Here is a 72,089-nt window from a genome sequence, read left to right on the forward strand (position 1 = left end):
AGAAAGGATACCGCGGTTATTTTTAATGTTGAAAATCGGGTATCCCGTGCACTGCGATGTGTGCATGTCATGGTGACTGTGAATAAAAATGTATTCCTGGCCAAATAGTAGTAACTTTAAATATTTTTTAGTATTATGGTGATTCTATTTTGTTTTAATCAATCTATCCCAAACTCTACATCGAAGAAATAGATTGAGGACTCATCTTTGAAATTTATTTTTTACCGGAAGTGTTAACTTTATATCTAAACATTTACAACATGCTAGAATAAGTGGTTTTGGGGATAAATTTAAGCCAAAAGTTAAATGACCAGCACAAAATAAAATCATTTTCTTTACATTTTGAAAAAAGTTGAAAATTTGAATAAAAAAATGATATTTCTATGTCTGCCATTTTGGTTATAACCGGAAGTAAGGGTTTTTAAGGCATATGTCTTATACATTCTAGCCATCAGAAGCACCAAAGAAAGAATCCTTCACAATGTAACGATAGTAGCAATACGTTAAAACACATTTCAATTAACCTCCCTAAAAAATAAGCTCATTTAAGTACAATGTCCGCCATGTTGGATTTTAACCGGAAGTGGGGTTTCTGAAGACATCTTATCTATTTAATTTATCCAAAAGTAGTAAAAACAAAGGTATATACCAAATATTATGATAGTAGCATGATAATAACACATTTTTACACGCTAGCCTTCGATATTTGGCTGATTTAAGTATGACGTCCGCCATTTTGGATTTTACCGGAAGTGAGACATTTTTTTCAAATGCCTCCCTATCTGAAATAAAAGAGTAATAGTTGAGAAAGGTCTATGCCAAATTTCATGCTTGTAACAGGATGTGCACAATTCGTCTGAAATATGCGTGTAGCCGCCGGACTATTGAGGACAGACATATTTGTGATAGTATTTGGTTTGACAAGACTTATTATAAGGGTCAAATATAATAACATTTAAAAACATGGCATTGTATAGCTAACTTTAAAGTCAGACAATTTGTACACTGCTATGGGATTATTACTACATTACACCTTTTTTCCATTAACGAAAACATTTTTTTTATTACCAATAAGGAGAATATCGTGACTTAGAAATATAATGGATGAACATTGCCTTAGTATTTGACCTACCTAGTAGCTTTTAGTTTATCTTTGATATTTGAAAGGAAAGCTTTTTTTCTATTGTTATGATATGAAAATTTATTTAACTTTTGAGTTTCTTACAATAGCTTATTTGTGCTTCAAATCATTGACACCGTCCAATTATAGTACAAAACATTATATTACCTATAATTTTAGCTACCGTAAAAAAATATATTGCTATGATTTGGTAACTTTATACACACATTAACATGCATTGCTGCGAAGAGTTGATGTTTTTATAAGAGTAAATAACTAATTACTTCCAAGTGATAAGGAAAAGAATACTGAAAATTGCAAGGGAGGTAATCGTAGGAAACAGAAACAAGAGTACATGTGTCAATACACAAATCAAAGATTAAACGTCTACAACAACATATAACAAAGATCTTAAACACTCAATCAGAATCGAAAAGATTATGAGTAATCGCATTGTTCGTACACCAAAATGAAGATAACGTTACGTCATTGGCTCAATTTCCATTGTTTAGAACGTTTTAAACCAACCACAACGTTTTGGTGTACGCTTTTAAAAATATTACCCAGTATGCATTACATTCTGAAACGGTGAATAGAGACAGCAGAAATCAAGGAAGTAATCATTTTAAATATCACTAGTCGTAGTAAAATAAACAAGACCATGACAAAAAACGTCTACAAACACACAACACAAAAAAATACAAAGACTTAACAACACAAAGCTCCTACAAAAACTTTTGAGTGATATCATGTGCTCTGTAAGGGGAGTGTGCAAATGAAGCAGATGTGATAAGTCGTATTCGTTGATGTTTTTATCGAGGAAAAGAGGACTCGAATATATCCACGGCAATTGGAGGTCATCTGTGGCACAAATATTCCATAAATGTCAACCAGTGAGAACGTCCTAGATGTTTCAACTTAACCCATAGGAAAACCTTTGTTTAATATCTTACTTGTTAGCAGCAATCTTAGGAAAACAAGCTGATACGATATTACATGACTCTTATTTTCCATTATAATTATTTTGACAGATCTTTGCTTCTGAAAATATGGAAATGTAACCGGTTGTATTTCGGATCGTCTAGCACACATACCTCAATACAAAATGTTTTAAATCTTCATATTAATGCTGCAACTTTAAAATAAGACCGACAGTTTTTTATATATCACTTGATATATAAGGTCAATGAAGTTTTCTCTCAACTTTATATTTGTTTTTATTTGATATTTTAATAATCTCTCCAAATTTAAACACTTGATACCACAACAATGATATATTGTCAAAGAAGAAACAAAATTTTCAATAATATTTCGACAACAATCGAGCTAACATATTTACACACGAACAATGAAAATGTTTTCACTTAAAGTAGATATAATAACGAATAGATCCTTTTGAAAGAGAATATAAGCCAAGGCGTTTGTATTTAAACCACGTGATACAACCGTACCATAAGCTCTGTCGTGAGTTATAGGATAGCATAACGGAGAAGAGATATTAATATGAAGCGGAAAAGGCTTATTTTGAGTTTAATATTATTTGGTAAGTTACAAAAGAACATTATAACATTAATAAAGGTCAATATTCTTAATTCAAAATTACAGAAGTTTCTAGACAAAAACAAAATCGGGTCCTAAAATTAAAATGAAGGCACTGCTTTATGTGTTTTTTTTTAATTATTTGAACCGTTTCTGAAACAAAATCACGGCTAAGCGCGTTTTTGTGAAAGAAAAAAACTCTGCTGTTTTTTTTTACTTTTTAAATTGAATATTGCAATTTCCGTTTTTGTTTTTTTATCATGTATATCCTTGTGTATTTTTAATGTGCATTATTTGTTCAAATGGTTCAACAGTTTTGTTAACTCAATTATGCTTAAAAAAGTCCTTATGCATTGAATGAGTATATATGCTCTACTCGAATCTCAGAATTGAAACTAACATTATTGGTTACAAGAAGCTGGAAGAATAATATATATTAAAAAAGATTATTAAAATAGAGAATAATATAAAAAAAATATATTAAAATGGGAAAAAAATATATTAAAATGGGAAAAAAGCAAGAAGCATTAGAAATTCAACTTTACATTGTATGCTGCTGAAATCATGATAATATTATTGTAGTAAGTTGATGAGAAAACATCGTCTATATGAGACTTATTGGGAAGGTTTGTTATATTTGAAATTCATATTATCTTTGATTTTTGCAGACGGGAAAAAACTAGATGATATCTATTCAACGTATTTCAAACTTTCTTAACTTTGTGCGATTAAGACAACTGTATTTATATATAGCGTTGTCTATTGTTGATGACTGTATGTTGACTTCTACATGTCCCTTGTGGTCTTTTTTTGTTGTTGGGTTGCTGCGTCACTGACATTCATATCTTTCGACCCATCCCAGAAACAAAGAAAAGTAAACCGTTTGTAGTTGGTCCAGCGTGGATCATGGAAATATTAAAATAAAGCAAATTTTGAACAATACAATGAAAATAAAAACAAATGCTAAATTTATCATCATAATCAATTGAAGAAGATCGTAGAAGAACAAACTAGATATTAGCTCCAGTTGGATAATCTATTTTTCTTATATCAAAAGGAAAATCAAAGTTCTTGGTAAAAAAAATGAAATCCCAGAAACATTAGTCATCATCTTTAGACTATAGTTCTTATTACAAGAAGGTTGGAGTAAAATAAAAACTTGCTGCTTCTTACAAAGAGGAGTGAATAATACTAATTTGTGTAAGAAAAATTCATTTTATTTTATCCAAATTTTCAAAATTAAACAAGAGAGACTTAAACTGCTCAAGGGTTTCAATTATGGCCTTAGACACCATTTAAAATTCAGGTTTTTTTTTTATAAACCAAGCCGATGAGTATACAAAACCCCTGAAATTTCAGGGACTTGACAAAATAATCAGTATACAAATCACTTCATCAAATACCAATATAAATAAGATGTGGTATGAGTGCCATTGAGACAACTCTCCATCAAGTCACAGTGCATACAAAGTTATATATTCATAAATAAGTACGGAATTCAACTCAGAGCCTTTGCTCGCACCGAACAACAAACTATTTTAAAAAAGAGTCACAAAATGATAAGTGTAAAATAAATCAAACAGAAAATCCAACGGTATTATCGTTATAAGCCTTCTTTCGAAATGTTTTCATTGCCTTCTAGCTTGATGAGATGAATATGTTGAATTATATATTCTAAAAGAAGTGTCTCACTTTGCCTATATTATAATATTGGAAACAAAGTAGAAATTTTGAAAATGAACTTTCAACAAAAGATCAAGTGGTCAATCAAAACAACACAATAATCTTGACAACATCGTGATAAAAATAGTTTTTGACTCCCTACAAATAATCCTCGTCATACTTTGAATATATAAAAGAAAAATCCTAACTCATTTATTTTTGAGATTATCGAAACACTTTAAAAGTTTTTTTAAATAGTTTACACTTTTGTGCTGTATTTCTTATTCTTATGATAACTGAAAGTACATGCTCTAATTTGAATTGAATCGTGATATTAAACGTCTATATTTAAATAATTTGACATCAGCTATTTACACTATCATGCTTCTATCACTTTTGTATTTGAACTTAAAGACAGTTGTAAAACTTGTTTTCTGTACAGTTTATGTGTTTTGTTTTATTTTAAGGACACGAAATGAGACAATAGTGGGTATATGAAGAAGTCAGCACTCTCCACTCCCCCACCCCTTCACCTTATATAATCTATATTTTCCAAATATGTCCTAACAAAATTTAAACCAGCAAAATTTGTAAGAACTAAACGATACACCGGATTTAGGATGAATTACAGATCGTGCTTTTTTTTCGGGAAACTTTACACTACTATTTCAGTTATTCAAATTTAGTTTGATATCTTGTTTTTTTCTGTTGTAAATTTTAAATAGTAAGTGTTTAATTATGGAATGTATCTCCCGCATGCATAGCTTCGATTTTCAGGTTTGGTTGAATCATTTGTGTTGTTTTTGTTTTATTGGCTCTTCAAAACATGTATTTGTGGTTTTTTTTACCGTAATAGTTAGGCCTCTGGCATTACTTAACAGACATTATTTCTCGAATAGTACTTGTTTTTCTTATCAAAGAGTGCTTTCTTCTTCAAAATTGAAATCGAGGTTACGAACATTTGTTGTTCCAATCCGCGAAAAATCAGTCATATTTTGTGATGAACCACACTGTTTTCATCAACAAATATAGCAAATATGATGTAATAAATAATTTGAAATTTTGAAATAACCCAGCTTTGTCGAGTTTGGTAGAATGATATTTATAACAAAAAGACGGTAATCTAAAGGGAAATTTTTGTGCATTTCTACTGACCGACTTCAAAATCATAAAACCTTAAATTCACACAAACCTTTCTTAAAGATAAAGAGGAAAATCATATTAGGATCACAAGTTTTATAGTTTCACGTTCAGATATATCCATATTGCTGATGTCCTGTTAATATTTATCTAAATTTCAATAGGTGCTTGTATCTTATTTGCCGGATATCCCAGTGAACTTGATATTAAGAATACTAATGAAACTAGAAGGTCTGCTTATATCGAGGTATTTTTGGAATTGACACAGTCTGACGAATTCAATATAGTATTAAAGATGAAAGTGACGATTTTAGGTTGTCAGCTTCCTCGAATCAACTTTTTAGTATACCATGTGTCAGTCATATGTTGCATATTTATTCTAACTGATATGTAAAGCACGTGCATTTTCACAATATGCAAATTTGTTTACCAGTGTTGTGTCCTAACACAATAACTCCACTAACAGGGTAGAAAGAGGAACAACTGAAATAGTCACTACACACTATACACTTTTAACGGTCAACACCACGAGTGGTTTGATTGTCACGATGAGTATTGAGACATTATTCGAGTTATAAGGTCTTATAATTGATTGATTGTTGACTGCTTAACGTCCAGTGGCAAATATTTCATGTTCTAGTATATAAAACCATTGTTTGATCTGTAAACCGATAGTGTCCTATTCCTCATTGCGAAATATGTTGGTACAGCATGATTTATTATTGAAAACTATAACAGTATAATTTTACATGTCATATAAGGTTCGGAATCATTTTTATGAAAACTTTTACAAATCCGTGTCATTTTTGTAGAGGAGCGTAGATTAATAGAGGAGGGATTGGGTTGCTGTCTAATTTGCGTGTACCCAACATCATTTTGTTAGTATGTCCCTTTCCATACAGTTTATTTTCATTTCGTTTTTTTTTTTTACCATATATATGAATAACTTATAAAAAAAAAATGAAACAAATCTATTGTTCGAAAAATAAACATTGTAGATTTAAACTTTTGTTCAATTGTAGTCAAAGGAAAATTGATAAGTATGTTAAGATGAATAGGAGTTTTCTTCGTGTCAAACTTGATTTGTGTCTTTCATTATTATAGAAAGGACATGTTGTGTTTAAATACTTCGGAAAACATATATTTAAATAACTTAACAACTAGTGTGACGCTTGTTCTGTTTAACCTCAATCCATTCTCTATTTATCTGGAATCTAACATATCATATAAGACCAAAACTAGTATTTACAGCCGATTGTATTGAGTGTGTAGGTAAAGGTAATATTTTTAATTTGCTTGCTTGCTAGCTGAATCGTGAAGTCATTATTAGTTTAAGTATACTACCCACCTTTCGAAGTAGCTTAGTTCTACAGACAGTTAGATTGGTTATTTGTAGGACTAGTCTACTGTCAAAGAAGGGTAGTTTACCTAGCTAAAAATAACATCACGGTTCAGCTAGCAAGCAAGCTAACCAAATATATTACCTTTACCTACATACTCAATGCAATCGACTGTAAAAACAAAAACCGGATAACATATTTCAATATGTCAGCATGATGATTTCTTATTACAGATCGTATACTAATAATGATAAACGACTGTAATTTCATATTGTTATATAGATCATAATATGTTTCATACGATGTTCTCTATAATGAAATGCTTTTATTATTTTCAAGATTAAGCCCATACATATATATTTTAGTATCCACTACAGAAACTTTCATTGTATTGGTCCATACCAAACCAAATTCTGAAAAAAGGTTGACGATTTAAATAAGCAACGCAAAGATTATCTTCAGCATTCTCAATATTACTTAGTATTTGTCAAATAGTCTACACATACTAATCGACTTATCCTACATGTATCATTGAAAAAAGATTAGTTATAATGGCAGTTCACTAAATGTAAACGGCTAATATCAAGTGAAAAGTTGGATTTATATCTCTTGTGGTAGACACCAATTCTCATTTTTTGAATCTAAATGTTCTACTGAAATTGCTCTCAAAGGAATCATCCATATGGTTGACGTATTAAAAGAACTATTCTAGATAATCAACTGGACCTGGAACAAATAAAATAAGAAATGTGACAAGTACTTTGTTTTCAGCCTCTCACTGGGACATTCAATTATTGACAGTACCAGCCTCTCCCAATTTATTCATTTTACTTCAGCTAATTTCTTTATACACTTCAGGTTTGTGGGTTGTGCTACCGGAAGTGTATGGAAAACCGGCGTATAGCGCAAATCTTGAAACTTTTCTTCGAAAAGAGTTGTTCAACACCTACGAAGTTCTCCAAAGACCACAGAATCAGATGTTCATATCAATGAGTCTTACTATTTTGACTGTTAATGATATGGTAATGATTACAAATTAGTATAACATATTGTTTAAATCTATTTTCATAGAGATATTATTTGTCAATGCTGCTGGACCATCCAAACCAGATTACAGTCCGGATCTGGAGACGGCGCTTCGAACTGAACTGTTTAACCAATACGAGGTCCTTCAAAGACCACAGCAGTCCGTTAATGTTACTGTGACCTTGACCATTTTGACCGTGAACGACTTGGTATATTGATCAACTTTGCGTAGTTGCTTCGCTAACTGCTTTCTATCGCTTTTATTTTTATTTATTTTTAATATTTATATATTTTTAGTTTAGTTTATACATATTTATTTATTTTCTTAAACATATTTATTTACTTTTTAAAACATATTTATTTCCTTTTTAAAACATATTTATTTCCTTTTTAAACGCATTTATTTACTTTTTTTTAAACATATTTACTTTTTTAAACATATCTATTTACTTTTTTAAACATATTTATTTTCTTTTTTAAACATATATATACTTTTTATATTCAGACCATATTTGCATTTCTGTATAATATACGTATACTAGATGCTGTGTAGATAGCTTTGATCAGTTTTACTTGTACATTGACAAGAACATAGACCTTTGTCTTTCTATGTATAATTATTTATATTGCTTCGTAATATATACATTGTAGTTCATGTTTGTATTGTTTTTCTTAACATTATATGTAGGCACATTGGTCATTGTCACTCATATATGTACTAACTTCGCAGTATCCATCAGTTTTTTTCTTAATTCTATATTATCATAAAAGATGAAATTATTTGTATTTTACATGAAAATAAGAAGATGTGGTATGACTGCCAATGAGACAAATCTCCATTAGAGACCAACATTTACAACTATTATAATAGGTCATCGTACGACCCTCAACAATGAACAAAACACATACCGCAAATTAGGCTATAAAAAGCCCGATACGACAAATATAAACATTTCAAATGACTAAAATAACTACATGATTTATGTACAAAACAAAAAACGAAAAATAAATATAATACGCATTTTATAGCTGACTATGCGGTATGGGTTTTATTCATGCCGCACGATGACCTATATTGTTAATTTCTGTGTCAGGTGGTCTCTAGTGGAGAGTTGTCTCATTGGCAATCTTACCATGTCCTCTTTTTTATATTTAGGCTATTGCAATACTCATTTATTGAAGAAAAAAAGCAACATCGGGGCATGTGTAATAGTAGTTTCAGTTTAGAATTAGAGGGGTTGTCTATGTTTATATATCTATATCAATTACCCAATATCGTGTTTCCTTTAAGGATGAGAGCTAAACAAATATTTTTAGTAGAATAGATTGATTGAATTTTATCTGTTTAAAATGTGTGGCAATATTATATGAACGAACTTCTTTAATGTCTAACAACATTAATATGTAATATCAAAACCGTCAATGAAGTAGTAGTATACTGTGTATGTTATGTTTTTTTTAATATTATATATATTCTTTAATATTATATATTTTTTTAATATTAGTAGTTGCGAATGAAATAAAATATAGCAGTTTAATTAATTTCATTTTGTTCTGCCTTCGTTATGATTTCAAGAAACGTAAAACTTCTCTATATTTCATGAACGATACAAAGTACAAATTGAAAGATTTATATGTATATTATAAGAGTGTCCATTCTCACTAGAGATAATATTATTGTATTCTTCAGAGCATCAAAGACCAAGCACTCTCAATATCAGGCTACTTAAATGTGGTAGGTTTAGTATTGGATATAGATGTAAGAAAATCGAAAGCATCCTTTATACACATCATGAATCCATGGTTAAAATATATCACTGAGGATTTATTTGAGAAACAGTTCGAAAATACGATTGAAATGCATGGATCACTCAAGGAATTTCTGACGATTAAAAAAAACAAACATTTCCTGACTATTGAAAAATACAATTAGAAATCAACACTCCATATTGTCATTCTTTACGTAACTAGGTGGTATGTTGGTGAAACAAATCAGTGAACTTGAAGTTTAGTAACTGCTAGATAGAAGTATAACTTTTTATCTGATTATAAAGAAATAAATAAATTCGGTCCAAATCACCTCAGAAGCGCATATTTTTTTCTGTCTAAGGGCAATAACCACTATAATTTTGTCCATTTAATCATTTTCTTTAAAATGAAATATACGCGTTGTGAACAGAACCCTACCTTAATCAGACTGTTTGTACTGTCATTACTAACACCCTTATTAAATTCAAGTTTTTGCCCTCTAACGGACAATGACAGTAAATCCAATTTCCGACACAAAACCCCAGATATTTTAAGTGTCATTGCATTGTACAGTCCTCGATAAAACTGTATGAAAGCAATTGCAAAAGACTGGACAGAAAATTGACATTTGAACATTAACGTACTATTCTAAGTATGTATTAATGCAAATCAAAGTGTATTTGTGTGATAATACTTGTAACATGATAATACTTGTAACATGTACAATTGAATTATTACAGGCTTGGGCAGATGATCGACTTGATTGGTCAAACAGTTCCGCGACTGTGCAAGACTATAGTAATGTCAAATTTTTGTTCAGTACTGAAGAATATGTCTGGAGACCAGCCCTTATTATAGAAAACTCGTAAGTGTATCCTATATAGAGCTATGTTTATCACATCACGTCATAACATATGATTAAGTATCTTGATGAAGTACATGTATCTATTTAATTGAAAACCCAACTCGGTGAGCAGTTAAAATTCGTGTTGTATTCTGATAAATAAGAGAGGGGGCAGTCAAATAAAAACCAGACAATATTAACAAATGAAATTTCCCTTCGTTGACGATATACAACAGAATAGGAATTTCAATACTATGTCAACGAATTTGCATTTAATGTTAACAGAAATTTAATGTTAACAGAAAAGAGCAACTACTCCAAACAAACATGTGACTCAATAAAACTGACAACTCAATCATGTGATGTGTAAATTTCCAAATTGATGTGTTACTTGGTCATTCGTTAAATATTTTTGACATTCAAATACTGCTTTAGTTATTTTATAATAATTGAAATACGTTTATCACTAACACGATGAAACATCTACATAAAAAGGTTGTATACATATGGAGGCGAGAATTCACACGTGGACAGGGAAAAAATAAATGTAACATTAGAGCCATTTCCAGTCAATTTTGATTCTCAGAAGAGCTCGTTTACTGAAATTTCGTCTTAAAGTATAATTCAAAGATTTTCCCGAGATGAAGAAATCAGTGGTACTTATATATGCATGGAAACAGAAACTGTGATAAAAAAATTAGTATATACAATATCCGATCATTTCTGTATTAACTTCCTGTTGAGCTCAATGCTAATTTATAATACGAGAAATTAATATTACATTTTATATTTTAGAGTGAACGATATAAGTATCATAAGCGATAAAACCATTCCAATGCGTATAACCAGTAGAGGGATTATATATTGGAATCCATCTGGTATTTACGTAGTTAGTTGTGAATCAGATACTACATATTATCCCCTCGACTCACAGGAGTGTTCTATTAAGGTTTCTTCGTGGGCTTACACGTCAACTGAAGTACACTTGACATTGGGTGATCCACCGATCGATTTGAGTTTTTATTCAGCTAACGGTGAATGGGATCTAATTGGATCTAGTGGTACCAAATCTGGTGATAAAACAAGAGGTTCAGACTCGTTTTCATCTTTAACGTTTACAGTCAAATTGCAGCGACGACCTATGTTCCATATTCTCAACACCTTATTTCCGGTCGCATTAATGGCGCTCTTGATAGCAATGGTTTTCAAGCTAGATGTAGAGTCTGGTGAAAAGATTGGATTTGCCTTGACTGTCCTGTTGGCCTATGCTGTGTATTTGACAATGATATCTGATAATATTCCTAGTACATCAGTAACTGTTTGTTATCTGTGTAAGTATAACGTTCCCAGTACATCAGTAACTATGTGTTATTTGTGTTAGTATAACGTTCCAAGTACATCAGTAACTGTGTGTTACCCGTATTAGTATAATGTTCCTAGAACACCAGTAACTGTTTGTTATCTGTGAAAGAATAAATATCTCAGTACATCAGTAACTGTTTGTTATCTGTGAAAGAATAAATATCTCAGTACATCAGTAACTGTTCATTTCCCGGGTCAGTACAAAGTTCCCAAAACTAACATTCATAACTGTTTCTTATCTGTGTAAGTTTAATGTTACCAGTACATCAGTAGCTATGTGTTATCTGTGTAAGTATAATGTATCAAGTACATAAATAACTTTTTGTTATCTGTGTAAGTATACTGTTCCCAGTACATCCGTAACTGTTTGTTATTTGTGTAAGTATAATGTTCCTAGTACATCAGTAGCTTTTTGTTATCTGTGTAAGTATAATGTTCCCAGTACATCAGTAGCTATGTGTTATCTGTGTAAGTATAATGTATCCAGTACATAAATAATTTTTTGTTATCTGTGTAAGTATACTGTTCCCAGTACATCCGTAACTGTTTGTTATTTGTGTAAGTATACTGTTCCCAGTACATCCGTAACTGTTTGTTATTTGTGTAAGTATAATGTTCCCAGTACATCAGTAACTATGTGTTAGCTGTGTAAGTATAATATTCCAAGTACATCAGTAACTTTGTGTTATCTGTGTAAGTATAACGTTCCCAGTACATCAGTAACTGTTTGTTATCTGTGTAAGTATAATGTTCATAGAAGATCTTGTAAACATGTTTAACCCCGCCGCTTTTTTGTGCCTATCCCAAATCAGGAGCCTCTGGCCTTTGCTAGTTTTGTATTATTTTAATTTTAGTTTCTTGTGTACAATTTGGAAATTAGTATGGCGTTCATTATCACTGAACTAGTATAAATTATATTTGTTTAGGGGCCAGCTGAAGGACGCCTCCGGGTGCGGGAATTTCTCGCTACATTGAAGACCTGTTGATGACCTTCTGTTGTTGTTTTTTCTTTAGTCGGGTTGTTGTCTCTTTGACATATTCCCCACTTCCATTCTCAATTTTATAAAAAAAAATGTTTTAAAATACCTGAAGGAGTTTCAGAGTTGACTAGGTTAAGCAGTCTGGATTTTGAATAAGTAGAAACATTTCGTGTTGTAACTGCTTTATCGTGTAATATACCCATGCCATTAGATTAAGGTTTGATTTTGAACTGTTCCGTATTTAGTGTTTTTTTTCAGAACATTTTTATTTCTTTTTGGAATAAAAAGGGGACGATTGAATACCACTAAAATTGACTCCATCTCATATATAGATATAGGGAGATGTGGTGTGAGTGCCAATGAGACAACTCTCCATCCAAATAACAATTTTAAAAAAGTTAACCATTATAGGTCAATGTACGGCCTTCAACACGGAGCCTTGGCTCACACCGAACAACAAGATATAAAATGCCCAAAAATTACTAGTGTCAAACCATTCAAACGGGGAAACCAACGGATGTTACATGTATGTATGCCAGTCCTGTCCGACGCCAGGAACTTTTTAAGAGGTTTTCTGCTGTTCTTTTATTTGAATTAAAATTATGACAATTTTTTTTTCAGCGTTGTACCTGGCATTTATTTTTTCCTTAGGAGGCATATCAGTGGTCCTTACAATCTTTGTTCTCAGTTTACATCACAAACCGGAAGAAGATGAAATACCACGATGGGTGAAATCTCTTACCAACACAGTTCTTCTTAAAATGGCACTAATGAAAAGCTGTGGAAAATGTTGCAGAAATTCCAAAGTAACGAAAGTGGCATCCATGTCCGACAAAACAGAGATCAAGAAACTAAAGCTATCTGAGAAATGTGAATTCCCCATTGTAGAAGCCACGGAAGATAAAAATGGCGACGGGATTACTTGGCACAAATTATCAGTTATTATGGACAGAGTTTTCTTTAATATTTACCTTTTACTGATAATCATGAGTACCAGTATGTTACTTATGGTGATCTTTATTCATTATTCCAATGCATAATCAAAGCATTGCTTACCGGTAAAGGGAAATAAACTTGTATAATCTTCATTTTTTATTGAACATAATCATGTTGTTATAATATTGTATTCTCATTGAAATCAAATTGTATATCTATGTAAATATTGGCGGTTGTTTTCTTTCTTACTATGCCTGTTTGCTTTTTCCTTCATCACGAAAATGTGGACACCGAAAAATCATTTTTCTAAAATTAGTATTGAGAACAATCAGATTAGAGCTAGAGTACTAATATTGCTTCACACCAATAAAAAGAATCACTTCCTGACTTATTTTCTACCAAAACGAAATATGCTTATTATAGAAATTGTGTTACACTCTATTTTTTTTAATGGAACATAGAATAATTTAATTTGATATGATTGATATTTATATACTAGTAAATGACATTGGATCGTTTTAACCATTAAACATTGACGACGGACGCAATAAGCTTCATACATTGAAAAAACTATTTCTCTATGATAATTTTATTATCGTATTAACCACAATATTGTAATATTTGTATATTAGGTTTTTTTTAATAAATGTTATGTAATTTCCTTTTCTTCATTGGTTTGTTCCGTATTTTTTTGCATATTCGATTTTAAAACAACAATCGATCTCGCAGGAAATTTGAAAAGATAACTTATAAAAGCAATATGGAACCCAATATAAAAAAAACACGGTAAAGAAAACATTTCCAGTTTTCCTAGATTTCTCATGACAAATAAGTCAGACTTTGTTATTTATTATAAACGGAGAACTATGTATATCATTTGTCAATGTGAAATGTTTATACTGTATTATTGATGGTGAGACGTTAATAAAATATTATTACATATATTATTGTCAATCTAATTAAAAATCGATCTTGATCGTTTGTATTGCTTGTATCTCATTTGTTATTAAACCAGACGTTGATTTTTTTTCAATTGAAAAGAATTCAAATGAATGTGGGGTGGTAATTTTTCAGCTAGCATATTAATTTGGGTTGTTTTCTGTTCTTTGGTAAGCCTTCTTTTTTTATATGTTTAACCTTTCATCCTGAAAATTATAATACACAAATAGAAACTTTAGAAAGGTAGGTAAAGTTATCAGCATGATATAATGACTTTTACATGGCCATTGTTGAAGATGCAGGTGAACGACACGGGCTCCTTGGAGCCTCTAAATTAAATTCAACTCACGTATGCATTTTTGTAAGCAAAACAAAATATTTTGGAAAAGCATTATGTTAACTACAAAGAAGGCGCAAAATCCACAATTACTACTTGCAGAAATAATCATTTTGATTTTGAAAACATTACATTACAAAAGGAAGGTTGGTTGTAATTAATGTTCTTGTCTATGATACGATTGCTAGACCTTCAAAGGTGCACATGATGCTGGTTCATCTAATTTTTACTCAATATGGATATGTTTTCTTCTAGTTTATGGCATTATAGTACTATCAAAATGAAGATGATTTACATGAAAGGTGGTGATTAAAACAAAAGTTGAGTATATCTTACTGCTGCACGAAACGTGGTTATATGTGTACTTATTTTGACAGCAATGTACTTCATAATAATTTGCAATATGCCAGTTCATGTGAAATAATGTTTCAGCTATAAACATGTAAATCATGTAAACACTTCTAGAATATAAACTTGTCGCGAAAAATACAACAGACACATTACAGTCCATGGAAACTGCGAATCGAGAAAAATGTGTTCATGCGATATTTTTTGCATGATAAATCATCAGTAGTTTACCGCTAATCATAACTCAATTAAGCTTATACAAATCTGGCTACACACTAAAACCGAGGAAAACTCATTAACTATAATCTATCATTGGAAAACTATACAGAACACCCGAAACACTGAACTGCAACAAAAAAAAAAACCGCACTGTTCATGACTTGGTACACGACATTTTAGGAAAAAAAATGTTGGTTGAACCTGGTGTTTTGAATATGTAGACACTCTGTGAAAAATTAGAAAGATCATATTATAGGGAACATGTATATTAAGTTCAACTTCATCAAAAACTACCTTGACCAAAACTTTAACCTGAAGCGGGACAGACGAACAGACGAACGCACAGACAAGAAAACATACTGCCCCTCTACTATCGTAGGTTGGGCATAACAAGTGTTTATATTCAAGCCTTGTACGTTTAATGTGTTTACATAGAAATGTCTTTAGAATATATATCATTATTCAAAATACAAGCATTCAGGCATGTCTAATAGATGATTGCTGAAAATAATTCAGAGATGGAAAGGAAAAACGATTCCTGTTAACAACTACACATTTTTGTGTTTAACCCTTACGAATGCAAATATTTACCTTTTAATCTCCATTAACAATTAGATAAGATTGCAGTAACAATACATCAAATATATTTTCACCTGATATAAGAGCTCGAAAAAAATTTACTAGCATTGGTATTTTTGTCTCACCTGTACGAAGTGCTGATGTATTTACCTTTCTAAGCTAAATACTTTTTTAAACAACTTTTAATCCAAAAATTTATATATTCCAGATTAAATAGCATATTTTTATTAACTAATTTATTTTGTTTAATTTGGTTTTAATTGTGCAGTAAATATTATTATGGAAACGCTCTTAAACTACAAGATTTGTCGCCAGTATTTTAAGATGAATATTGATGAAACAGTTCAAAGTTATAAGACTTAGTCTAATATGTTAACAACTTTGTAATATATATTTTACAGTGTCTCATAAGTCAATTTGTTTAGCTGGGTGTTGATTATTTAAAATATTACATAGGTTTGATTGTATATTGTTCAACGGTCAATCAATACATGACACTTTGATAAAATAATTTATTATTATTTAAATATCATTAAGTCGGTATTATAATACAAATTGACATGTGGAAAATGTACCAATCAAAATATATATTTTGTTTTTAAGTTTGTCGCTTTCGCCAATTACATCACTATGTGTCAAATTATCTATATTCATTGTTGCGCAATGTTTTAACAAAAAGACGGATATTAAACTTAAATAATTTATGTAAATGAAAAGATTATAGTTAAATACATGTAACTGATTTAATTTAGATCGATAAAGAATCGAAATGATATTAATACAAAACATAAAATATATGTTTTATACTCGTAATAACTACACATATATATATAATTTTGTTGGTATTATTGTTTTGTAATATCACGGTATTTCATGCTAAGATATATTGATAATTTATGTTATATATGTTATTTGTAGTTCGTGGTTCGGCTGTACCCACGAAATCCATGAAAACTGATTTCCAACGAATAATAATGAATCCACAGTTACTCTTTTTAGAGGGACTCTTTTATAAATTTATGTGTTAGTATTATATTGTGTCGTTGCAGTTGTATAAAAAGATATAAGATCAACAATAATAACTTTTGAACGGACAAGTCTCGGGTCATGATATCTGTCTTGCATACTTGTCGATGTTTGTACTTTATTTGGCCATATCGTGCCGTATTATCATAATTTTTCATAGGAAAAAAAAATAGTATTGGAGAAGGTTTTTCATAATTAAGGCATATCGCTATCCTTTTAGAAAAACGTCGCACTCATAAAAGACGAGACATGTTTAACTTGTTTTAAGTGTTTATGGTGTAGAATGCAATGAAATAGATTCAATAGCTATATCACAGTCGTTAGTACATCATTCTCAAAGTGTCCATTTGGAAACCTTAAAATCATAGATCTGCAAATATATGCATATTCACTCGTATAAATACAACATGTTTGGGATAGCATGTTCAAAATACATGGCAAGTTGTAAAGACATTTGTCCTGTTAAAATTGTCTACGTTTAAAAAATAGATAAACAAGTTTTTTTACGATGATTTTTCTTTTTTCGCTAGCATATCAACATTCGTCTGAGATTTCACCACACTGCATTTCGTTGACAAAAGAATATATCGCTACTTTACAGAAGAAGTGGATTTCTCGATTCGCACCCTCCAAAGACTAAATTAACAAATATATTTTGTAATAAAATTGGAATTAATTCAACTTCGTGTGTTATTTATCCAAAGCAATCTAAATCATGATAAGAAGTGCAACAATTCTCCAATGATAAAATGACTACAAAGGTCTTAATTGATTTCTGCACCGGTAGTCATAGTGGACACTGTGCTAAAGAATCATCATATTTTTTTGTAGTGAATAGGTGAAGTGTTATTAATTACATAATTAACCTTGAAGATTAATAAAAATGTAAACATTGAACTGTATCGATAATTACACCATTAATAAAAAAATAACCCATTATAATCACGTGATTTAAACCATATTTTAAAGGATATCGTTTTACACCTGTAACTATTTCTTTCCGTGTGGTTTATAATACATGATATGTGACAGATTGCACACAATGACATGGACAACATTGATATTATTAATAACATTAATGGGTAAGTCCTGATGCACTTCATTTAAACATTTTTATACGGAAATTTTATTTTTTTCTGATCGAATAATTTTATTGATCACGATTATTTACTTTTTTTTTAGACAGTTTTACTTGTTTCGTTTATACTTTTTTTGGCTGTCATGTTTCTCTTTATGTATTGGAAAAAGTTACGGCGAAAGACTCCAACTCTTGCACCCCCCAAAAAAAACAACGTTAGAATATTTCACAGGCTTTCCTTTTCTTCAAATCTTGTGCATAAGTTTAAAGTTTTTGAAGTGTTACCTTATCGTTTTTTGTTGTTCTTTTGGAGAACTGTTTGATTATTTAACATCACAACTTATACCACGAATCTACCTTAAACAAAGTTTGAAAACATTTGAACGAAATACAGCAACGTTTTGTAACTTTTCCGATTGATATTCTAAATAAATATATCGCCTTTGGGCTTTCAAAGCGTAGAAAAATACTATTGAATTGAAACATTTTTTTTTAAACGGATGGGAGATTTCTGATTAGCACATAAGTTTACATAAGTATTACAGAAGTAACGAAACATTCCGAAAGCCATTATACAATCTCTTTTTTTGCAATGTTTATGATTGTATACTTTTGTCACCAGTATGAGGCATTGAAGTAAAGATGAATACCCAGGATAAACTATTGTAAATATGTTTTTCATCTGTAGATTTGTTTCTTTTGAAACTTACAATCTGTTACATTAAGCACTAAATTTTGTGAATATTATAATTAAAAACTAGATGATTAAATTCTAGTAACAAAGTAAATCAATTTAATGAAAACCGTTAGAAAGCAAAAACTGTAAACAGATTTGTTCATCCGTTTATTCATCACTTAACTTACCATATCTGTGACCAATCATCCTTTTAATCATAGTCAATCAAGCTCATTTCATTTTATTTTTGTCAATTCTTTTTTATTCAATTGAATATTTGTGCAGATATTTCGATACATAATGAATAAACAAGTCCGTTTACTGTGTTAGGAATATATATATATATATATATATCAGCAGGGTTAAAGAACATCAGTTGTATGACCTGTTAGTCAAATGTGTTTTGTTTAAATATACTTTTTCACTTTTTTGGTCTTCTGGAAAATGTTGTTTGTGCTGTTTTTAGACCCTTTTACAACGAAATTTGTTTTACATGCACACGTATAAAAAATGCGGTTTTTATCCAACGCAATCATAGGTTTGAACGTAGTTTCAATTTAGACTTGTTTATATATATATATACAACTCGTCTAAACATCAACCCAACAATGTTAGATCTGTAAATTTGCTTTCGCAAATTTTTGGTTCTTCCCTCGCCGGGATTCGAACCCATGCTACTGTGATATCGTGACACCAAATCGCCTGCACTGCAGCCGTCCCGCTAGACCACACGACCACCTGGGCTCTCAAAAAAAAGAGCTTTCGGTGGCCATATGTTACCTTTCCACGTCAGTTTTAATCTAGCGGCGTACTACAGTACATGATATATAAGGCATGAAGATATATATATATATATAAAGACTGAATAAAAAGATATCTTTCTAATGAAATATCCAACTCTAAGATATCTTTGTTAGACACAACTACATCTATAAAGGACGGTGTCATATCAACAGACCTCTACTGTAAACCTACAGATAAACATCAGTACCTTTCTCCCCAAAGCTGTCATCCCAAACACTGTAAAAAAAGTATCCCGTACAGTCAAGCTCTCAGAGTAAAGCGGATTTGCTGCTCTGAGGAGGCTGTCACTCAGCAGTTACAGGAACTTCGCGGATTTTTAATCAAACGAGGTTATAAGAAATGGGACATAGATAAGGGGTTTGCGCGTGCTAACAATAACAGCCGCAATGACCTGTTACAGTACAAAAAGAATAGGCGCAGCAAAATAGTTCCATTTGTTTTAACATACAATCCCGCCTTTACTAACCTTTCACGTTTGATCTGTGCCAATTAGCAAAGTATTGCCAATCACCCAAAATCTTTCCCGATCCTCCTGTCTTAGCTTTTCGGAGACCAGCAAGTCTAAAAGACTTATTTGTGAAAGCTGCCGTCTCCTCTAATAAAAGCTGTTCAACTACAGGATGGTGCAAGTCGTGCGGTAACAAACGATGTCTGACTTGCCAACAAATACTGAATACTCAAACATTTACTTGTCACTCAACTGGGTCTGTGTACACAATTTTTGTAATGTAACTTGCAAAACCCAGAATGTTGTGTACATTCTACAGTGTCGATGTGGCCTGCAGTATGTTTGCGAGACAGAACAGCCATTCAACAAACGCATGAATAGTCATCGTAGTGACTACACCTGCAAGCCCGACCTCCCCGTAAGTCGTCATTTAAGATCACATGGGCACGCCCAAGCTGATCTTAAAAAACTTACCATCACTATCATAGATCACAACGAGGATTGGTCAAAGAGCGACAGACTTGCTCGGGAAAGTTTTTGGATAACAAAGCTCAGGACAGTTTCCCCAAAGGGAATAATGAAAAAACATAAAAGAGTCACTCATTTTCCCTACCATCACTAATTTCCTGCCATTACTTGTGTCCAGTAACTCCGGCTTCCGTACTGGACTCTTAAACTTCGCAGAAATTTTTTAATTATACTAGTTTTGATAACAGTTGGCAAGGATGTGTAAGTACGTAGTCACGTTCTTATATTATTTTGAATTGAGCGTCACTGATGAGTCTTATGTAGACGAAAACGCGCGTCTGGCGTACTAAATTATAATCCTGGTACCTTTGATAACTATTTACACCACTGGGTCGATGCCACTGCTGGTGGACGTTTCGTCCCCGAGGGTATCACCAGCCCAGTAGTCAACACTTCGGTGTTGACATGAATATCAATAATGTGGTCATTTTTATAAATTTCCTGTTAGTAAAACTTTGAATTTTTTGAAAAACTAAGGATTTTCTTATCCCAGGCATAGATTACCTTAGTCGTATTTGGCACAACTTTTTGGAATTTTGGTTCCTCAATGCTCTTCAACTTTGTACTTGTTTGGTTTTATATTATTTTGATTTGAGCGTCACTGATGAGTCTAATGTAGACGAAACGCGCGTCTGGCGTACTAAATTATAATCCTGGTACCTTTGAGAACTATTACTTAATCTTAGTAAAAATTTATTACTCATTTTTCTTATCATCAATTTTCTGTTGCAGTCTCTGTTGCAATTGCTCTACCGTTGTCATATTTCAAATATCATACCAGTTTAGATCGGTCAGGACTGTTTATTGGGACTGTATTTCCACGCAGTTGTTTAACATCTCAACTGTCACCTCTTTGGAAATTTAGAGTTGTACCAGTTCACGTCGTTATTAACTATTTTTATTTAGGGATATTTTTGTAGTCTTTGCGGTGTGTTTGGAAATTTTATAATTGTTCCAGCGTTCGCTTAAATTGTATAAATTTCAAGATTTTGATAGAGTCTCAATTTGAATTGACATGATCCATTTGTCATCGTGCAATTACCGAGGAAGGATATCTGTTATTCAAAATATCTAACGTATTGTTCGTTTTATTGTGTTTTTGGTGATGTTGTACCCTTTTAGACTTATATATATATATTTAACTTTACTGAAGATAACAAGAATTAAGAAAATTATAAAACAACACAAAAAACCTGCTCCAACTTCCAATACCTTACTTGCTCTGACAAAAAGTAAGTAAGACAGAGACAATCAGGACAACATCTGGTTAGACATCCTTATAAAAAATAAGTAAAAGTTGTATGATTGCTAATGAGATAACTATCCACCAGAGTTCCTATGAAGTGAATGTAACTAAACTATGGGCAACCGTTCGGCCTTCAGCAATACGAAAAACAGCTACCTGACGGCACATTTTTTTTTTACGAAAATCAAGCATGACAAATTTGAACTAACGAAAACCAAGGAAAAGCAGGCTCCTGACTTTGAGTAGAAACTCTCTGAGGGTTATGCATGTTAATGAGTGCTTAACCCTCCAGATAATCTGGAACAGTGGTGTAACTACCCAACATATAAAGAACAAAGTCAGTAGTTTGATACGACGTATGGAAAACAACTTTATCATAAAAAACATTAGACATAAGACACCAACATAAGATTTCTCTTAGTTACTGAAAGCAAGTCCAAGGGAAATTAATACTATTAAATACGTCATTTTATCCCAGACTAATTAATCAGTACACATTGAACGGATTTAATGTAAAATGTATACAATCTGTTTCTTCTGAACGTTTTTAAACTTGCTTTTGAAAAATATTTGGTACCAATGTATTTAACATGCCAAGACAGTAATAACATCAAGTCCTAGACGTTTACTGATTGACTTTGATGTGTCTATTTTTTTCCTACATTGTTGATACCATTCCGAATCTCTGTACGAATGCAACCAGTGATCCTTATAATTATGTTTGCTTCTTTTTTCTATTTTGGTGTATTGACTCGTGTATGTTAACAACAACCTTCTTTATTTCAATATTCAATGAAAAAAAAACGGAAATATTTTGTTGTGCCTCTTTAAAATAATTCGTTCCGCGATTATTCCCTTGTCTTTTGGTATCGCGCTGATTAAACATAATTGTTATCATTAATTTAATTTGAAAAGTATTTTGAAGGCGGAAATAGCATATCGCAAAAAATAATTATGAGTTCAAAGGTTTCTGTTCGAGTAAGAACGGACGTACGGTGCTATATTAATTTCAATTAAAAATATGTGATCAATATAGTATTTGTTTTCGAGAAAAAGCAAATAACTGTCTTTTCAATCTAAATGCTTTACATGATAATTATTGATAGGCTTTTGTTTTACTATGAATATATTGTATTTACTCAATACATAAGTAAATATCTTTTATTAACTTTAATAATAATTCTTCTACTCATTATGGGTCAATAATCTAACCTATTAATATATTTTGCTCAAAGAAAGACAACACAATTTATTTCTACATGAATCTATCGAGTCCTGGAAATGTTGGAAAGATACCAACAATATCTTACAGAGAAACATTACATAATATTTGCAAGTCAACGATAAATCTTACGGGGCGATCAACCTTGTTGTTTATGCAAATTTCATTTGTACATATTTTGAAATTATTTGCCGTAATGTGTATCTGGTTCAATACAAAACTCAGCATATTGTCTTGATAATATATAACATACAGAAAATTGAATAAGAAATTAAATTTATGCACGTTAACTCCGAGAATAATAATTAGCCATGCACTTAAATAGTACCGTTAAATGTGCTTTTTCAGAACAAATCGAATTTCCATATTACTCTCAGAAATTAAAGAATGAGGGGGGAACTACAATGTACAATGTACTGCTTTCAAAAAAATATCCTATATACACCACTAATACACTTACATAGCTATTTTACAAAATAAATTGCCTCTTCTTTACAGCTTTTCACCTTTGCTAAGGTGTTTTGTTGTTGTTGTTACTGTGTAGCAATTTAGTGCTGTTTAAGTTATTACACGTCTTTTTTGTGTGAACTTATTTTTTTTAATTTATCATTGAATGTGTATGTATTGATTTGCTTTATAGAATAGCTTTAGTACATTATACCAAATCTTCTTTTTTATATTAGTATACATTATTTTTTTTTCATGTCAATAGATATATATTTGGCTGCTGCTCAAGACAAAGGCAATTGTAAGTAATATGGCATAGAGCTTTTTCAGATCTATAATTCTTTGCATATATATTTCCCAAAACCTCTGTTTGGTAACAAGTAATAATATGACAGATCTTATTTACCAATAACATACTAATATTAACACATATGATTACAATAGAATGTCTCTCAAATTCAAATGAATATATGAAGATATGAAATTGAACTCCCAGTTTTAAAAGATATAAATTCGAGCAAATATACAAAATTTCGACCTCATTTTACTCAAAAAGTAGTAAATGAAGGTATATTTTTTATTACATATTTGATTTAATCAGGTAGAAAATAGCCTATATGCAAATGTTCATGAACTTGTAAATACATGATCAAAACTGTATCGTATGCCCTTAAGATTATAGCACAATGTTGACTGCTGACATTTTACTTCGAGGTTTCGCTAGCTATAAAACGAGGTTTATATACCATTTTCTACATAGGTTAATGTCTGTACCAAGTCAGAAATGCCATTCGTTTGATTTATTGGAGCTTTTGATAAGGGACTTTCCGTTTTGAATTGTTCTTCCAGTCCGGTATTTTTTTTCATTTTACTTTTCCCGTTGACTAATGAATGCATATAGGCGAGCTTTTGTTTTAGGCTCACATACACTAACCTTTATCCAATACAGCCCGTAACAGAGAAGTGATCGAATTGGCGTTTCTTTGCCGTCAAAATTAGCTACGTTATCGACAAACTTAATTAAGGGCATACGATACAGTTTTGATCCTGTTTTTACAAGTTCATTAAAATTTGCATATAGGCTGTTATTTACCTGATTAAATCAAATATGTAATAAAAAATATACCTTCATGTGCTACTTTTTGAGTAAAATGAGGTCGAAATTTTGTATATTTGCTCAAAATTCAGATTTGGGGCCGTAATTTATTTTTCGAAAGAAAGACATAACTTTTTTGTTATAAAAGATAAACACAAATTGTTTTTTTTGTTAAATAATCGGTAATTTCTGTATTTCATAAGTATTCTAAAAAAAATATGCATTTTTTTTCAGAAATAACTCATATTTATCAAATGTTCGTGAATTGAGGAAAAAACTCATGTTTTGCTGCATGTTTATCAAAATTAAAAAAAAATCCTCTATTTACAGTTTTATAAGATTTGGGTCACATAATCTCCCTGCAAAATGAAACAAATTGCCGTTTTGAAAAATAGGGGTCGATGAACTCGTTTTCAAATTAATTTAGTTTGATTGATAAAAATCAGACGAAAAATGCATCTTTTCCCGATATGTCACAGTTTGACGTCGCGAAAATAACATTTTACGTTAGTAACGTCATTACCTCCCCTGTAACTGTATTTAAGTAGTGAACGAACTATTGGTAACTTAACGTTAAAAAGATTGACAATGCTGACAAACTTTCATGTGTCGATAATCAAGTTTAATACCGATAATATTGAAAATAATTCTAATAATATGAAACAAAATATGTCTATGCACTATTTCGATTGGGCGAAAAGTAGTCATTTCTTCAAAGTCAGAACAGAAAAAAAAGGTTTATGGAAGGACGTCTTGATAGTATTATTTCCTTTACAACTTTACCCAAAACTAAAAGAAATATACTGGTAAACAATTAAAAAAGTGTTTGATAGGAATGAAGTCCTTTATTTTTTCGGACTACAATGTGTACTGTATGTGTGATGGATTTGAATTCAATCAATAACTTTGAAATGTTTTCTCATATGTATACACAAAAGGGAGGACATGTATTTGTACTTCTGTTAGAATATGTCTTCGTCCGTTTCACATGCCAAACTTTTTTTCTAGTACAGTTTAAACGGGAAAATTTGGTTGAGATTTTTTTTTAATATGACAAAATAACCGGTGACAAAATAACGAGCAAAACTATTTCTTGCAATGGCATACACAGAGAACATTTTTTTAAGTAAAAATCAGTAAAAAAAAATCTCCAAAATATACCATGGTCAGGACCTGACAGTTTTTAGCAGTGTACAAATATAAATCGTCCGGAAAACTGCGCTTGCTGTCATTTTGATGGACCATGCAACATTTCACCTATAATTACCCATAAACAACATAGGTTCTCAATTACTACAGGGAAAACATTTGCCTTTGACTTTAAAACATGTAGGGGAAACGAAATTCCTAACCCTTCACTTATAATATTCCGTATTTCTAATTTTTTGTTCGATAACGTAAATTATACGACTTTTTTTTATGACTACGTGAACTTGTGCCATTTATTTTTGCTGGTCTTTAGGAAAACAATTTACAATTGCGCAGTGAACGGAGGCACTTATACATAACCTTATAATTCTGTTTGGAAACAAAAATAAATTCCCAATATATAAATATACATGGATTATATGTCGTGTACATGATTGGATTTTGTAGATATAACTACCGCACAGAAAAAAGTATCATGGATTTCGAGGCTTTCATATTTAAGGTTTTGAATTCTACCCTTGTTGAAAACCTGTGGAGTTCTCTACAGTTCCTTAAAACATCAATTATTTTTTTGTAAATTGGGTGCCGTCTCCCTGAACATGCTAACACTTAAGTCATATCTTTTCATTTTCATATTTTCTTCCCTGTTTGTCTCTGTTGTCTTGATTGTTGGAACAATTAGTGGTCTCTTACAATATTTACGAAAACTTTCTGAGAATTATGAATATTTCTTCTCTGTCAGATATGGATCATTACCAATGATAAAATGAAATGCCGTACATCACATCTTTTAGAGGTTTAAATTTCAAGTATTCGTCAAGAACTTAAGATAAAGAGCAATTTTGTCTTTAACATTTGAAATGTTAAAGGGTATATTTGTATTTTTTGCTTCGATTTGTAAGAAATTTATTTCATTTTTTTCTGTGACAAAGTACAAGCATAACCGTGCGGTTACCTATAGTTGTTAATGTTTGTGTCATTTATGTCTTTTTGTGGATAGTTGTCTCATTGGCAATAATACCACATCTTCTTTTTTATATGTCGGTATTGCAACAATGTATGTTTGACATACTCCCGGGGACATAATAAACAGATAGGTATGAAAAAGAAAAGATATGGAGTATTCTATATCAGACGAAAGAAAAACTATCACAGTGTTGAATCCCATAAATATTCACAGTGCAAGCAGTGTATAATAAATAATCAATGAATTCTAAAATTAATTGAACCTGGATACAGTGATGCATATAATTCTTTATAACAACTTTCAAAGAACAATGTATAAACTGTATAGCATGTACAGTGTAATTCGTACTTGTTGTATGTAAACGTAAGCTATATTTGCCTTTTCATGGAAACGAAAGTAAAGAGATTATAGACGATATACAGAAAAAACATTCGACTAAAACAATGAAAATTTACACCCTAGACATGAAATATTTTGTCGATGAAGAAAGTTAAATTATGTCACTTCTGAAATAAGTTTGTCGATGACGTAACTTATTCTGACGGTAAAGAAACGCGAATTCGATCACTACTCTGTTACGGGCTGTATCTATATGAGCAGGCGTTTGGTTTAAGGTCACTAACTTTTATCCAATATCTATATGAGCAATTCGAAACTGATTTAATGAAGATCCAGTTATTTCGTCTCTCTGTTCGTTCCATCATTTTTTTTTTGTAATACAAGTGCCCATTTAACACATACTCTGACTGTCAATATTGCTTGACCCCTTCGTGATTTCTTGCAATTTTTGAAAACTCATGACCTCATTTTAAAAATCATTGTTTTGTTAACCAAAAGGTCAAAAACACTTTTTCTGGTAAAGATAGAATTTGGACAATTTTTAAGTACTCACCATATACCATTCTGAGTGACGCAAATTTTCATGGTAAATACACATTGATTAACTTCCTTTGGATAATACTAAAGCTTTAAGCACTTATTACATCATCTAACTGAGAACTGACCTAACTATAACAGTAACAGGACGTTAGTTTATTAGCGGGATATCTTGTGGATTATTATTTACTGAGTTGTCATACGGAACTGGGGTTTTGGCATGAATAATCTTGCTTCACTTGTTTTTAATTCTATATTTTTAATGCAATGTTTTTTAATCTGCTGATTTAGATTAAAAGGAAAAATAAGGGGAGAGAGAAGATCGCACAATTAAGTTAGTTAAGCTGCCACATTCAATGTATGTGCCTTTCCCATATCAGGAACCTCGCAGATGTTATTAGTTACATAATGTGCTATTTACCTAATACGATATGTATGGGTTTAGCAAATTCCATATTGGGTCTATTCCGTCACTAGCACACTATGTAACGAATATATCTTACCGACTATCTTAACATGAGATATTTAGACTAGTGACCTATCAAAATGAGCAATTCTTCAATACCATTAGCATTAAAAGAAACTACTTCCTTTGGTCATTAAAGAACAAATGCCAACAATAACAACTTGTTAGCTTTAAGTGTGTTATTGAATTTATTTGAATCTTTCATCAACAATTTCTTCGTCTGTTGAAAAATTTAAGATTTTTTTCTCAGTACGGTTTTGTTTTTCACAAACAGACGTAACAACACTACTAACAGTGAATTAAAACAAGCCCCGCCTATTAATATAGTATGGAATATACACTGTCTCCACGTGGTTGCTTTTAACCAATTATCTTCCTAGAAATGTATAGGAGGTATGATAATGTTACATGTCAGATCTTTTATATTTTCGTTGTTTAGAGAATAGGTTGTTAATATCTTTAATATTTTTGTTAAATTTATCAACAATATTTATAGACTTTGGACGATTTAGAGCTTGTCTATTGTTTTAAGACTATGTTTCCGTCTCGACTCTTATGGTTGTTTTTGTCAAAAATGACGCATTCTCTTAACTCTATTCATATTTCTACTTCAAAGTATTATATGGTGTAATCAGATTCAGGTATTTTAACCTACATATCATGAACTATAATGTTTTCCCTTTTACTGTCATGTAAACATCGATTAGACGTAGCGAATTATATATATTTTCATGGTTACTGCATGCACGTTTCTGAAATCTCGAATATTAACTCTTGAGATAAAATATAGCATCGTAAAATTGTCCAATTCTGTCTAATAGTTATTCACATAGTGCTTCTACTCCCAGTTCAGCTTTTTGTTAACTACGAAATATTACCCGATTAATGACATATGTTATTATTAAGAAACTAAGGTTTTAACTCCCTCAGGCAAAGTTGGCCTTAGATGAATTTGGCTATTTATATTTTAGGAATTTTTTACATATAGCTTTTTTCGGATTTATATCTTCGGATTTCAAATGTTTGGCTTTGATCGTTCATGATGAAGGTAAATCCAGAAAAGCGCCTCGGACGCAAGTAATTATTAAACGTGTTGTATTCAATTTGTTTACTTTAAATAGTTTCCAACCGTAGATATACTGCCTTTTAAAATCGGGTATATATGATAACGCAATAGATAAGTATTCCATTATTGGTATGACACAATTTATGCTTATTTTTTACAAAACATCGTCTAAATGTGAGACAACTTTACGACAGACGCTCTCCAACGATAACTTGTGGTAATACAGGGTCATCACCATAATTAATATAACTCAATTTAGCCCAACAACGTAGGGTCTTCCCTAAACGGGATTGCAACACCTGCATCTGGGACATTGTGGCACCTCTTCCAGCGCCCTGGAACACTCTAACAACTAGAATGTATACAAATATAGCTTTTGTATAGTCGAGTAATGCCTTCTTCGTCGGCGTTAGCCAGGGTTGTACCCACAGTACATGATGTATAGTGGCAAGTACTTAATAGATGGTATAGATTGCAGATAAGCTGTTGTCATAAAGGATGATAATTTTACAAACCATGCCGTCACATCAAATTTGAATTTCAATTAATATATAGTCTCAAAATGTTTTAAGTCAGGAATATGACAGTTGTTGTCCATTGGTTCGATGTGTCTTATCGTTTGATTTTGCCATTTGATTAGTGACTTTCCGTTTTGAATTTTCCTCGGAGTTTAGTATTTTTGTGATTCTACTTTTTATGATACATTGTTCAGTGTGAATTTTGTTAAAAAATATTAATGTCTATATATATATATATTAGACCCACACTTAAAATTCGAAGCAATCAATATCATAACAATCAAAACATCGACATTATTTTCAAAGTGTTTCTTACAGCAGCTAACGCAGCCATAGGAGCTAAAGGTGTAGGACCAACTAAACCGGTATACAGTACATTACTAGAATCATCACTTAGGAGTGAACTGTTCACGGATTATGAAGTTTTACAGAGACCTCGCGAGAACGTCAAAATATCAATCAGTTTAACCATTCTAACTGTCAACGATCTGGTAAATATATACTTAAACTGTCTATTAATACAAAGCACTAAAGAAACTAATAAATGTTACAATAAAAGAGCTACACATTTGTAAAAGCCTAAAATAAAGCTTTGAACTTTACCGAAACTTTTAACAATACAATAGGTTATGTCAACAATTATTGCTTATACATGTATATATGTATTTAATTTATTTTGTTTACATTATTATAAAAGCTTACATTTTAGTAACATTACTTCATTAACTTACTTGACATCGTCATTATTTACAAGTCTTAAACGAGTAATAATGTTTGACTATAAATGAAATACCGTTATCTGTTGAAACCGATATGCAAGCTTCTGCAATAGCCGATATTGTTTTCTTTATTTGTAGAATATTAAAGACCAATCCCTATCAATATCAGGATACCTTACTGTTGTAAGTATTTATAAGCGCCTTTCATTTGTTCATTCCAAATATTCAACATGATATAGCAGTAAATGATTTTAATATTAAAACTTTGTTATTCAAGAAGGCAATTTTCGGTACTTTGATTGAAATAAAAATTAAATATATATTTCAGTGATTTGTATATAGATTAAACAAAATTTTAATGTTTAGACAAGATAAAATGAACAATTTGAATCCGTATTTTTAATGTTTATTATATCCAACACTAACGGAACACGCAAAGTGTGTCAAACTTACCAAACACATTACAGGTAATTTCCTAAAGCAAGTAGAGCAAGACTTTAGTTAGCTTGCTTGCTTTGTTTTTATATTGTACAATCATAAGGATAACACCAAATTTAATTCAAATATTATATATACTGATTAAACTACGCCTATATATATTGTTTAAAGATGTAAATTTATTTTTACAAAGCTTGTAAAGACAGTTATACAAACAAAGCAAGCAAGCCAACCAAAGTTTTCCTTTACATGCATTAGGAAATTAGCTGTAACGATTTCTATATATTTCCAATGAATAGTACGATTCCTCGAGCACGACTGGATAACATTTAGACATGATCAGATTTATTACTATTTTAAGCGTTATAAAAAAGAAGATGTGGTATGATTTCCAACGAGACAACTCTCCACAAGACACAAAATGACACAGAAATTTACAACTATAAGTCACCGTATGGCCTTCAATAATGAGCATAGGCCCATACCGCATAGTCATCTATAAAAGGTCCAGAAATGACAAATGTAAAACAATTCAAACGAGAAAACTTACGGCCTTATTTATGTAAGAAAATTAACGAAAAGCAACCATGCAACACATCAACACTGAATTACAGTCTCCTGATTTGGGAAGGCTTACGCTTACAGAATGTGGCGGGGTTAAACATGATAGCGGGATTTCAACCCTCCCTCTAACATGGGACAGTTGTGTAACAGTACAAAATAAGAACAATTTATAAAAATCAGTTGAAAAAGGCTTAACTCATCAGAGGATACGCATAGAGATACATCTAACAAAAATACAGAGTGGACGTGGCCGGGTACTTGTTTATCCCAACAACCAAGAAAAAAAACCAACACTTTTAAAGTACTTTTCTGAGAGTACTCGCAGTTACTGACAGCTAGTTCAAAGCCACCAACAACTTATATAAAAAATCATGCATCTAAGACTATTTTCAAAATAAATACTCTATGTTATATTTCCTTTAACTTGTAGTTTACAATTTTCGTGTATTTGTCAAGAAGATATGAAATGTTAGGTTTTTTTTGCGATTTTAAGGGTTGGCAAGATTCCAGATTAGACTGGTCAGACAGTTCCATTACCTCACAAGACTATTCCAATGTAAAGTTCCTCTTCAGTACAGAAGAATATGTTTGGAGACCCGCACTTATCATAGAAAACTCGTAAGTATAATTAAAACACGCTAATGTATTTGATACTGCAAGATTAAGGGAAATGTTAAGACTTCCCATTTTAAGTGTCAAAATACATGATACAAGTACAAAACGAAAGGCGATATATACTTTATCAATTATCAAACGTGTAACTTGTAGAAGACACCGTCAAAATAAAGCAAAACTCGCACTAAGGAATTGATTTTGTTTTCTGTTTTCTATCTTTGTTAGAAGGAGTCAGTGTCAAGATCAGAAGAGATAACAAGTATCTTAATTAATCAATATGAAACGTCAAATGTGAACAGTGTTGTATATGTCATGAAAAGTTGAATATGATAAATGTTGATTAAAAGTCTTTGAGACACATTATAACGAACAAACAAAAACAAAAATAAAACACTCCTAAACCGTGATTTTTTCTTAGAAAATTATATTTCCGTAGTGTACAAAAAAAGTCTATCAATGTTTAAATTGCCATGATTTTAAACAACCTTTGATAAAAGCGAAGATGGAAGTGGGTGAAAAATCACCATCATGCACTATTCCTATAAATGTATAAACAATCTTTAAAAAAAAAAAAAAAAAAAAAATACAAATAAAAAAATATGGCAGCAGAAATGAAACTTTTAGATATTAAAATCATAAATTTGCCAATTTGAAAATCACTGATAGCTTATATATGTGGACAAGGAAAGACAAATGAAAATCAAATCCTAATGAAATGTTACGAATATGTGTAAATTAAAATTGCAGAGTTAAGGACATAGGCATTATCAATGATAAATTTATTCCAATGCGAATTGTAAGTGATGGGAACATAGTCTGGAACCCATCAGGCATATACGAAGTAAGCTGTGAATCTGACATCACGTACTACCCTCTGGACACACAACAATGTACAGTAAAGATAAGTTCCTGGTCTTATACCGCCGAGGAAGTTTCATTACAATTTGGAAATGAATCTGTAGACCTCAGTTTCTATTCAGGAAATGGAGAATGGGATCTTGTTTACGCATCAAGTAGTACAGCGGGTTCCAAATCAAGAGGAGGAATTGCGTTTTCAAGTCTAACTTATTCAATCAAGCTCCAACGCCGTCCAATGTTCCACGTCATTAACACCTTATTCCCTGTTGCTTTGATGGCAGTTTTGATTGCTATGGTGTTCAAGCTGCCCGTGGATTCAGGAGAGAAAATAGGTTTCTCATTGACCGTTCTATTAGCCTATGCTGTATATCTGACCATGATTTCGGACAATATTCCAAGTACCTCTGTCAATATATGCTACCTCTGTAAGTAAAACTTATGCGGTTAACATATTAAATTACATCATATTTATAAAGTATCCTTTGTTACTTTTTCTTTTCGTAACGAAATACGAATATATGACAAGCTTTGTAGATAGTCTTGTAAATTTGCAAAAGAAAACCAAACGTGCACTATTACATCTAAACTCATTATGGAAAATGGTAAAACATTTTGTACAGTAAAATCGTTGAAGACAGCGAGGGATGGTCAATTTTTCAAATAGCATCTTTCATTTTTCACTATAAAATGCTTTTTCAATCATTTGATAGTAAATCTACTAAACAATTTTACCGGCTACCAGCAACTCGCTCAATGATAACAGTAATCAACTATTGAACATGCTTGCCGGTCAAACTAACACTACATCACATGGTTCAGATGTGGTAAAATTTTTATTATCTGAGTCAAACAATTATAACCTTACCCCAATAGATTGTTGGTCTCCTTTGAGTGTATTAAAAGACGGAAATATAATGTCACAATGACATCTCGAAATATAGTTACGCAAAAAGAATGCTAGAAACGTTATTTAAATGTATTTATCAAAATAACTGATTTTGTTTCAAACATTACTTGTGTGCCGGACACAATTTTGATCCCGATATCCATGATAGATTAACTCATCATAGATTCAAGAAATAGAATTTGTAGAATGTTGTGGCCAGATTGTTTTATCTTTTCATTTTATGACCGTACTGTTAAATCAATACGAATGAAACTGATAAATATTGTTTCCCCGAAATTTTGTTGATATTCAATATATATGCAACTACATACCATATAGGTGTATAATAATGTAATACAAATAGTGATGAAACATAGATATAGATTCATTTTACCATTTATATTCTTAATGTAAAGAGACATTGCGTAAACACAAAAACAGATACATTTTTCTTTCCTTTAGCCTATCAGAGAGTTCAACGTATTCAAGATAATATCCAATGCCATAACTACTCGCATTTAAGACAATTTAACATATGTAATATGATTTCATTTTGTAAAACTGGTTGATTATTTTGTATTTCAGCTATATACCTTGTATTTATTCTTACACTTGGAGCTACATCAGTTATCCTTACAATCATCGTTCTCAGTCTTCATTTCAAACCAACGGAAGATGAAATACCACAATGGGTTAAAAACATGACAAAAAAATATCTTCTCAGAATTGCTGGCATGCAAAGTTGTTGTAAATGTTGCGAGAATAACAAAGTAACCGAGGTTGAAGTTTTGACACAGCCAACACTAGCACATTTGAAAACAGAAAATAACGGTCACTCTCACTTTGTTGAAGCAGTCAGTTCGATGGACATCAAGTTGACCTGGGAAAAACTATCCAAAATAATGGACAAAGTGTTTTTTAACATTTACATTGCCATGATTGTCATAGTCACTGTGATGTTGTTCCTTGCAATATTTGTGAATTACTACACGTCCTAAATATGCCTCTGCTGGTGGACTGTTAGTCCGCGAGGGTATAACCAGCCCAGTAGCCATTACTCCGGTACTGGCATGAAAATACGGATTTTTTTTGTGTTATTTAAATTTGCTGTTACAAAATGCTAGAAATTAAGGAATGTATCTCCCTCATGCAAAGATTTAATTCCTTTCACGGATTTGGCTATATTTAGGACCTTTTGGATTATAGCTTTTCACCTTTTATATAAGCTTTGAATTTTAAATATTTTGGCCATATCATCACTGAAGAGACATGTATTGTAGAAATGCGCATCTGTTATTAAATTACAGTTTTAATTATATTATAATTGAAAAATCCCGACAGAACTTACGTAAATATGGATTAAATTGACATTCATCTAAAAGAAATGATAAAAAGCTATTTTCACTACATGTCCTGAAACCTAATATCTGATGTCAAACTCAGTTTACTGATAAAATGCCATTTAATTTGTTCTAAAAAAAAACCCATTACCACAGATATACCAATTGATAGTCAGACTAAGTAGTTTGAACTGTTTGTAGTGTAACTAAATAATTCAGAATGAACATAATTCTTGACCTGATATTAAAAATGTTTTTACAAGATTCTATATGTTTAAAACTGGATTTCTATTAATTTTATCAGCTCAATAGTGCAATTGTAAAATGTAAAGCGTGCTTTCAACATTTAAAAATAACCCCAACGAGCCAATTGAGATACGGCAGCTCCTATCATCCACTTGGACAATTATTGTTTTTATTGGTATGTTTTTTTGGTAGTTTGTCATTTGAAGATGTCCTAGCGAAATGTTTATGAAACTTCAAAGTGTTAAGTTAGTAGAACAAATGCATTTAAATCTACAATTTTCAAAAGGTGTGTACTCTAATTAAATAAAAGGGTGTGTTTCGTAGTTGAATAATTCTGGCTATAAGAGCATCTTGTTTCTATATACAAAAAATATTTCCCCATTTCCTAATTTATGTTATTTATTCACACATACCGTTATGATTTGTTAATGCCATAAAAAAAACCTACTTAACTGATGTCATGGATTATTGTTATTTGGATTATAATATTGATTTGTAACTTCAGCATGAACTTGCCTTTATTTTGTAGAAATACTACCTTGTTAAATCATTTATTTAATGAGGATATTTCCCTGCTTTTTTGTTGAAGTTTCACTCTTAGATTATATTTGTATATTTCAAATTGAACAAAATGTAAAACATTTTAATATTTTTATTTTCAATTCAGACGAATAGTTTTATTTAAAGTTAAACTAAAGTTTTTACTCGAATTTTGAGTAAAATATTGATAACTCATAAATACCTTGTGCTTCTTAATTGCTGCCTTCATTTCTCATTCCGTCTAATTTTATATTGGCTTTTATTTTTCCTTCAAATCGTTCAATTGCAGCAAGCCTTTAATTACTTCATGGACTGCTTTTACCAAGTTTGCTTCATATCTTGATCTTTATTGTTTACTTCAAACTAGAATATATCACAAACGTGAGGATTTAAAATTTCCAATTGTCAACTTTCCATTTCTAATCGTATAGCATATATCCATTAAGTTACGTTTTTGCATGTTTATATTATATTGATTTAAAAGGGGTTTACGTCTTACCCAAACACTGGTCCAACACAAATACGAGGAAGAATGACTGACAAAAGACATAGGTTTCGATAAGAAACTTGACCGATACGAATCTAGTAATATTACTAGAAAACTATTATGTCACGGATTTTTGTTAGCACATATTACTTATAACTAGGGATATCAAAAGTTATGAAATGTAATACTCGAGTACTCGGTCATGATACTCGCTAGTACTTGCTGAGTACTCGGATGAATCTCAAAGGTATATTTAAAAGTTTAGATTTAAGAGGGGGAGCTTTTTATTTGTTATTACCTTTCAAAAACATATTAACGAAAGGCAAACGTATTATTTCAGAACTCAAACTGTATGACTACAAAAATAACTTGATCTGTTATATGTATCGGTCCTCCTTCTTTGTGTTGCTGAAACAGTGAATTACAGACCGTCGTTTCTACTGATAACCTATCATAATTATAGCAATAACTGTCTGTGGACATTTTAATGAACCAAATAATAAACATGCCAACAAAAACGTAACTATTTGCATATAAAAGTTCGACAAAATAGACAATCTTAGCTGTCCTGTGGAGTTACGTGTAGTTTTTATATTGCAACTTGTTCATTAATTGGTCAACAATAGTAATTGAGTTTCAAGATATTACATTATTTTATATGTACATCTCATACCAATCACGTTTAATCATGCTTATTGTGCTTTTTTGTAAATTTTTGTTTGTTTTGAGATTGTACGTAAAGGCAACAGTAGTATACCGCTGTTGAGATTGTAACACATTGTAACACAGGGATGACTTCTGTAACAAATTTTTGACTATTTTACCAATTATGTTTGTTTTGTTCACGCATCATTGTAAATATAACGGAATTGTATGCGACTGTCATTCAATTGAGAGTTTAATTGCGATAAAAGCAGGTAAGAAATATGACAGTTGTTGTCCATTTGTTTGATGTGTTTTCATTCAGGAGCCTCTGGCCTTTGTTAATGTAGTATTATTTTTAATTTTAGTTTCTAGTGTATAATTTGGAGTTTAGTGTGGCGTTCATTATCACTGAACTAGTATTTATATTTGTTTAGGGACTAGCTGAAGGACGCCTCCGGGTGCGGGAATTTCTCGCTGCATTGAAGACCTGTTGGTGACCTTCTGCTTTTGTCTGCTCTATGGTCGATTGGTTGTCTCTTTGACACATTCCCCATTTCCTTTCTCAATTTTATTTATCATTTGATTTTGCCATTTGATTAGGGACTTTCCGTTTTGAATTTACCTCGGAGTTCATTATTTGTGTGATTTTGCCTTTTTTTTACACAAAAGTTTTGATTAACAAAAAAAGATAAGTTCACGGCTTTTGGTGATTTGTTGATCCGTGTACAAACACCATAAACAATGATTCTAATCAGTTGCGTGGGGTTCATCGGAGTCTTCCTCGTATTCCCACTTTTCAAAAATCATTATTCCTTCTATTCCCAGAGGCATATAACAATAGATGTTTTGATAAATAATTTGTTATTAAAACAAACAAGGTTTATTCAAAATTAAGTACAGTTTTAGTACATGGGTACTCATTTGCGTTTTGTATTTCTCCTCATATTTAGTTCCGTTGAAATATCCAATTCGTTATACTAATAAAAATGCATTAACAACGTAATAAAAACCAGCTTACATTCTGCTAGTCAGATCAACGATGGAATATGGAGCCATAGTATGGGAACCCTACAGGTAACAACATTAATAAGCCTGAAAGATACAACTTAAAGCGGCAAAATTTATCACTAGAGATTAGAAGCCAAGAGAGTACGGACGTGTCTCCTATATATTTGCCCATCCAGAACTACAAGATCTCCAGACCAGATGAACAAGCCAGAAGTAAATATTATTTGCAAAGTGATTGAGGGGCTGGTTACCGCTATTTAACTAGACGAATGACCAAAAAAGAGAAGAACGTCCGAAGAGAACAATAACTGCCAAGAATTTCGAAGAATACCACGAAACATATATTGTGGAAAAGCAAGTTAAGTATTACTCAATGTGTTTTGACTTTCCACCAAGCAAAAAACACCACAATATTTAAAATCATTCTATGAAAAAGACCGTGATCTCGCGGATTCAGCTAGATGACACTGTAGTTCGCGCATCAAGCGCAGAGAGTTTCATATCTGAAATAACGCCCAGTAAATAAATCGGCGGCGCTCTCTCAAACCGTTGTATTAAAGCCAGTACTGGTATCGACAACTGGTATTGGCAATCACACCACATCATCCTAAATCTAGATACAGAAGTACGTTTATCCTGAGACTACTATTTTTATAGCAGTACCAGCAACGTCCGTTCCTTTCGAGAGGATGTTTTCATCTGTTATAAACTGTTATAACAACTGTTATAAAAAAAGAAATTACAAATAAACAGTGTAATAATTTTTATTTTCTAAAACTTAGACAGTGCATAGAAGTGTCATTTTGACTATATAATACTTCCAAGAACAGTGCAAGAAATATGTTTATCTTTTTTTTTTTAAATACAGGTAAATCTTAGGTAAACTTTTAATTGACCTTGATTGAGATAATTAATTATTTATCAAAACATTTATTGTTATATGCATGTGGGAATAGAAGGAATAGTATTTTTTTTTTAAATATGAGAATAGGTCGACACCGGTAAACACTACGGAACTGATAAGAATGTTTTTAACGGTGTTTGTAACCGGACCAACTCTTTTATGGATTAATAAATCACCAAAGCCGTGAACTCTTCTTTGTTTGTTAATCAAGACTTCTGTGTACATAAACATAAATGTAATTACTCTTTATTTAAGCTTAATTACTGTTTAATTAACAATTTAAAGAGATGCGAAATATAGGAGACTGACGTTCAAACCCATAATTCAAAAATAGATTGACAACGCCATGGCTAAAAAAGAAAAAAACAATGACAGACAAACAAACTACATGCGTATAGTGCAAAAAAAACCACAGAAAATATAAAACTGCAACAAGAAGTCCAATACTGTTGTTGACAAATTAATGGACAAGTCAAGGGCGGATCCTGGATCTTGGAAAGGGGGGGGGGGCGAAGGTTTAAAATTCGCCGAGCTAAGCCATGTGAAACATTTTTGGAACCTTTTTTTGGCTAAAAAAACATAAACTAAGTGTAAATTGTACTATTTAAACGCTTCCTGGCGTTGGCCATGTATATTTTATAGTTTCTGTATAGTGTAAGGGTTGGACATTGATGCTGTATTCTTCCTATTTTTTAATTGTCTATCATATAATGATAGTATGGATCTATATCTGTAGTGGTACGTATAGAATCCTGTTTAAGCTTTTATACACGTTGGAGAAGAGCGCCGTTGTTATGGGCGGTGTTCTTACCGAGCGGTCTTAACCGCCTCTACAGAACCTGCATGCACAACTTTATCTGGTAGTTGGTTCCAGTGAATAGCTGTTTCCACAAAAAAAATGAATGTTTATACTGTGGTTTGTTGCTATTTGGTCATATTCAACTATAACAGTAATCACGTGACTTTGGTGACGTCACACATCAGCCGTACTAAGCCCAAATAAAATGTATAGAAATGCACAGGGACCTTATGAAATACAATACTTTTAGTTCATGATTCAAAAAGTGTTGGAATATAAAAAAAATCCTCATATATTTAGAAATATAAATATGCCTTTTGGAAAAGTTTAAATTTTGATCTTCTCCCTTGTAAATGCTTTTGAAAATTTGTCTTGTTGCCTCGATAGTTCACACTATGAAATCATACAACTACGATAAATATTGGATTTTCTGTCGTGTTTAACCTTAAATTGTAATGTAAACAGATGGAATAATTGTGAGAATATGTGCTTATTATTTTATTCATAAATATTTGAAATATCGTACATGGAATAGTTTAATTTTCTATCATGTCCCTTCCAAATTGAGTTAAAAACAAGCTATTTTCAGAAAATCTGGTATTATTTTTCAAGATGGCGACCGCATTGACAGCGAATGTAGGACAGAAAGTCACAGGACAAAAAGTCACAGACAAAAAGTCACGGACAAAAAGTCACCGGACAAAAAGTCACAATTCATTATTTTCTTTGAATAAAAACTGCTTATTTCTACAAAAATATTTTTGTATTTTTCTTAAACTATTGAATAAAAACCAACTTTGTAAACAAAATTATCAAAAATATGTCAAAGATGATCAAATAATTGTTAAAAAACCAAAATGTCAAACTGGTTTGGCACTTAAATGGCTTCATGGTGCCAAGAAATATATCTTTTGCATGATTAAGATTAAATAAATCTTGATTTTTCAAGTATAATGACACATTTCCTAAACTTTAATATGAATATATGTATTAAAAAGTAAATATTTCAAGATATTTCTCTTATATATTCAAACAATTGTCAACAAATTATTTGTGACTTTTTGTCCTGTGACTTTTTGGCCTACCAAATTTGTGACTTTATGTCCTGTGACTTTTTGTCCTGTGACTTTCTGTCCGTTTACCTTGACAGCGTGGGGCGACATGGTAAAAATATTTAATAATTTATAAGATTTTTACAATGAAAATCAAATAACTGTTGGATGCTTGCGTTTTAAGTCATTGTTTTACCTTATTGCAGCATATAATCGAACATTGGTTCCTTCTGATTAGGCTTAAACATGCTGTTGTTATTTTTAAAAAAAATGAAAAAAAGGCGACCAAATAATTTTCAAACGTAGAGGATGTTCGACACTTATTTTGTCCATGTACATACATTCAATTTAATTTCACTGTTTATATTGCAATTAAATATGACACGTTGTTGTCACTATAACAATAGCCAGAGACATATCTAGATTAAGGAGATATTAATTAAGTCATAACATCAACGCGATCAAAGAAAACAAACATGGCACCTAATCACGAAGTAAGTTTTGACAATACCTAGTATGTAGTTGTAAGTTTTGACAATACCTAGGCAGGTTAATGTTGTCTGATTACCAATGAAATGCATTCGATAATATTTTATATTTATAAAAGGAGACCTCGAATGGATATAAGCCAAGGTGAAATAAATATATTTTTCAATTTTCTTTAAATCATTCATCAGGTAACCAGTAAATTTTACATGATCCTAATTGAACCAGTAACATGCAGAGTTATCGAACGTTATAATGACTGTAATAGTTGCATATAACTTTTGGTCCTCTGGTGTTATTGATGACTTGCCGTTCGATAATATTGTGACAAATCTGGACTGATATTTGTTATTATTTAACCTATTAATTTATTTATTTATTGTATATAACATATATTTATTTGAACATTGCCGGACGGTCAACTTCTGGGGATTGCACAAACACTGATAAATTCATTGACTTTTATACACATGATTTTAACCATTTGTACTTTGCAAGCGATAAGGGCAAGTTTTATATGTATATCTTGATAATGTTTATCTTTGTAATACTTTGATAATCCCGTTATATAGTGATTTATTTAGAAATTTTTTGTTTACACCCGCCATGACACCGTTCTGTACTATTACATTGCGATTTCATATTATATTTGTTTGTGTTAACAGATTGCCAGTACGGATAAATTGCGTATTTATTATGTTTGTGCCTCCCTTTTCGTTAACATTGTCTTTATTTATGATAGAACAGGGTTTTCATTGATCTCATTTAAGCATTAAATCTAATGCGTAAGGTTATGTAAGTTCAAACGCTGTACTGGGAAAGGAATTTACTGTCCGTTTAGAAATAGCATTATGTAGAAACGTCCTTTTAGTTTTATACGCGTTTAAATATAATTCGGACAAAAAGGACAAAGTTAGGACAACTTAATAATGTTTCTTAAGCTTTATATAAGAATAACGAATTATGTTTGTCTTTATAAACGTTTCTAGCCGAAAGACGAAAGAAACGTTGCTTTTGATTGGATGATTTGATGTTTACTCTTACGTCATCGTTTGTCCCAAAAGACATACATAGGAGCCTGAGATAAACATGGCATTCTGAATCAATCCTTTGAACCGTCAACTACCTTTTATTTTGACCATCCGATTTATTGTTTTATTTGTTGAAAGATGAATGTGTATTTGATGTTTATTATATTGAAAGAAGAAGTCAAAATACGACTGAATTAAAAACTATTGTTATCTATTACAAATCTTAGTGTTTCTTCACACTGATGTTGCACTGCTTCCACTCCTCCTGAACAACTGAATGAGTTGAACAGTTTTATTACAACCCTAGGTTTGTTACAAAAATTGTCAGTATAACAATTTTGAATACGTTTTGGCTTTTATCGTTCGTTTAGGTCGTGCTGGTTTGAAAACATTGTCGGCTGGCAGAGCCGGCACCAGATCCTCAACCACCTTGTAAATCAGAATAAGACGGAGGCTGTGTCTTCTTTCCTCTAGCGTCTCCATTTCAAGTTGTCGTCTCATGTTTGTTATGGAGCTTGTTTCTCGACTCCTGTAATTTTTCTTAATGAATAATATGCGTCTGTTTTGGATACGTGCTAATTTGTCAATATCTCCTTTCATATATGGGTTCCAGATTGTTGTGCCATATTCCATTGTAGATCTAACTAGGGATTTGTATGCCTCTGATACGTTCCTCAAGTTGCTCCTATAAAAGCCTAAGGTAGCATTAGCTTTCTTACTGATGTTTTAATGTGGAAACTCCATTTCAGGTCGTTTGAGATTTGGAGCACCAAGTACGGGTTTACTTGTACCTCTTGTAGGATGTGTTTGTTAAGTGTGTAGAATTTGTCTGCTTTTTAGTTTATGGATAGAACAAAGCACTTTATGGCATTGAAACGCATTCCCCATTTGTCGGCCCAGATTTCTAGTTGTTTCAAATCTGTTTGTAGTTTTTGTTGGTCTTGGCTATTTTTAATTGTTCTGTATAGTAGGCAATCGTCGGCAAAAAGTCTTACTGATAATGTTACACTGTCTGGTAGATCATTGATGTGTCACAGGAATAGGATTGGTCCACAGACTGTGCCCTGGTAGACCCCAGAATCAACTGTTGTTTCGCTAGATGATTTGCCCTCTACGATGATTCGCATCGATCTTGCAGTTAGGAAGTTCTTGAGCCATTTGAGTGTGTTTCCTTTAATTCCATATTGATCTAACTTATGTAATAATTTGTTGTTAGGTACTGTGTCGAAAGCTTTTGAGAAATCTAATATGCCTACGTCGATTTGGTGTAACTTTTCTTGTTCTTGTAGGAAGTCGTTGATGGTGGTTATGAGTTGGTTTTCACATGAGTATCCTGAACTGAAGCCGTGGTTTAAATTGGTAAGGATTTTGGTTTTTTCCAGATGTTTTAGGATGTGCCTGCATACGATGTGTTCTAAAATTTGCTGATGACAGATGTTAATGATACAGGTCTGTAGTTTTCTGCTAGATGTTTGTCTCCTTTTTTGAAAATACTGGATTTGTTCGCGTCTCTACAGTCTTTTGGTAGTTCACCTGTGTCCAGCGAGCATAACTTTACCATTTGCAGGATGGGTGCTAGTTGTTCAGCACATTCCTTCAGTATGCGGTTTGGGATGTTGTCTGGTCCATAGACTTTGTTTGGGTTGGTGTTTTTTCAATAGTTTTTCCAGTCCCTTTTTGTCGGTCGTTTATGGTGCTATGTTGATTTTAGCTCGTATTCTTGTTATTGGTAGGTTTGTGTCTGTTGTTTTTGTGAATACGAACTTGATTTGTTCTAGTAGGAGTTCAGCTTTCTCCTTACTATCACTGACAAGACTAGTTCCATTTTTAATGGTGCTATTCCCCCTGAGTCCTGGCGTTTGGGTTTAATGTACTTCCAAAACGGCTTTGTGTCATTGTTGTTTAGGCCCTCAAAGATGTTTTGGTTGACGTATTCATATTCTGCTTTCCTCAGTTGTTTCTTACATTCTTTTTGAAAAGACCTATAATTTGACCATTTGTTTGTTTTTCTGGCTTGTTTGTATAGCCTCTGTTTTTTCTTAAGCATTTTCCTCTGTTTGTGTTTGATCCATGGGATATTATTTCTTGATCTTATTTCTTTATTTGGAATATTTGTATTTATTGTTTTTTGTAGCTGACTTTTGAATGTGTCCTAAAGTTGATGTACCTCAGCTCCTTGATGATGCTTTTCTTTGACCTCTTCTAGGGTGTGTTTAATGTCAATGCTAATTTGGTCCCATTTAGCCTTCTTGCATATATAACATTTTTTTAGTAAGCTTTTTTGATTGTGTACTTTTGTTTCCAGGTCGTTGATGATAATATCATGGTCTGATATACCTGGCACGTTATTTGAGGACTTCACTTGAGTTGGGTTTGTAACAAATACAAAATCTAGGAGGTTTCCTTCACGAGTTGGCATAGTGTGTATTTGTGTCAGGTTGTATGTTTCCGCTATATCAACTAGTCCATATGATGTCAGCCTCAGGCAGTTGAAATCTCCTGATAGTATGACATTGGTGTTTCCATTAGTTCTGGCCTTCTCGTGTGACTTTTGCAGTTCATTTCGGTGTTTTTTTTATCTCAATGTGGCATGTAAAAAGATCCAACTAGCAAGTCTTTGTTGTTTTTATTTCGATATTTATCCATTCAATTTCTCCGTCAGTGATTGAGGATGTTTGTTCGACTGACATGATGGATTTCTAAACAAGTACAAATGCGCCCTCTCCAAGGGTCCTTCTGTTGTTTCTGTAAACATTGTAATTTGATGGAAATATGTCAATTTCCATTGTGGCGTCTTTTGTTGGGTTTGATCCTGGTTTTATTCCTTTTAGTCATGATTCGGTGGCGCATTCTATGTCTGTTTTTCAAGAAGTGGAGTGCTGTTTCAAATTCCTGTTGGTTTTTTTTATATATTTTATACTCCTGCAGTTAATTGTCATGATGCGGAGGTTTGATTTTGCTGGTATCTCGTAAGGATTACTTCTGAGACGTGATTCCCTTTGGTTAATGGATGATCATGTCTTGCTGTGTTATGATATATTTCCACTCTTTGGGTTACTTGATTTCAGTGGACTGAAGACTGATGGTGTTGAGTCCATGGTGAAGTCTAATCCTGTTATTTGTTAGTATGTGTTTGATGTTTCTAATTCATAGCTTCTTAAGGTGAATGCGCTTATGTTCATGCCTTCACATTTACAGCATATCCACTGTACATTGGATTTTTCTAGGAGTTCATAATCTTTGAGCATAGTTCTATACAAGAGTTGTGGTGCCAGATGTTGCACCCTTCGCAGCACACTCCTCGACAGTTCCATGTGACTGGATGCACACATAGACCACAGGGATATACACTTTCTTCTTTTTTTTTGGCGATACTGGGTTTACTTCAATGTCTCCACTTAGAGTTATCAACAATAGGAGCAAATACTTGCTTTTGGTGTTACAGATAGGTAGTCAAATTGGTCTTCTACCGGCTGGGTGTAGTTTAGCATTTGGTAATTGTTGGACTAGTTGTTTGTGTGTCCATGATTTACTGTGTTGTATTGGTATGGTGAGTAGTACATATAATAAAATAAGTGTCACTGCAAACATAGGGATTTAGTGCAAAGTGGAAACCCACGCTGACTAAATCTCTGCCTGCAATGAGTTTATTTTAAAGGTGGTTGTGTAAAACTTCCCACCAGTCTCTATTTGTCTGTTCTGATATCTTTTTTAACCATTTTTTGGCTAGTAGTTCGCCTGGGTGAATTCCGTCTTGAAACAGTCCAAACTCGTAGTTTCTCGTTGTTTTAAGTTTCCTGTCTTTTCCACAGCGGTATTTACTGGTGTTGCTTATATTTTAGGAAAATTCAGGTGAGTGGCTACCTATACGTTTGTTTATTTCACGTATTATTCCGTCTAATGTGTATAGCTGTCTCTATCTTGCTCTTCAAAGGTGTCTGAATGTTTGTGACCCCGTTTAGTGTTCCAGTATTAAATAGAATAAATAGGTGTTTCAAGGATAGTGATTTTTGATCCTGGATATTTATCTATTATTTTGATTATCTCTTCGTATTTCTCAATGATGTTGTTTACTTCTTCGTCGTCTTTTGTAATTGATATATATCTTTTGGGATTAGTTGTTAAATTGCATGTTTCAAGCCATGCATATAGCCAAATGTTGCCGCGTCTTATAATTTTGCTTGCGATGTTTTTCTTTGGCCAATTAGTGCTTTGTTCTAATTTGGATCCATTTTTAGTCCACCAAATGATGTCTCGTTCAGCGTTGTGTGCTACATGGTGGTTAATGCTGCCTTTGCTATCAGTCAGCACAACAGGTTGTAATTTTCTTTTTCCTTCTGTAATAAGTCTTGTTTTGCCTAAGAACTTATTTAATTTATTCTTTACTTTCTCTGTCATTAGATACGATAGTGGTTTGTTGATGAACGGATCGATCTATGTTGACAAAAATGGCGTCTAATTTTGTTTTGACAAGATGATATGTTTTGGCTGGGTACCGACTTACCAGACCGTATTTAGCCAATAATATTTATAGTAAGAGTATTATTGATAATTTTCATCAACTAACAGGTCATCTAACACATAGACTAGGCTAATAAACGTGGCTATCATTGGTATTGATAAGAGAGAAATAGAGGGAGGGAGAAATAAGAAGAATTGAGATGGTGGGGTAATTAATGAGAGTGGCATATAAAGGTGTATGTTCTATAAGAGATAAAAACGAAAAAAATGAGAAGATGAGGGTAATGTTTAGAGTGGTATTTAAAGATTAACTGTTAACAAATTTAGAATTTTTGAAATACTAAGGCTTTTCTACCTCAGGCATAGGTTACCTTAGTTGTATTAGGCAAAACTTTTAGGAATTTTGGATCTCATTGCTTTTCATCTTCGTACTTTATTTGGCTTTTTTTTTTTTTCTTTTTTTTTTTTTTTTTTTTTTATAACTTTTTGGGATTCGAGCGTCACTGATGAGTCTTTTGTGGACGTTAAATGGCGTATATATGAAATTTAGTCCTGATATCTATGATGAGTTTATGACCGTAAACAATGTAAAGAAGTAAGTTTGCGAGAGAGTGAAAGAGAGAGAGAATGTTATTTTTTTTTAAAGGGCTATGTGTACTGGTCATATGGAAGTGCAGTTTAATATGCAGTGATATAAAAACTTACATTTTATGAATGTTTCTTTCGGTCTGAGAAATACTGCTTTCCAGTCTTTTCAAATGCATGATCAGCATCTTATAATTTTCTTGATCTTAATTCTTCTTTGTGCATCTTTGCTGTCAAGCTTATTATTCATTTTCATCATATTGGTTTTATATCGGTCTAAAAATGTATTTCAAGGTCAACTTCCAATAGTAAAATTTAAAATTTTTTAAAAAAGTAAGTATAAAAATATGTCTACCCGTTACAAAGAAAATACAAAATGGGTCACTAAGGTATAGTTATTGACCAAGCAAGTAGGTATATGTCATTTAATTTACACAGCACGAGATGACCCAATAACCCGAACGACGTAGAAGTCAGACACTAATAGGAAGAGGTATTATTTAGACTTGCATTTTGTTGATTGTAATGCTACTACATTTGTTTTGTATGTTTTCTATTCTGATGTTATATCAAGTGACTGATTTTTATGTCCGAGTATAGATATATTTACCCACTTGATATTTCTAACAAAATGGAGAAAGACAAATATCTGTAGTAGCAATGGAATCAACAATCGTAAATAACTGTATAACAAACATCTGTCAAGGACGTGAAGTACACGTGACCTGTGCAATAAATGAAGTAGTTGATGCACACCTGACCTGTGCATTATCCAGATTATGCCACAGTAAGATCAAAGGGATTTTGTCTCTGTCACGTGTTAAGACATTTTATTGACATGTTTCATGGTATATTCAAGCATCCTTTAAACCGTCTACCTGGCTCTGTGGTAGTTCGTTGGCCTCGGTGAAGGATGTTCTCAGTGTTTGACGATCAACAGAGTCAAACTGGACTTTAAAGTTGGTATATTCTGTTTCAACGCTAGGCACGCTGCATTAAGAAAAAACAAAAAGACTGGTCGGTTTGGTTTGGTGGCCGGATGCGGCCATTTCACCTTTTCGATTTCCTGTTTTTCTCGATTTCTCGATTTCGCTTTCTCGATTTCTCTATTTCCCGATTTCCCTATTTCGCGTGAAAGTGATAATGGCCGGATGCGGTCATTTCACCTTTTCGCGTTTTCTCCTTTCACTTTGCAAATGCGAAATTGCGAAATCGAAAAATCGAGAAATCGGATAATCAAGAAATCGAGAAATCGAGAAATCAGGAAATCGGGAAAACGAGAAAGCGAGAAATCGGTAAATCGCGAAATAAAAAAAGCGAAAAAGCGAAAACGTGAAATCGAGAAATCGGGAAAGCGAAAACACGAAATTGAGAAATCAATTTCATTTTCATTTTTCGCTTTCGCGTTTTTTCTTACTTGATTTCTCGATTTCGCGTTTTCGCTTTTTTGCTTTCCCGATTTCCTCATTTCTCATTTCTCGATTTCGTTTTCTCGATTTCTCGATTGCGCTTTCTCGATTTCTCAATTTCTCGATTTCACGATTTCTCGATTTCGTGTTTGCAAAGTGAAAGGAGAAAACGCAAAAACACGAAAAGGTGAAATGGCCGCATCCGGTCACCATAGAAAAGCATTATGTAAGCTACAAAGAAGGCACAAAATCCACAATTAGTATTTGCAGAAATATTCATGTCGATTTTGGAAACATTACATTACAAATTACACTAGAAAAAGAAGATTGGTTGTAATGAATGTTCTCATCTATGATTTGATTGACTTTCAAAGGTTGAAATTCAGGTTCAGCTTATTTTTAATCAATATGGATTTGTTTTCTGATAAATTGTATCATTACAGTACTATTTAAATAAAGATGATTTACATGAAAGGTAATGATTAAAAACAAATAGTTAAGTATAATAATTATCCTACTGTTTCACGAGACTTATTCTGATAGCAATGTGCTTCAAAATATTAAGTCTATGTACAAAAAACATATCACAACTTATTAGTTAATGTGAAATAATATTTCAACTATAAAAATGTAATAATTTTGTAAACACTTCTAGAATATAACTTTTTGTTGTACCTAAAGCAAAACGCAATAGCCAACTAACAGGCTATGGAAAGTGCGAATCGATAAATCGTTTCTTATTGGGAGTCGCGATATTTTCTTGTATGATTAAAGACAACAGTAGTGTATCGCTGTTTAATAGTCATAAATCGATTAAGCGAAAACAAATCTGGGTAACAAACTAAAACCGAGGGAAACGCATCAACTTAAGAGGAAATCAACGGAACAACAAAAAAACTGAACTGCAACAAAAACAAACGCCAATATACATAAAAACGGACTATTTGATAATAACTGCAATATTCCTGACTTGGCACAGGACATTTACAGAAAGAAAAATGTGGGATGAACCTGATTTTATGAAATTGTAAACATGCAGACACTCCGTTGGGAAAAGGATATTGTTTGCCGAAAAGAAAACATATTTAAATATATAAATATGTTCAGTCCGAAATGAATTTACGCGACAAACAGGAGAGTTTAATGTAAAAGAGTGTGAAATCGATTATAACCAGCCTTTCAAGGTCGTTTTAAAGGAGGAGAAAAAAACTCAAATGGACCCGTTAAACTAGTAACAAGGTCAGCTTTCTTTTTTGGACATATGAAATATCAACCGATCAGTAAAATATAAAAGAAATTAAGTCTTGAAATATACTTAATATCAAAGTAAGAGTAAAGTTCGTGTCCTTGTAAAAATGTACTGCTAAGTTTTTCTTTTGTTAAATAGTAATTAAATGCTAATAATTATATTATGAAGTTGCGGTATTTTTTTATTGTAACTATACGTTTTATTTTATATCACGTAGCAGTTTTATCCAACTGCTTACTACCGAAATGAACTTTTGAGACATCTTTCTAAATTCTTAATTGTTCTTCAAACATGATTTTTTTATTTGTATCACACAAACGTTATGTGGGGCAGAGTTTTTCACTTGTTCCGTTTATTGATAGCGTTTGATTTGGTCAGTTTTTATGGACATTACCTTTTTGAATTTGCCTTTGAATTTGTTATTTTTGTTATTCTTTTTTATATGGGAAGACCCAAATTTTCGTTCTAATTGGTGGCATCGACATAAGATCTATCAAATGAACACGTCCAAACAATTTCCAACATCCTTACTATGTAAACTATATAAATGGTGTTTAAATCCTAAGCACAATGCTTAATAGATTAGATTAAATTCAGATGTATATTTACTCGTATAAATACAAAATACTTTATGTAACATGTTCAAAATACATGGCAAGTTGAAAATAAGTTTGTCCTGTTTAAAATGGCTATGTTATAAAAAGAATAAACCAGTTTTTTACGAGGAATTTTCTTTCATTCCTACAATATCAACATTCGTCCGAGATTTCCCAACAATGCATCTCATTTACAAAAGAAAATATCGCTACTCTACATAAGAAACGGATTTCTCGATTCGCAATTTCCATAGATTGAATTTACAAATATTAAGGTAATCAAATCGGAATTAATTCAACTTCGTGTTTTATTTGTCCAAAGCAATCTAAATCATGATAACAAGTGCAACAATTCTCTAATGATAAAATACAATACAAAGGGTCTTAATGGATTTCTGCACCGGTAGTCATAGTGGACACTATGTAAAGAATCATCCTTATTTTATGAAGTGAATAGGTGAAGTGTTATTAATTATAAAATTTACCTAAAAGATTAATAAAAAGGTAAACATTAAACTATATCGATAATTAAACACCATTAATGAAAAAAACTCTTTGTAATCACGTGATTTAAACCATATTTAAAAGGGTATCGTTTCACATCTGAAACTATTTCTTTCCGCGTAGTTTAAAATATATGAAATGTGATAGATTGCACATAATGACATTGACAAAATTGATATTATTAATAACTCTGATAGGTAAGTCTATATGCACTTCATTTACAAATTTTCACAGTGAAAGAAAATAAAAATAACAAATTCACGAATTTTTACTTTTTTGAGACAGCTAATTTTTTTTTCATTCAATTTATTTTCGACGGTTATTTTTCTGTTTATGTATTAAAAAAAAAGTTTTTCGAGACCCTCTCCCCCTTCCCAATAGAAAAAAAACACAGAATATTCCGCAGGCTTTCGTTTGTCTTCAAATCTCGATCATATCGGAATTTCTCAATGTTAAAGTTTGTGGTTCTTTCGGAGAACCTTTTGATACTATAACATCCAATGCATCTATTGTTCCCCAATTTTTGACTCGTGTAATTTTCTTGAGAAGGAAGGACAATTTAATATGATTAACTGCCTCTGGGACATGCGTCATTTGGTAGATGTATCATTGGTCTGCTATTGTTTTTTTTTACACTTTCACAATTTATCTTTTTAAGACAAAATAGTGTGTGTAAATTGTCACATATCAAACATAGTCCAATGGTGTCAATTTCCATTGAAAGGGTTGATCTTAAATCGTGTATTTTTGTGTTTATATATTTTCTGCGTTTTTTTTGCACGAATCTTTGACTTTCACTTGAGTTACTATTGAATATAAATCCGAAACTGTGCCATGCACGCTGAAAAATACGATTCATTATCATTGTTTTTTTTTTAGATTAAATGATAATAATGAGTTTGGGTCAAAGACACTGAAATAGCAATATTAATCAATAATATTTTAAAATAAACAACAAATGTATTTCGTCTGTGTAAGACTAATAGGGTGCTCCATACTGCATGGGAGCAATTCTTTGTAGGAAAAATTTAGAAAAAACTCTGTATAGTATTTATAAGACCAATTTTTGAATATGCAACTGAGGTTTGTGATAATTGTGGGATAGGATATGCTAATAAACTTTAAAGTCTGCAGCTAGAAGCTACCAGGATAGTTACTGGTTCGCCATTTATTTACCAAATCTGAAGAAAATATGTATGAGGAAGTTGGGTGGAAAACTTTAGCTGACAGGAGGAAAAGACGAAAATTACAATGTTTTATAACATTCAATAAAAATATATCCACAGAACTGAATTACAGGCTCCTGATTTGGGACAGACACATATATAAAGAATGTGGCGGGATTAGACATGTTAGCGGGATCCCAACGCTCCCCCTTACCTAGGACAGTGGTCTAACAGTACAACATAAGAACGAACTATAAAAATCAGTTGAAAAAGGATAAGTCATCAGATGGATAAAAATCGGTTGAAAAAGGCTTAACACATCAGGTGGATAAAAATATAAATACTACAAATACAAATGGATATGTATACAATTTGTTTTCTACTTGACGTTTTTAATCTGGCTAATAAAATGAAGGAACACTTTTGAAATCTTGCATTCATTTTCCCCTATAAATAGAGTTTAAGTTTCTAAATTTCTCATTTGCGAATGTTCGCCTATAGATAGCGGCATTGTAGTATTATAATACTTCCATGATAGGAGCGAGAATATTTTGTGAACCAATTGACCGTCATCTCGTACAATTTCCGATTTTTAACATGCAAAATGATACAAATTCAGAAACTGTTTGCTCTTGTGTTGTTTTCACTGATAAATTCGTTACAAAATTAATTCTTTAATGAAATTTGAAAATTTAAACCTTCTTTCCGAATTTAAACAATGTGCGAAAATATTTGGACGAATCACAGCCACATATTAACCTCTTCCCATTGAGATTCTTAATAAATATATCGATAATGGACGTCCAAAACGTAATACATCACTATTGTTTTTTTTCAAAAACAACAAAATCTCGAAAACAGGCTTTAAATTTGGTTGAAATGCTCGCTTTTAAAATGTTGTATATGAACTTTAACATTTTTGTAAATGCCTGAGAATTAAAAAGTTGGACATTTCAATTCTGGAGAACACATAAACTAAACTAATGTGAACAAAAATAAAGAAATGTGCACGTTCTTTATTCCTAAAGCCAATATACAACACTTTTTTGTAGTGTATATAATTCTATATTTTTGTCAAAACTTGTAAATTGAATACCAATATAAGGTAGTGAAGTAGAGATGAATAACCAGGGGAAACTATTGGAGATATGTTCATCATCGGTAGATTAGTTTCTTTTGAAAGTCAATCCGTTACATCCAGCACTTAATTTTGTGAATAGTTTAATTAAAAACTAGATGATCAAATCCTTCAAATTACAAAGTAAAACGTTAATTGATCAAGTTAATGAAAACCGTTAGATAGCTTAAACTGTAATCAAATTCGTCCGTCCGTCTATTCATCACTTAACTTACCATATCTGTGGCCAATCATCCTATTTATCATGCTCATTCATGCTTCATCTTTCATTAATTCCTTTTTTCCTTTTTTTCTTTCAAAATTTACAGTGCGAACATGAATCTTCTCTATGTATTTTACATTTTATCACAAACATTTACCAAAGGGTATTTTATTCAAATAAATGATATCTTTCGAAAATGTAGGTACATGTGCAAAAATCTCGATATAAATCGCTTTTTTGGAGCCTAAAATATGCAAATTAAATTGCGAGAATATAAGAAAATTGAAATTGAACTCATATGTTGAAATTCTCTCTTTTTCGATAGTGATATGTGTCATGATCTGTATGGATAAGGGCGGTTACTGTATTATATATAAACTGATCATAGACACCAAGACTAAATTTTGTATATACGCCAGACGCCCGTTTCGTCTACAAAAGACTCATCAGTGACGCACGAATCCAAAAAAGTTAAAAAATCCTGACAAAGTACGAAGTTGAAGAGCATTGAGGACCGGAATTCCTGCAAGTTTTGCCAAATAAAGGTAAGGTAATCTATGCCCGAGGTAGAAACGCCTTAGTATTTAAAAAAAATATATAAATTTTGTAAACAGTTAATTTATAAAAATAACCATATCAATGATAATTTATGTCAGCATAAAAAGTGCTGACTACTGGGCGTGTGATACCCTCGGGGAAATAAATCTCCACCAGCAGTGGCACAACCCAGTGGTTGTAAATAAACTCATCATCATAGATACCAGGACAAAATGTTTGTAAATATGCAAGACGCGCGTTTCGTCTACAAAAGACTCATCAGTGACGCTCGAATCCAAAAAAGTAAGAAAGGCCAAACAAAGTACGAAGTTGAAGAGCATTGAGGACCAAAATTCCTAAAAGTTTTGCCAAATACAGCTAAGGTCATCTATGCCTGAGGTAGAAAAGCCTTATTTTATTTTCTTTTAACGGAAAAGATAACAAGAATTACGAAAAGTATTATAAGACAAAGACAACCAGCACAACATCTGAGTCAGACATCTATACTGCTAAATCTAAAGACCGTTTTTTGTTCACCTAATAAACGTATAACCGAAGAAAGCTACAAGTCAAACTTATATAAGGGTATATATACATGATAGGGTATACTGTAAATTTTACCCCTTTACATCAATTACTGTTTCAAACAATACAAATGTGTAAAATGTGTATAAATCTTCCTATATCTATTTAGCCAACCCGATTAACAGACCAACCGCCGATATAGCCGATATAGCCGCCTACTCAATATTGATTAACCGACCAATCTCTCGGTTAGCCGAGAGTCGGCCGTGGTAACGATGCATAAAATCCTAAATTATGCACCTGTATTTAACTTTTAAAGCCCTTAGAAACAGATGAAAACAATTCACAGTTACCAATTTGGCTTTTTGCCTTCTCTAACAAAGAGTTCCATTTCTTTTGTTTAATTTCAACTGGATATGCGCCTGTTAAATATCCATATTTAATTTAAACTGTATTTTAAAGACGGAAATGATGAACTGAAAGAAATGATAACGAGTAAACAGGTTTCTGTTCGATTAAGTTTGACAAGAACGGACATACGGTGCTTTATTAATTCCAATTAAAATATTTTTCAATACAGTATTTACTTTGGAGAAAAAAGTAAATAACTGTCTTTTCAATCGACATGATAAACATCATACTTATTGATAGGCTTTTGTTTTACTACGAATATATTGTATTTACTCAATACAAAAGTAAATATCTTTTATTAACTTTAAAAACTCTTCTTCTACTCATTATGAGTCCATTATCTAATATCTTTTAGCCAATGAATGTATTTAGACACTCGACGATTTATCTTTTCTGGTGTTTACATTATACTATTGAGTCACGGAAAAGTTGGAAGTACACAGACAATGTCGAACAGAGAAACATTACATTAAAAATGTTTGCATTTCAAATATTAAAATCAATGTTTATTGGTCCCAATATATTTTATTTGGAAATTCAGTGTCATTTAAACCTGTTCATTTCCTTTAAAGAAGAAGAAAAGAAAGAAATATTTATTTAAGAACTCAAGATCAAATATTCGATATAATCAAGCAAGATATTTTTAGCACGTGACTCTGTTTTCCACGCAATAACACATACCATATACAGTTAATATTCTAACATAGACACTGCATGTTCATGATACAATGCAAAAAAAATTAAATCATGCGCTTTTGTTTATGACGTTTGAATAAAAGAATCAAGCAAGAATTTACCTTTTTTTGTAACAGTTTTTTGATGAATGGACCTAGAATATAGGTAGCTACAGGCTTGTCTTACAATTGAATATAAAAACATTTGACCATCATGTCTTAATTGTTAATTGTCCTGTTTATTTGTTAAACACGCCCTCATACTTTGCAAACTTCTTCACAAGCTAATTTTACAAAAGTGTTTAAGAAATCAGTAGGAATGAAATGAAATAGGCGGTATCTGTAAAAGATCTATCTTTTGTTGCAATATATGTAGATAAAAAAACCATCTGTTTGGTATAAGATTTCATGTTTTCCTTGTGTAGAAAATTATGTGGATTAAATCTAGGTTGTATTGCTAGCTAAACCTCTCACTTGTAGGACAGTCGAACAAATTACATAGACTACGTTCATTGAAATCCAAAACTTCACAACAGACATGGGCATAGCGAACGTGTGATATATAAACACCGTAAGATGGTGCCGTAAGGACATTACCGTCCAAAAAGGAAAATTAACAATAGGGCATGAGAAATGGTCCCTTTATTCGTAAATTTTAGTGTAGAGTTTCCCTTAAAAAACTGTTTACCTAAATCAATTACAGAGACTTGACTGTTAGTGTTGCTCTCCAGTAATTGCAGCTCATTCAAAATTTTGACCAAATTGCAATTTGTTTTATTTAACCAAATTGTTCAACTGGTCAGAATGTTGAACAAATACTTTTAGAAAGAAAAACTATATGAAAGCTTAGTTTGGGCATTTTTATAACAATTCAAAATGATAACAATTCCTTCAGCATGAAAATGACTATTATATACCCATACACACTGATAGACTGATTTTGTCACAACATCATTAAAGTGGAGTTAAAGTCTTAAAGTATATTATATTTTATCACCTTGGTTGTGGGTTTTTACACCAATACGTTCAAATTTCTGACCAGTTAAACAATTTGATTTTATATATCAAATCGCAATTTGGTCAGAATTTTGAATAAGTTGCAATTGGTGGAGAGCTACACCAACAGTCAAGTCACTGTAAAGTTTAATATCATATTGTTATGAGTGGACATGTTTTATCTAAAACATAGTCAAATTGAACTCTTGAGCTGACAAACTTAGACAACTTTAACGATCATCCAAACAATGATAGCGAACATAGAAATTGTGAAGTTAAGACAACAACCGTTCATCCTCATAAGATTGATTCAGTTAAACCACAATTATGAGAAATTGCTGTAGTATATATATATATAATCATCTCAGATACGTAAACGCTATATCATGTGTCAGATGGTACTACCATAGAATGCGAAGTTGACAATGAGATAACTAAAATCATAATTCGTCAACATTACCATTTCGTAACATCTTTACGCTGTCGTATACGTAACACAACTGTGACTAGAACTATGGTAAATTATATAACACAATGTTGACTGCATTTCTCCTATTTTGCAATTTTTACCCATACGGCTGTTTGTTTTGTTCACACTTTGTTGTCAATATCATGGAATTTTATTCGACTGTAATACTTGAATGAAGATCCAGTTATTAACCTCTCCCTTTCCGTTTAAATTTAACCTCAATTTGACTGTCATTTCAATACTGCCAATATTGGTGAATCCCTTCGTGATTTCTTAGAATTTTTTAAAACTCATGAACCTCATTTTAGAATTCATCACTGTTTTGGTTGGAAAAAATTCTATAATACTCATTTTGTTAAAAATAGAATTTGGACCATTTACTCACCATGTACATTTCCGATTGACGCAAAATTTCATGGTAAATTAACATTGATTAACTATCTTTGAAAATACTACAGATTTAAGTACTTGATATGTCATCCAACTGAGCAAACTGTCGCAGTGAAAGGAGGGTAACTATATGATTTTCTTCGTGAAATATCTAATGAATTCTTATTAACTAAGTTCTTAAATACAAACTCATCATAGATACCAGGACTAAATTTAGTATATACGCAAGACGCGCGTTTCGTCTACAAAATATTCATCAGTGACACTCGAATCCAAAAAGAGTTAAAAAGGCCAAATAAAGTACGATGTTGAAGAGCATTGAGAACCAAAATTCCTAAAAGTTTTGCCAAATATAGCTAAGGTTATCTATGCCTGAGGTGGAAAAGCCTTAGTATTTCAAAAAATTCTAAATTTTGTAAACAGTAAATTTATAAAGATAACTATTAAAATGACAATTCTTGTTAGCACAAAAAGTGCTGACTACTGGGCTTGTGATATCCTCGGTATATACGGAACTAGTGTCTTTAAATAAGCTAAAATATGTCAACTATTTTGTGTTTTGTTATGCATTATACCATGTTCGTTTTGCTCAAAAGCTCTTGCTTTACTGGTTTTTAATTGTATATTATATTATGTATCCTTTTTAATCCACTGATCGAGATTAAATGGACAAATAAGAGGGAGGGGGTACATCGCAAAAACAAAAACGAGTTTATAACCGCCACATTTGTATGTGCCTTTCCCATATCAGGAACTTCGCAAATATTGTCATATTGTATAATATTTTTCGTTGTTTGGAGAATTGGATGTTGATTGCAAATCTTCGGTTATTTTTTAAATTTATCCATAATATTTATTGACTTCGAACGATTTATAGCTAGATTTTTTGCAAAGACAACTGTCTTCTTTTGGTTATTTTTTTGTCGTTGCGATGTTGTCTCATTGACGCATGCTCATAACTTCTAGCTATTAATTTTCTGCTCCAAAGTATTATATCATGTGATCAGATTCAGACAAATTTACCTATGTTCCATATCGTAATCTAAAATTATGTTTTCCGTTTTACTATCATGTAAACTTCGGATGGACGTACTGAACTATAATTATATATTCCTGGTGACGGCATGTAAGTCTTTGAAATCTCGAATGAAATATGAAATACTTATTCTAGAGGTTAAGCTATAGCATCGTTATTTGACAAATTTTGTCTTAAAAGTTAATAATTATTCACATAGTGTTTGTGCTTCAATAATAGATTTGATACATTTTATGAATATTGTTACCAGACATCGTCCCAATATATACACAAATATACGACAGACGTTATCAATCGGATAATCTGTTGTTCTACAGGTCTAACACCATAATTTATATATATATCTATCGTCTCAAATTTAGCCCAAAACATTTAAGCTCTTCAACTTTTCGTTGGTAACACCGTCAGCAGTGTGTCCAGCGCCCTAGACCACTCTACTCTATGAATATAGTTATAATTATTTAAGTATTAGACATATTAGACACACACTAAAAATCCGATGAAATTAATTTTATAATGATCAAAACCTCGATATTATTTTCAAAGTGTTTCTTACAGCACTGCCAGCAATTAGAGGAGACCCAGGACTAGGAGGACCAGGAGGACCAGGTCCAGATAAACCAGAATACAGTACATCATTAGAAACATCACTAAGACGTGAATTGTTCACGGGCTATGAAGTGTTACAGAGACCTCATGAGAACGTCAGAATATTTATCAGTTTAACCATTCTAACTGTCAACGATCTGGTAAATATATACATAAACTGTCAATTAATACAAACCACTGAAAGAAACTAGTCAAAGTAAAACACTAAGTACTTATATTTTGTAAATATATATATAAAAAAAAAAGAGCTACACATTTGTAAAAACCTAAAAATTAAATTTTGAAGTTTATCGGAACCTTTAACAATATATTACGTAATGCTAACATCTAATGCTTATATATAAGTATTACATTTATTTTGATAACATTATTTTGAAAGCTTACATTGTATTAACATTATTTCTGAACTTATATTATGTTGCCTTAATCTATAATGCTTACAAGTAGTAATGTTTGACCATAAATACAATACCGTTAAGGAGTGACATCACCATTGTGTTTTCCTCAATTAGTCTCTGTTTCAAAAAAATGTGCAGAATTTATCTTTGATTCAAATGAAGAAATACTTGGCATGAGTAAAGTTTTATCCTGTCAAGTACTATAGACAAAATTTAACATAACATTTCATTGAGTATAAGATAATAACCATCACTGGAAGTTAACCAATCAAATTTCACACCTTTTTTCCTGTGTTTAAGCTTTAATAACCATGTAACCTCAAGTTTCCAAAATATTTTTTAAAAACACCAAATATAAAAATGATGTTGCTTTGAAACACCTAAAATTTATGCTTATGACTCAGGATTTTTTTCTGCAATGAAATGTAGGATTAATTTCATACAGCTGTCAAATTCAAGGGAACACTTTTTCTATCCTTTTTCTTATGCAATTGGACGTACTATGATTTGGTGGTATTACACCTTAATTGTTGAATCCGAAAGGCAAGCTTCTGCGATAGCCGATATTTTTTTCTTTATTTTTAGAATATTAAAGACCAATCACTATCAATATCGGGATACCTAACTGTTGTAAGTATTTATAAGCGTTTCGTTTTCAACATGAAATAGCAGTAATTGATTTGACTATTAACATTTTGTAATTCAAGAAGACAGTTTTCGGTACTTTAATTGAAATAAAAACGAAAAATATAATTCAGTGAATTGTATTCAGTTTTACACAGCTACTTTTGCATTGGTATTATTTCTGTAGTAAAAATCTGTAGTACTGGAAATTTACTTTTAATATTTAGTCCTTTTTCTTGACTTTAGAATTATTGTAATATTCAGGTATTTGTATTTTCCAGTACTTGATTTGTACTTTAAATATTGAAACAAAAAAATACCAACAATGATCACAGTATTCCACGGTGGAACATCATAACTTTAAGAGATTTGAAATAGACAAACTATCAAAATGTTGAAAATGTAACCGTGCAACCAGAAATCTGTAGTACTTAAATTTCAAGTACAAATCAAGTACTGTCAAATACAATTACCTAAATATTACAATAATTCTTAGGTAACAAAATTGTACTGAATATCAAAAGTAGATTTCCAGTATCACAGATTGTTGGTACAGAAATAGTACCTATGCAAAAGTAGCTGTGTAACAAATGTTTTTATTCCACTGCAAGTTGATTTTGATAGCGAAATCAACATTTGATTGGTTGAAACTATCACACGTGACGTCGAACAAAACTTCATATTCCCTTCTGAGTATCATATTCCCCTCTAAACTTTGGGATTGCCTTGTGCGACGTTACCTGCGGTTAATGTTTAAATAAAATATTTTGATAGGGTTTGTTTACAAAATTATTTCAAATTTAAAAACAATTAGAAAAGAATAATTAAATAATTTAAATCGGTACTGATCATCATTGTCTATGTTGTGTTTATAGTTATAAACCAAAACAGTTAAGAAAACAATTATGTAAATTTAATATTCAGAAGTAAAAAAAAAAGACATAGGCAGTGGAATAAAACATTCATTTCCCTTGACCTCGTGAAATATGAAGATTTGTTCACCCTCGAAAAGTCATATTTCCCTCGGTCGATGCCCTCGTGAAATATGATTTTTCTTGGGTGAACAAATCTTCCTATTTCCCTCAGGCACGGTAAATAAATGTATGATATAAGAATAATATAAGAATAATGGAACAATGCCAATCCTTACGCTTAATGTTTATTATGTCGAACACTAACGGAACACGCAAATGATGTCAAAAATTTACGATTTATATATTTTCAATGAACAGTACGGCTGTTTAACAATAAGACATAATCAGTTTTAAATTTTTTTTACGATTTTTAGCGGTGTCTTTTGAAAGAAATACAATATGTTATGTTTCCTTTAACTTGTTATTTCGTACATTTGTCCAGTAGATAATGTTGTTTTTCATGCGATATTAAGGTTTGGCTGGATTCCAGATTAGACTGGTCAAACAGTTCCACTACCTCACAAGACTTTACCAATGTAAAATTCCTCTTCAGTACAGAAGAATATGTTTGGAGACCAGCGCTTATCATAGAAAACTCGTTAGTATATTTATAACGCTCTGATGTACTAGTATTTCATGCTGCAAGATTAAGGGAAAAGTTAAGACCTCCCATTTCAGGAGTAAAAGCATATGATACAAGTACTAATAAAATACGATGCTTTTAGATGACACAATCACAATGATGCAAAACTTGCACTAAGAATTGTTTGGGGGAGGGGCAGGGTCAACATCAACAAAGATCACAAGTACCTTTAACAATCAATATGAAAGGTTATGTAAAACGAAGTCAGCTGTTACTAGTATTGTATTTGTCATGAAAAGGTGAATAGTACAAAACGTTGTTAAAACGTCTTTTAGACACACGAGTACAACATATAAACTCGGGATTTTTTTGTTTGTTGAGGTAACGATATTTATGTAGACTACAAAAAAGTGTATCAATTTCTAAATTGCCATGATTCTAAACAACTTGTGAATAGAGCGAAGATGGAAGTGGATGAAAAATCAGCATCATGCACTGTTATTATGAAAAATGTATAAATACCGCACCTGATTAAATGCGATCTTTCAAATAAAGAATCGAATTTGGCAACAGAAATGATATTTATAGATATTGAAGATCATACAATTACTCATTTGAAAATCACTGACAGCTTATTTTTTTTAACAAAGAAAGCCCATTGAAATGTTACGATTATGTGAAAATTAAAATTTCAGAGTTAAGGACATTGGCATTATCAATGATAAATTCATTCCAATGCGAATTGTGAGTAATGGAAACATAGTCTGGAATCCATCAGGCATATACGAAGTGAGCTGTGAATCTGACATCACGTACTATCCTCTGGACACACAACAATGTACAGTAAAGATAAGTTCCTGGGCGTATACTTCCGGAGAAGTTTCACTAGACTTTGGACCTGAATCTGTAGACCTCAGTTTCTACTCACCAAATGGTGAATGGGATCTAATTTCAGCATCAAGTAGCAAATCTGGTTCCAAATCAAGAGGAGGAATTTCGTTTTCAAGTCTGACTTATTCAATCAAGCTCCAGCGCCGTCCGATGTTCCACATCATTAACACCTTGTTCCCAGTTGCATTGATGGCAGTTTTAATTGCTATGGTGTTCAAGCTGCCGGTGGATTCAGGAGAGAAAATAGGTTTCTCATTGACCGTTCTATTAGCCTATGCTGTATATCTGACCATGATTTCGGACAATATTCCAAGTACCTCTGTCCATATATGTTACCTCTGTAAGTAAAACTTCTGCAGTTAACATATTAAGTTATATTTCTAAAGTATTCTTTGTTACTTTTTCTTGAATTTTTCTTAACAAAAGAGTTATATATGACAAACGTTGATGATTCTCTAAATTTGCAAAAGAAAATCAAACGTGCACTGTTCCATCTAAACTCAGAAAGGAAAACGGTAACTCATGTTGTACTGTGACAGCGAGGGATAATAGATCATCAAAAAGCATCTTCAGATTTTCAGAAGATATTTCTTGTCAGATATCCGTCATATTTTCGAATTTTTAAATGCAGGTATTGCGACCCTTTATTATCTTTCTTTTAGATCTATTTTACCAACAACAAAAATTTGAGCAGGAACCCTTTTTTTAATTAATATTTTAAAACAAAAAGATTCATCAATCATTTGATAGTAATTCTACTAAATCATTGTTGTACGATCTACCATCAACTTGCTCATAAAAAGGATAACAGTAGTCAACAAAAATGCTCGACTGAACAACCTACCACTTGAGCCACAAATAGCGGACTCCTATAAAGAAATTACACAATTTTGGCGTTAACGCCGTAGAACGTTGTTTACGTTTGATTGTACCTCAAGACGCATAGAAATGATAATTTTGCAATTTAGCATGTTAATTATGTCACAATGACATCGCGCAATATAACAATTCAATTAAAATGCCAGAAATGTTATTTTTGTATGAAAATAAATGATTTTGTTTTAAAAAATACTTGTCTGGCGTACACAATTCTGATCCTGGTATTTATTATAGTTTATTGAAAGCCACTAATTTCAAATTCAAGAAATATAATTTGCACACTGTTTTGATCAGCTTGTTTTATCTTTTCATTTTTTGACCGTGTTGTTAAACCAAGACGAATGAAATTGATAAATAAAAAAAACTTTTTTTTCGAAATTTTGTTGATTTCGATATGAATGCAACTACATACCATGTGACCATATAGGTTTGTAATAATGTTATACAATACAATGATGAAATATAGATATAGATTAATTTTACCGTTGAAATTACAAATGAAAAGAGACATTCAGTAAATACAAAAAAAATACCCTTTTCTTTTTCAACGTAATAATGATTATAATTAGCGCCATAACTAACGCATTGAAGACATTTAAACTTATTTAATGTGTTATAATTTTGTAAAACTGGTTTATTATTTTATATTTCAGCTATATACCTTGTATTTATTCTAACACTTGGAGCCACATCAGTTATCCTTACAATCATCGTTCTCAGTCTTCATTTCAAATCAAAGGAAGATGAAATACCACAATGGGTTAAAACCATGACAAAGAAATTTCTTCTCAAAATTGCTGGTATGGAGAGTTGTTGTAAATGTTGCGAGGGTCAAAGAGAAACCGAGGTTGAAGTTCTGACACAGACGGCCATAGCAAATATGAAAAAAGAAAAGAAAGGTCACCCTCAATTTGTTGAAGCAGTTACCTCGATGGACAACGAGTTGACCTGGGAAAAACTATCCAAAATAATGGACAAAGTGTTTTTTAACATTTACATTGCCATGATTGTCATTGTCACTGTGATGTTGTTCCTGGCAATATTTGTCAATTACTACACGTCTTAAATGACAGTCTTTATTATATTACTATTGAAAAAGACTGAAATATTTGTCGTAAATATGAATTAAATGGACATTGATCTGATAATTTCGATAAAAAAGCTATATTTATATTTACTACCTTCAATGAAATCAAATATCGGATGTCAAACTCAATTTACAAATAGGATGCCATTTAAAATGTGTTCTAATAAAACATTAGGACAGATAAACCAATAAATAACTGTTACTGTTTGTTGTGTAACTGAATACTTCAGAATGAACATAGTTTTTAACCTGATATTTTAAACGTTTTTACAGGATTCAATATGTTTGAAGCTGCATTTTTGTCAGACTATCGCAACGAATGTATTTCAGTTAAAAATTCTGTGTGCATTTTTAACTGTTCGCATCCAGCTCAATAGTGCAATTGCAAAATGTAAAGCGTGCTTTCAACTTTTTCTTTAACCCTAACTAGCCCTTTAGGCTAAGTGAGCTATTATCTTCAACTGCCGTCCGTAAACCTTTAAAAACCTAACAGGGCAAATATTGATTTTTATTGGACTGTTCTTTTTTATATTTTGTTATCTAAAGACTACCTAGCGAAATGTTTTTGAAACTTCAGAGTGTTAATGAGAACAAATTCAGCCAACGCTTCATTTTTCAAAAGGTGTGTACTTGTAAAATCAAGGGGTATGTTTGGCAGTTGAAAAATTCAAGCTGCAAGAATCTCTTGTTTCTATAAGCAAGAAATATTCTCGCTTATTTCCTAATACATATATAAGTTAGAATTTGCTTTTTTCGGAATGCTAAACATGTTTAACCCCGCCACATTATTTATGTATGTGCCTGTCCCAAATCAGAAGCCTGTAATTCAGTGGTTGTAGTTTGTTTATGTGTTACATATTTGTTTTTCGTTCTTTTTTTTTTAAAATAAATAAGGCCGTTAGTTTTCTCGTTTGAATTGTTTTACATTGTCTTGTTGGGGCCTTTTATAGCTGACTATGCGGTATGGGCTTTGCTCATTGTTGAAGGCCGTAAGGTTACCTATAGTTGTTAATGTCTGTGTCATTTTGGTTTTTTGTGGATAGTTGTCTCATTGGCAATCATACCACATCTTCTTTTTTATATTAGTATTATTTTCGAAAGCATACACCTAACTTTATGATTGATCAATGCCGTAAAAAACCTATGAACATTCAACTGATGGCATGACTTATTGTTATTTATATTATAATATTATAATATTGTTTTGTAATTGGAGTATGAACTTGCCCTTATTCTGTAGAATTATTACCCTTTTTTAATCATTTATCTAATATGATGATGTTTCCCTATTTTTTTTATGACCCAATATTAACTTAAATTTGATCTCCATATAAATTAAAACAAATAAATTTATATTCACTGTAAATTTTTGGATTTTTTATCGTTTAACTCAAGTCATACAAGCCCACAGAAAACGTGAACGTCGTTGAACATTTGAAGTCGTTTATGAATTTTTGAATGATAATGTACATAAACAGATTTTTATGATGAAAAATTTCCAGACTTGAATGCATATTTTTCTTCTCAAGTGTCATTTTGAAAGGTATATTACTATTCATTACATCACATATTTGTTTTAAGATTATGTAGTTATTGCTTGATTAAAGCTAAATAGTACTCAGTGTTACTAATTTTATTCAACTGAAAGTTATATGAAACGAGTGACTGGTGACAAATAATGTTAATTCAATTCTTGAACCAATGCATGCATATATCATAAACTTAAACTCCTGTGCACGATTTTGTCATTTTTTATGTCCCCATTTCGTACAATCGTCAAAAACATATTTCACTCGGTTAGTGTTGTTGTAAAAGTATGGCAGCTAATTAATGATTATGTTTTGAAAATCGAAGTTAACCGATTGTCACCTTTGTAAACAATCAACATGGAAGCATGGATAATCAGGTAAGCACGTGTATACCATGAAGGATAAGATATAGTTTATTTCGATGACGGACCAATGTTTACGTTTGGTTTTCCCTTTTGCAATTGCGTATTGCGATCATCGAATTTTTACAAGAAAGGTCGCGCTTAGGTAACTGCATACGGAAAACATGACGGAGAATTGTTGGCTGGAAGCTAACAATTAAAAACAAGTAATTTTTTTTAAAAATTTGGACAAAGTAGCCATTTAGTTATAAAAAACATATGCATCATTTTTTTTTAATTTGAAGTTTCATATGACTATCACTTGGAATTTCCAAATGTTTTTTTTTTTAATTTGAGCGCCATTGATGACTCCTACGAAGGCCACACCCGCGTTTGATTTACTTATTATAAATCAGGTATCCGACGAATTTAATCATTGAAAAAAATGTATGGTGTTGAATAGAATATATATATACAGTCATCGTGTTGTCACATATGTAAATGTATATAACTGAAACATGTTCATGTGACTGCACGGTAAGTACATGCATTTATCATTCTTACCGACTGACAAAATAGCTGATCTTCAAGGTTTTCCATCTTCATGCAGTCGCAAGTTATGTCCTGCTTTATAAACCCGGTTAAGGCTGACGAGGAAAAGCATCAAACGAAATCTACAAAACCAAGTTGGCCTAGCTTTTAGGAAATTAAACGTGCATGCGGAATAGTCACGATTGCACAGACACAGGGGTCCAAAATCCAATGTAGGAAGACCAAAAACTTGCTTACTCCAATTTGTGTATCTGCCTTTATTGTGGTAGATTTACAAAGTTTGTGCAGTTTTTGGATTTAGCCCTACACCATTGTCGTTATAAATCATAAACCGTCTAATTCATTTCATCCCGTTCATGTCCCACATGCTGTTTGGTGGCCATCGAAAGTGTGATCGTGGTGAAAGGTGTTTTTATTCAATGGCGTATCTTTTCTTGAAATAACTCCTCTCATGAGCAATTCTTCACTGATTTATTTCGGTTTTTATTTCTATCTTCAAATTTGTTGTGCAGTCATTCCGAATTGTTTTCCATTCATTTTCATACATCATCATTCGTCTCAAGTAATGAAAAAATTAATCTAGCAACACATCAACACACATAAATCAAACTCGTAATCTAGAAATCACCATGATATACTTTTGGGCTGTAAATGTAAAGGCAATCATTTTGAATGAAGTAAAGTTATTATTTTTCTTTCATGGTTGTATGTTCTTATGCATAGAAAAAAATAAGGTCGTCACTGTCTGCAAGTATGACAATTAAAAATACATAATAAGTTACCATTAAAAAGTTTGTTATGGTCAGAATATATTGTGTGTAGTTTTTCAATGCCTACAATCTACTAGCGTTGCAGAATAATTGGACAAGTAAACTACGTTTAAAATTAAAATTATGACCAGGATGTTAAACATTTTGAACATTTCTAAAGAAGAGAGGAATTTTTAATAATTTGAGGTATTAATATATTGTATTGAAAATTTAATACATTGAAGGACAAACACAATTACCGTTTACATGGAAAGTTATAATGCTAGTTAAAACATGAGAATGTGTTCATAGACTTATTAAGAAGGAATAAAGTAACGATACTGTTGCCAGATCACTAAAGATAGCACATTTTGTCTTAAATATTGATTCACTTATTCGGTCTTTGCATCGAAACTAAACACATTTTTTTAAAACAGTTGTTTGCATGACACGGGTTATGTTCTTCTCATATTTTTATGATAGTATGGTAATAACCCCTAACGGGAGGGACTGAGCCTGATATTCATATGATGAAAACAAAATATTTCAATAGGTTTAATTGAAGTCTGAAGCTGGAATGTCAGTTAACTGCTTGTAGTTTGTTGTTATTTATGTATTATTGTCATTTTGTTTATTTTTTTGGTTACATATTTTGATATCGGACTCGGACTTCTCTTGAAGTGAATTTTAATGTGCGTATTGTTATGCGTTTACTTTTCTACATTGGCTAGAGGTATAGGGGAGGGTTGAGATCTCATAAAAATGTTTAACCTCGCAGCAATTTTGCGCCTGTTCCAAGTCAGGAGCCTCTGGCCTTTGTTAGTCTTGTATGATTTTTTTATTTTAGTTTCTTGTGTATAATTCGGAGTTCAGTATGACGTCCATTAAAACTGAACTAGGACACCTCCGGGTGCGAGAGTTTCTCACTACATTGAAGACCCATTGGTGGCCTTCGGCTGTTGTCTGCTCTATGGTAGTTTTTTTTATCGCTTTGACACATTCCCCATTTCTTTTCTCAATTTTATAGTTCTGTGTTTTTGATCATGTTCTCCACAAAAATGAGTAGGTTCCATAAGGCCTTAAAATGACCCCCATTTCTAACTAAAATTTTAAATAAGATTAAATGACCAATTGTTCAATGAATCATAGTTATAGCATTGACTAGGTAGGAATATCTAACAACCTGACTAGAAACATAATTTCTAGTAAATCGGAAATGTCATGGTAAATGTCATATATGACTACGGTATGTACCACAAATTATGTCCTCTCTCTTGTTTGTTTTTGACATCACCGAGTGAAAATTAATTTCAGATGTTCTAAAAAAGCACCAGTCGATCTGCATCTGCTTATCAAACCGTTTTTTCATAGAAATTATTGTTATCTGTGAAGAGTTTTGTGGACTAGTGTTTATCTGTTCTTCGTTTTTTTTATTATACAAGGTGCTTTTTGTCTTTTTGTGAATTTATGATTTGTAATAATCCCTCATGTAACTTCTTTCTTTTTATTGTAATGAAGTGTAACTCTCTGTGTTATATAGTGATGGAATAAATATTAATATGAATCATAGTTAACACATTGACTAGGTAGATTTATCTAATAACCTGACTAGTATATAAATCCAAATATAAATCCAACCGCGGTCTATCGAAATTCCCCATCTAAATTTAGCAGTTTTTATAATTGTGTTAAAGGTGGCAATGCTGCTGCAGCCAGATTATTCAATAAAAATGCATGTGGATATCCACAAATATTTCCGTGCAATGCCAGAAAATGAGAAACCAGTTCTAGATTATCTTCTGATAATACTATAAGGTCAACAGTGAACGGGAGAGCATTTTCGCTTTCCTTTTCCTGTGACATTACATGAAAAACCCAAAGCCTCATTTATCTGGTTACATGAACTAAGCACAAGTGTGGTATATAATATGTAGGACAAACAGGACGGGAGTTTTTTAAACGAACACAGTAACATCTATGCCGCTTCCAAAAACCTAAGAAATTCAAAAGCTTAATTTATCAACATTTAGGTAAACACAACCACAATATTAAATTTATTAGATTTCAACCGCTCGAAACGGTCCAGAAACAACAAGGCGGTCGCATAAACAATTTGAAGATTCTCGTAAAATTATCGAACTGTCTTGGATTAAACGACTTCAAACAGCTTATCCCCTGGGTCTAAATGACAATATACTTGGACAAGGGAACATATCTACTACTTCTCCTATTGATATCATGAATATTATTGATAAAAAACAACGAAATAATAGGTCTCATGGGAAACCTATCAATCGAAATCAACGAGTTAAACATCGTATAAATTATACACCTGATAATCTATATTTAAAAATAATGATAGGGATCAATTATAATGTAAACTGTGTCAAATACCCATTATTCAATTACACGATATTTTCAAAGAGTGTGACACCATCTCATTCTTTAGCCCACTGTATGAATATTCTCGTATAATTACATTATTTTGCCACCATAGTCTATTCCCACGTATCGACAAACCTAAAGGTCATAAACGTCATTTTTTGAAAATTAAATATATTAGCAGAGGTATTGATTTTATCAACTTATCTAGTATATTTAATGACTCTACCGTTCAAAACTTTATACCTCCCTATTTTGATAATATAGGACCACCTATAATTTCATACACACACAAAAAAACCAGCAGAAGTTTAATATTCAATTATACGTCGGTTACATCAGACGTGGATATAGATAGTAATACCCCCTTAACTTGAAACTGTGAATCGTCGAAGTTTAGATATGTTACATATGGCCATGTAATTACAGGGGACCACAATATCGTCCAGGAGAGAGAGGTTAAAAACTTTTTGAAAAAAGGACCAAAATATCGTCCTCCATCTAAAATAGATTGGAAAGAGTGTCGTCAAAGATGCTCTTTCCTCATTTTATAAAAAATCTCTTGATTCTTATTTAAATAAATGTATGAATGTGGTAGATAAGAGAATATCACATTTTGAAAATAATTTAGAAGTAAATAATAGAGTACATAATACACCTATTTCCAGAATAATAAATAAACTTCAAATTATTTCAAAGCGGTTTGTGTTTGACCCGGCCGACAAAGCAGCCAACAATGTGGTTGTGGTATGACGTAAATACTACACGTACGTTCTTAAGAATGAAATTTTAAATTCATCTTCATTCAAGTCCATCCGCTTCACAGAGAGTCATATAGTAAACAAGCAAATCACAACCACATCAAAGCTTAAGGCTTCTTCTAAACATTTGAAGGTCCGTACTATGTATTGGCTACCTAAACTACACAAAAAAACACTTCAATATCGTTTTATCTCGGCCTCTAGTAAGTGTTCAACAACTAATTTGTCAGTGCTCGTAACTAGTTAAGTTTATCATATAAGGATAAACTGTTTTAATAAAAGTTTAACTCCATTTTCCGGAATCAATCCTAATTGATTCTTAATTTAATCACATCAATAATACGTCATTTCGTGACGTCATTCATGCGTTATCATTCAAGTACAAAACTGCCAACATAGCTAACGAATTTAAATAGCAGCAACATGAAACCACCAAAACGACAGAGAAAACCTAGGGGGATGCCAGGACAATCACTAAATAAAAAGAAGAAAACACAAGAGACCATACCAGAACAATCAGAAAGCACGGACAAGGAGACGGCACCATTCCAGTCTGATCTAAGCAGTATTTCTGTGGCCAGTGGCAGTGGCAGTGACCAACCTGTAATAGACCAGACCCCACCACCAAGTCAAAACCCAGTACCTAGGCAACATATAGCTTCATCCGGTATGTTTAACAATACAACAGGTTTAAGTGATTATAATACATGTAATAGGGGTTATTCACAGGGTATTAATTTAGAGATCGTACATGAAAGTGTATCACCAGTGTACACATCAAGTGTATTTGACTCTGTAGGTGCCCATATACCGGGTAAAATTAAGGAAAAGATTTGGGCCGGAGAATATATTGATTTAAATATTTTACTTAAATCTGCAAAAGATTTAGCCACAGACTCCCAGTTAAATGGCGATCTTTCAGTAAAAGGGGGGTTATTAACTATAACTCCACAAAAACAGAGCACCATTACAAATTTGCACGTGTGGACATCTGCATTCATCATCTTCATGGATATAGTCTTAGAAAAATGGCCCAATAAAGGTCAAGAGTTCCTGAAATACATGTTTAACGTTCGACTAGCTTCATCTAG

At 31.9% G+C, this 72,089-nt stretch overlaps 4 protein-coding genes across 6 annotated transcripts in view; all 4 read left to right on the plus strand.

The window, feature by feature from the left end:
* The first annotated feature begins 2,450 nt into the window (after positions 1–2,450).
* On the plus strand, positions 2,451–14,554 carry LOC134712058 (neuronal acetylcholine receptor subunit alpha-7-like). Of its 2 annotated transcripts, none has more exons than XM_063573199.1 (6): positions 2,451–2,663; positions 7,660–7,823; positions 9,518–9,562; positions 10,317–10,441; positions 11,216–11,751; positions 13,384–14,554. In XM_063573199.1, exons 1-6 carry the CDS (start codon positions 2,624–2,626, stop codon positions 13,800–13,802), a joined length of 1,329 nt encoding a protein of 442 aa, XP_063429269.1. In that variant the 5' UTR covers positions 2,451–2,623; the 3' UTR covers positions 13,803–14,554. The 2 variants fall into 2 exon arrangements, with proteins under 2 accessions (XP_063429269.1, XP_063429268.1); XM_063573198.1 differs by lacking the exon at positions 7,660–7,823 and adding an exon at positions 7,873–8,036 and having other exon boundaries at positions 2,538–2,663.
* Positions 14,555–18,087: 3,533 nt separating this feature from the next.
* On the plus strand, positions 18,088–37,373 carry LOC134712060 (acetylcholine receptor subunit beta-like). Of its 2 annotated transcripts, none has more exons than XM_063573200.1 (7): positions 18,088–18,228; positions 23,861–23,896; positions 30,052–30,224; positions 30,591–30,635; positions 31,948–32,072; positions 32,817–33,352; positions 34,399–37,373. In XM_063573200.1, the coding sequence occupies exons 1-7, from the start codon at positions 18,165–18,167 to the stop codon at positions 34,809–34,811; spliced, it is 1,392 nt and encodes a 463-aa protein (XP_063429270.1). In that variant the 5' UTR covers positions 18,088–18,164; the 3' UTR covers positions 34,812–37,373. The 2 variants fall into 2 exon arrangements, with proteins under 2 accessions (XP_063429270.1, XP_063429271.1); XM_063573201.1 differs by having other exon boundaries at positions 18,093–18,228; positions 30,055–30,224.
* Positions 37,374–51,245: 13,872 nt separating this feature from the next.
* On the plus strand, positions 51,246–65,274 carry LOC134709615 (neuronal acetylcholine receptor subunit beta-3-like). Its single transcript, XM_063569768.1, has 6 exons — positions 51,246–51,352; positions 59,258–59,448; positions 60,292–60,336; positions 61,718–61,842; positions 62,523–63,058; positions 64,251–65,274. The coding sequence occupies exons 1-6, from the start codon at positions 51,289–51,291 to the stop codon at positions 64,661–64,663; spliced, it is 1,374 nt and encodes a 457-aa protein (XP_063425838.1). The 5' UTR covers positions 51,246–51,288; the 3' UTR covers positions 64,664–65,274.
* Positions 65,275–71,448: 6,174 nt separating this feature from the next.
* Positions 71,449–72,089, plus strand: part of LOC134712061 (uncharacterized) — a 4,282-nt gene continuing 3,641 nt past the window's right edge. The window contains exon 1 of the mRNA XM_063573202.1: positions 71,449–71,665. Coding sequence (XP_063429272.1) covers positions 71,458–71,665 — 208 coding nt within the window. The 5' untranslated portion in view covers positions 71,449–71,457. The remainder of the gene's footprint in view (positions 71,666–72,089) is intronic.

This window comes from Mytilus trossulus, chromosome 3, assembly GCF_036588685.1.
Source record: "Mytilus trossulus isolate FHL-02 chromosome 3, PNRI_Mtr1.1.1.hap1, whole genome shotgun sequence".
NCBI classification, from domain to species: Eukaryota; Metazoa; Mollusca; class Bivalvia; order Mytilida; family Mytilidae; genus Mytilus; species Mytilus trossulus.

What these genes read in the sequence shown, in the direction of transcription:
- LOC134712058 (XM_063573199.1), top strand. Translation starts at nt 2,624, where the DNA reads ATGAAGCGGAAAAGGCTTATTTTGAGTTTAATATTATTTG. An exon ending in TTTGAGTTTAATATTATTTG is followed by an intron (nt 2,664 to 7,659) that starts GTAAGTTACAAA and finishes TATACACTTCAG; the next exon opens with GTTTGTGGGTTGTGCTACCG. An exon ending in TATCAGGCTACTTAAATGTG is followed by an intron (nt 9,563 to 10,316) that starts GTAGGTTTAGTA and finishes GAATTATTACAG; the next exon opens with GCTTGGGCAGATGATCGACT.
- LOC134712060 (XM_063573200.1), top strand. Translation starts at nt 18,165, where the DNA reads ATGATATGTGACAGATTGCACACAATGACATGGACAACATTGATATTA. An exon ending in TGCTCAAGACAAAGGCAATT is followed by an intron (nt 23,897 to 30,051) that starts GTAAGTAATATG and finishes TGTTTCTTACAG; the next exon opens with CAGCTAACGCAGCCATAGGA. An exon ending in TGTCAATATATGCTACCTCT is followed by an intron (nt 33,353 to 34,398) that starts GTAAGTAAAACT and finishes TTTGTATTTCAG; the next exon opens with CTATATACCTTGTATTTATT.
- LOC134709615 (XM_063569768.1), top strand. Translation starts at nt 51,289, where the DNA reads ATGAAATGTGATAGATTGCACATAATGACATTGACAAAATTGATATTA. An exon ending in TTCTAACTGTCAACGATCTG is followed by an intron (nt 59,449 to 60,291) that starts GTAAATATATAC and finishes CTTTATTTTTAG; the next exon opens with AATATTAAAGACCAATCACT. An exon ending in GCGCTTATCATAGAAAACTC is followed by an intron (nt 61,843 to 62,522) that starts GTTAGTATATTT and finishes TTAAAATTTCAG; the next exon opens with AGTTAAGGACATTGGCATTA.